Source organism: Balaenoptera ricei, chromosome 19 (genome assembly GCF_028023285.1).
Source record: "Balaenoptera ricei isolate mBalRic1 chromosome 19, mBalRic1.hap2, whole genome shotgun sequence".
NCBI classification, from domain to species: domain Eukaryota; kingdom Metazoa; phylum Chordata; class Mammalia; order Artiodactyla; family Balaenopteridae; genus Balaenoptera; species Balaenoptera ricei.
Window position 1 is genome coordinate 6,426,716 of NC_082657.1, and position 60,914 is coordinate 6,487,629.

The window sequence follows — 60,914 nt, forward strand, 5'->3', positions numbered from 1 at the left end:
ACCGTCCGAGGCGGGGGCCGGGGCCGGGGCCGGGGCCTGGGGGGGGTGGGGTGGGGGGAGAGCGGCGCCGGCGGCCCGACGAGGGAGGAAGGAAGGAAGGAAGGCTGGAAGGAAGGAAGCGAGGAAAGAAAGAAGGAAAGAAAGGAAGGCAAGAAGGAAGGCGGGCCGGCGGACGAGGGCGCCGGGCCGGGCGGCAGGCGGGCGGGCGGGCGAGGAGGCAGAGCGGCCCCCGAACCCCACCGCTGCCGCTGCGGAAGCCCCCTCCCCATCCAGGAGCCGGGGAGGGGGGAGAACGCGAGCGACCCGGGCCCGGACGCAGCCCCGCCCCCCGCGCCTCCCCGCAGCGGGCCTCGCACCCCGAATCCCTGTGCCTCATTGGGGGGGTCCTCCCCCCGCGGGCCGGGCATGCTGCCCCCCGGAAGGAGCCCCTTTCCTCGCTGTGAGTAGCCGCCGAAGGGCCCGGGCGGGGGCGGGAGGAGGAACCGCGGGGGGGGGGGGCATTCTCTAATTAGGGGACCGTGGTCTTAGGCCTCCTCGGGGCTGGGGGGCCGGCGGCAGAGGACAGTGGGCGGGGCCTGATGGAGAGCAGCAGCCGGTGGGGGAGGTAGTCGGGTGGGGGTCCTCCGGGCCAGGCTAGTTCTGTGTTGGGGGCGGGGGTCGCCGCTGCCTAGGGACGGGGTGGGGGGGGGATGTACGTCCGGCGGTCGCTGTGTATCCAGCTGTAGGGCTGAGGATGTAGGCTTGCGGGGCGGGGGGAGGGGAGGTGGCTCACTGGGTGTAGGTCTGGGCCCCTCTTTCTGGGGCGGGAGTTCGGGTTCTTCCCCCCCCCCCATTGCCCCTCCCACCTTCCACACCGCCACTGCTTGGGGTGGGGGGGCACGCCAGTGATGGGGAGGGGGGAGAGAGGCGGGCACGGGGTTTCCTTGGTGACCGCGCCTGGCAGGAGCGGTTGCCCTGGCAACCGGGGAGAACCGGGGAGTTTGGGAAGTGAGAATGGGAAAAACGGAGGGGGTGACTGGGGAACGAGACAACCCTCTCCCCAATCTTCAGCCCCTCTCGCTCTGGGGTCCCCCAACCCCTACTGATGGGCAACCGAACCCCTGCCCCTCCCTCTTCCCAAGACCCCCTTCCTTGACCCCATTCTGCTTCGGGGCCTTCTATCCTTGGGCACGTGTCTCTCTGGGACCACTACCTGCCTCCCACCGTCCTTAGCCCTCTCCTCTTGGGGACCTCCCCTCCCCCATTTGCTGCCCTCCCAAGCCTTCCCACCCTCATACCTACTCTTCTAGGACCTTCTAACTGCACCTCGTCTTCCCCTCAGGATCCCCTCATCCCCCCATCTCTCACTCTCTCCCCCCAGGTATCCCCCATTGATCCCCTCTCCAGGAGACCGCAACTTTAGCCTCTTTTTCCTGTAGCCCCCAGTCCCTACCTTGTTCCTCTCAGGACCCCGTATCACTTCCCCGCTCTGCTTAGGACCCTCACCTGGGCGGGGGCCGGTGGAGCTTCTCCCTAGCCCACCTAACCTCTTTCACTACATCCTGCTCTGTCCGGGACCCCCTTCTGTGACCCTCCTTCACTTAGAGCCCCCCATCCCTGTCTCCTCACCTCATGGGATCCCCCAATCCCAGACCCCCCCAGTCCTAGGGGCCTCCTGTCTGGAAACTCTCCTTCTCTTTCCCTCGGCTTTTTCCAACTCCCCATCAGTCCTGGGGAGCCCGTGACCCAGGCTCTGTCCAGGGTTCCGCCCACATTTCCAAGCCCCCACCTCCATGGGCTCTTCCTTCTCTCCGGCCAGGGGCCCAGCCAGTCTCTCTCCTGGACTCTGGGTCCTGATGCCCATGGGGCCCCCTCACCCACCCGCCCCATCCTGTCTCTGCCACTCCCATCTTCCCCCTCTCTCCCCGCCCCCACCTCTGCCACTTCTCCGGAGCACCGGCCCCTTCTCCCCGCCCTGCTCCTTGCAGCCTCGGGCCTTGCTTTCTGGAAGAGACTTTCTCAGGGTGAGGAAATCCCCTGGGGAGAGCCCAGATGGGAAGGGGGAGGGGGAAGGGAGCCACAGGGCTGCCCCTCAGCCCCCTCCCCACCCCCTCCCCAGCTGGGAGCTGCAGTCGAGCCTCCGCAGCGCCCCATTGCTATGCACCTCACATCCCAAGTCCCGGCCGCGCAGCCGCCAGACAGGAACTCGGGCTCCAGCGGCAGCTGGGAATAGCCAGAGTCGCTTCCCTCCCGGTCCAGGCGCAGGCAGGATCCTCTCCCCGCTAAAAACTCCCCCCACCCCGCAGTGGCCAGGATCAGCCCCGCCCTCTTCCTGTCTCCTTGCTCCTTCCAACCTGCACCTCCTTTCCCCTCCCCATCTTCCTCCCGCTCTTCTCTGGGTCTCCTCTAATACTGGCACTTGAGTGTTCAAACACACACTCAGAAAGGAGGGACAGAGAGCGAAGCAGCCAAGAGGTGAGAGGGAGACATTCAGACGAGGCTGGGAAGGGTGGGAGCCAGCGAGACAGAGGCAGAGCCAGAATGAGAGAGGGGGACCCGACTTCCAAACAGACACACAATTAGGGCGCATCACCAGGGAGCCAGACCTACACAGAGTTACTCAATTTCCAAAAGAAAGGAAAGTAGGGGAGGGAGGGGAACACACATCATCCTCACACACAGAGCAAGGGACCAGGCAAGGCAGAGACACAGGGAGCCACAGGGAGCCGCAGACTCTGGGCACGTGGGGAGAGCCCCAGGGCGCAGGTGAGAAGGAGCCAGAGGGCACTTCAGCACCCGAGAGGTGCAGGGGGCAGCTAGAGGCACCGGGCCCAACTTGCCACAGTGAGTCAGCCATCAGTGGAGGGCAGGAGGGAGAGGGTGAGAAAGACACAGAGGCATGTGTAGGCAGAGGTGCACACGTGCGTGGGCGCACACGCACAAACACACATACACAGAGTCATTCACTCGCAGCCAGAGACCCAGATGTGGAATCAGAGAGACCCAGTTACGAACTTGGCTTCGGAACCCAGAGTCAGCCAGAGGCCGGGAGAAAGACCTGGACACACAGAGACACACAGAGTCCCTCATACACAGAGACACGGAGGGAGAGACAAAGGCAGCACCTCCTGGAGAGACGCCCTGCCAGAGAGGCCCTCACTCCTGGTCGCCCTGTGACCTCGCACTCACAGAGACTCAAAGAGGTGTCACTGGGACATCGAGAGGCACGGAGGTGGTCTCAGAGCTGTGAAGATGCAGCCCCACGTGTTGCTGGTACATGCTCAGATCCCAGCGTGAGGGGTCTCCGTGTGTGCTGGAGGGACCCCAGCAGCCGTCCTGCATCCCACCCAGAATCAGATGGGAGAGGGGTCCCCGAGTCAGAGGGCTCCGGCAGAATTAAGACGTCAGGCATCAGAGGGCCATTGACACGTCTCAGGAGAACGGAGCCAGGGCCCAGCGCGCACACGCACGTGAGCGCACGCACCGAGGCCAGGTGGAGAGAGGCAGGTCTCCAGGCGAGGTGCTGTGGGGCACAGCCAGGGTGGGGGGGGGGGGCGGGGAGGAGAAGCGCTGAGTCCGCAGCCTCTTCCGGCACCCCGGCTTCTCTCCTCCCCACCCCCACGGCTCACCTGTCTCCTCTGACAGGACAGTACACCCTCTCTTTATCACACCCTCCGCATCCTCCTTCCCTTCCCCGACCTCTCTGGCTGGTCTGGCTGGGCATCTGTCCTGAGGTGTCACCTGGACCTCGTGTCTCTATCTCCGCACCTCCATCTCCCATCTCTCTCCCCTCGGCTGACCCTTCACCCCGCCCCCCAGCCCAGTGCCTTCTGGTCTTGGCTCCTCTGTCTACCCTTGCTTCCTTTTCCACTTCTTTTCAGCCACGCTTGCTCCCTGCACTTTCTTCTCCGTTTCTCTGTTGTCACTGTCCCTCACCTCCAGCCATCTGTTTCGACCCCCCCCCACCCCGTCGTCCTTCCTCCTCCTCTCCCTGCTTTCCCCCCCCCCCACCCTGCACTCGCCCTCCCCACAGCCCTGAGCACTTACACCGCTGTCCTGTGGGCCACGAGTGTTATTTGCCCCTACTGCTTTCAAAGTGTTTAATGTGTTGCCAACTTTTTAAAAAAAAATTAGCAATTTCACATAAAAACTCATTCACATCACAAGAAAAAAATGTGTAACTTCGCGTGGTGATTTGTAACTAGACTTATTGTGGTGATCATTTTGCGCATATTGAATTATTGTGTTGTACGCCTAAAGCTAATATAATGTTATATTCAATTATATCTCAGAATTCCAGATTATCAGCTTCTTTTGAATAATTCTCCCCCTGGGGTAGCAGTGCCCTGTGCTCAGGTACCCCAAGGGCCAACCCTCCCTCCTCTGTTCTAACCTGCTTCATCCATCTTTCTTACCTGCCCAGCACTATAGAGTTTTCCACCTCTGCTATTTTCTCTTCTCTTTCCTCTCCAAGTGGTTCTTCCCACCTCCCCCACCCCACCCCACCCCCCCGTCACTCTCTCCACACTCCTACCCTTGGTTTTCTTCCAGAATCAGAGCCCCTTTGCCAGGGGCTCTCTCTGCCTGCCCTTCTTGCCCCATCATTCTTTGGGGCAGTTTTGCCCCAGCTCTGGGCCTCCCAGGAGCCAGGGCCTGCCTCCCTGCCACACCAAGGGCGGGAAGACTCTTAAGGCCACCAGGCTTCAGAGCACACACAAGTTCTGTTGCAGCCCATCCTTGGCTGGCTGACAGCCAGGGTGGGCCCCAGACCCCACCCTTGTCCCCCAGTGGGTCAGATTGCAGCCCCCAGGCAGGGGTGGGTTTCCCTGTGTGTTGAAGGGAGGGCAGGTACACAGCTGAAAGTTCACCTGGTCCCAGTGCAGGTCTCAGAGGACGTGAGGCTATGTTCTGGGGGAGGAAGGGCTTCACTCGGTCTCATCTCCGGGTCAGGGTGCAGATGACAGGGGTCCCCTTTGTGCCATGACGGTGCTCAGCCCCACCATCAGTTCCTCCACCGTCACCCTTGTCGGGGTGTAGGGAGAATGTCTGTGTTTCCTCTCTGGCAGAGTGTAGGAAGCCTCCTCATCCCTGAGTTTAGGAACCCTCCGTCTTTGCTGGGGAGAAACCCCCTTTCCCTTCCCTTCCCAGTCCCTGAGAGCGGGGTGACTCTGCCGGAGAGGGGGTGGCAGGAGAGTAAAAAGAGCGCCAAGATGCCCCCTTGTTGCCTGGAAACCTACATGCAACTGTTGTCATGGCAGGTGGAGGGGAGGGGCTGCTTCTGAGGCCTGGGAGATGGGCTGGTAGGGCCCCTGCAGGCAGAAGTCCATCCCAGGGGGCGGCTGGGTCCTCAAGAGGGCTGCAGAGAGAGAACGCTGGGTCCTGGTGGGGGTGTTGAGAAGCCTGTGTATGACCCAGATGGCAAGCAGAGAGAGGGAGCGAGGTAGGGCTGGGGCAGCGACCCAGGCCACTCCCTTCCTGTCTCAGCTGTGTCCCCCTGAACCCCTCAGCCCACACTCCTGTCAGAGTGTTGAGCTTAGGCCCTAGAGCTCTTGTTCAAGCACTGTGACAAAGGTCAGAAAGCAGTGGCAGCCCCAACCCTCCCAGAGGGGCAACCCCAGGCGGTAAACGTGGAGATTTGCCGTCCACTTGCCTGGAACCCGCAGACACAGGGCCGGAGATAATGATGACAAGAGCTGACATTCATTAGCGCTTACCCTGGGCCAGGCTCTGTGCTGGTGAGTCCATATGGATTTGTTCTGTTTTCTCCTCACAGGAGTCCTGGGAGGGAGGCACGATCATCATCTTTAGTTTGACAAAAGGGGGAACTGATGCGGGAGAGATGAGGTCCCTTGCCCGAGATCACCAAGGTAGAAGTGGCAGAGCTGGGGCTGCAACCTGGGTGCTGGCCACTCTGCAGATTGCCTCCCCCAGCTGAGATCACTGCTTTCCAAAGGGGGAAACAGAGAGGGCAACATGCTGGCCCATCAGGCCCTCCGAGTGGAAATTAGGATCATTAATAATAACAATAATCAGATTGTTAAGAGTAATAGATTCAGAAGGTTAGAGTTTAAAAGAGATATCGGACTTCTGGTAACTCGCAGGCTCCTGGCCTCTCGATCTTGTTTATGCCCTTCAAACCCCAGAGGGGAGAGGACGTACCCAGGCCCATTGTCGCGGCGGACTTTCCTTCCCAGGGTGGGGGTGTTCATGTCCAGCTGGGTCTGGGGGGAACAAAGACCCTTCAGGTGATTCTGTGGGTCCCCCACCAGCGATAAATGGGTGTTTTTGATCCAGCCAGAAATACTGGATTAACATAAGGGGGGGGGGTGGGGGTAGAGTAAAAAGGAGGAAAAGATTTGTTCTTCTGACCCAGTGAGAATAAGTGATAACTGTTATTAATGATTTACTACTGATAACACTGTCACTGAAGTGCCCAGCACTGGGCAGGTAATGACACCAAGCTAGGTGTCATTACCTTCACAGACAGAGCCTGGGGGGCCGGAGGGGGACACAGCGAGAAAGCGGCGGGTCAGGGTGTAAACCCAGGTCTCCCTAACACCCTTGCTCTTTCCACCTGTCCAGCCTTCCTAAAGTGACAGTGTGACACTATCCAGGAGGAGGAGGATAGTCACAGTCATAGAAGAGTTTTACTGAGACCTTTCTATGAGCCAGGCACGAGCTCAGCAACATCACAGATATGGGACCACTGACTCCCCACCATCCGAGGAGGTCGATTAGCTATTTTCCTCATTTTACAGATGAGCAAACTGAGGCCATGAGAGGCGATGTCCCCTTTCCAAGGCCCCATGTCTAATACGAGTGACAATCGACGTTCTAACCCCAGTCTGCATCCCCTCCCAGCACACCCCTAGACAGGGTGGGGGAGGGGAGGGTTCATTACTCTTCTGGAAATGGAACGTGGGAGCGGATGGCACACTTAGGGGACCCTTGACCCCTTGCTCCAGGACCACCATCCCTGGGAAACGTGGGATCTTGGCCTGGTCCTGGATCCACCAAATCAGAATCTGCACTTTCACAAAGCCCCCAGCTCAACTGGATGCGCGCCGATGTCTAAGGAACACTGATCCCGTTCAAGGAGTTTTCAGCTTTTGGTTACTTTTAGTAGAACGCCCCCTTTTTTAAAGTGTAGTAGTTCTGCACGCCCTGAGATGGAAAACAGATGGCAACGTTGCCCTTCCAGGGGACAGGGAGGGGAGCAGGGGGGCGGGAGGCCACAGTCAGGCTGGCTCACACCAGGGCCCTCCCCACCTGCAAACTCACCCCCATGCACCCCTGCGAAGCCTTGGCAATAACCGCTGTTTGGAAAACCGCCAACACCAGGCTAGGTCCTAGCTCTCTCCCTCGGTGGATTCAATTCAGCGGCCGCCCCACCTCCCAGAGTCACACAGTATAGGGGGCCTGGACGTTCGGCTTCCTTCCATCTCTTGGTTCCTGCCCGGGTCCGGGCGGTCATGGGTACAACAAGGACTCAGGACCTCACCACGCCTCAGCCTGCCCTTCCGTGAAGTGGAACTGCTGTAGTTCCTCCCCTGTGGGCCCAAGGCTGCCTCAGCAGAGGCCTGGCACAGAGCAGGCTTCAGATGACAAAGGCAGAGCCAGCCTGGCTTGGGTGCCCTACTCTCACTTGAGTTTGTTTCTCTCACTTTGATCTCCTTCCAAGTCCTTCCAGAATCCTGGGAGAGCCCTGTGAGGTTGTGGGCGGAGCCTCTGAGCTGAAGAAGCCCAAGCTCTGGGGACTCAGGGTTCCAAGCGGGACCGAGGCTGAACCGGGAGGCACTGGGATGGCCATACCGCGCTGTCCGATCCAGTAACCACTACGGCCACAGCCGTGTGTGGCCATCGACATTTAGATTAATTTAAAGAGGGACTTCCCTGGCGGTCCAGTGGTTAAGACTCTTGAGCTTCCACTGAGGGGGGCACGGGTTCGATCCCTGGTCGGGGAACTTAAGGACCTGCACGCTGCAGGACGCAGCCAAAAAAAAAAAAAATTCTCGATTAATTTAAAGTAAATCAACAATTCAGCTCCTCACTCACACTCACCACGTGGCAAGTGCCTGATGGCCACATATGCTGGTGGCCACCATACCCGACAGTGCTGATAGCACTTGCACAGTGGGGGACAGCGACTCATTCAAATACTGAACCGGTTCCACACCGGCTGGCAAACAGCTGCTGTTCTCCCCCCACCCCCTGCCTCCAGCCCTTTGTCATATGCTACCTGTTATCAATTCCCATTTCTCAGACGAAGAAATGGGGACAGCAAGCTATGGTTCCCAGCAGAAAATTGGCAGCAGCCTGGGACTGGAGCGGGTTTGCTTCTTTCCCCACTCACCAGGAGGACTTCGAGTCCCAGCTCACATTTGCTGGTCACTTGCTGACTAGACCATCTTCCGGGCCCCCTTTCCCCAGCCCCGGGCAGCGCTGACTGTCACTGGTGTCCTGATTTAAAGGAGGAAATGGGAGCCCAGAGAGGGGGAGGGCCTGGCCCAAGGTAACACAGCCACAGCGACCGATGGCAACCAGGCTTCGGGTCCCTGCACCACCCGTAGCATCTGGGGTGCTGGCATGAGCGGGTTCGCCACCTACAAGCAAAGATTGGACCGCTCCAGTCTCCTCTCCCCAACCTTCTTCCCTGCCCTCTCCCCTTTCCTGGCTTTAAGAATTTGACCCGCAAATCTATAAGAAGAACCTGCCCCCTCCCTCCGCCTCATCTCCAAGTTGTGCCGCTTTTTGCAAACTGGCAGTATCTTTTCATTCTTTTCCTCCTCGCCACCCCTGTGGCCCGGTCCCAGCCTCATCCTCTCCCCCTGGACCTTTGGCCCAGCTCCTGCCCGGCCTCAGTCTCTCCCAAGAGTCCACTCAGAGGGGTCTTTCCAACCCAGAGCTGACCCTGCCCCTCTCCTGTCACAGCCTCCCACCCTCAGCTCCCAGCACCCCCGCCTCTCAGCCCGCTGTGGAGCAGGACGTCTTTGTAACTGAGCTGGACTCCGCAGACCCCCGACCCCCATCTGCCTCTCTGGCCCCCAGGCCTTTACACACAGGGGTCCCTCTGCCTGACGCGCCCTTCTTCACCCGCAGGCCTCGCGCTGGTCCTTCAGCTCTCAGCTTTGCCGTCACTTCCTCCCGCAGACGTTCCAGGGCCTCCACCCCGTGCTCACCCTCTCACTCAGCCTTTGTATGTCTCCCCTCTGGACCACTAACTCCCCAAAGACAAAGGCAGGTCTCCTCCGCCCCTGCGCCCCCGGCGCCGGCAGGGAATCCACCGGTAGGGGGCGCTCGCTCGCTCCTTCATTCTGCGGATATTGATGAGGCGCTGTAGGAGCCGGGCGCATCCTAGGCACCTGGGATGCAGCCAGACAGACAAACTCCCTCCCTGGGGAGCTCATCTTCTAGTGGGGAGACAGACAATATGCAGGACCGGGCGTTATCCATCATATGATGTCGGGCCAGCTGATGAGAGGGTTGTGAAGGAAAGGAAGAGAAGTGTAAGGGACGGGCTGGGGGGCGGGGGGCAAAGAAACCCTCCCGGAGGTGGCATGGAACAGTCTGGAATGGAGACAGAGCAACGCAGACCCAAGGAGGACCGCTTCAGGCAGAGGGAACAGCAGGGGCAAAGGCCCTGAGGTGGGAACGTGCCCGGTGTGTGGGCGGAGCCTCGGGGTGGTGGAGCCACTCAGTAAATATTTGTTAAATGAACATATGAAAGACCAAATAAATGACCCGTCAGTGCTTCTCGGTCGGGAGTTGGGGGAAGACAGGAGAAGACAGTCCCCCTCACCAAGCAAGTCACCTCTCCCCAGCCCACCCTTGCCTCAGGAAGCCTGGGCAAGTCCTGAGCTGAGCCCCCAACTCTGTTTCCTCCGCAGCAGCTATGAGGGGCCTGGGCCACCCTTTTCCCAGGGTGATTCTATCTCAAAAGTTAGGGGACTGTCAATTCTCGGGGCTTTGGGGTTGCTTTTATTTTAAAAGCGTTCAGGACACGGACCGGCTCAGAGGGACACATGTGTGAAGTTGTTTCATCCATCCCTGAAGCCTGTGCTGCCTGTACCCTCCCCCCCCTCCCCCCACCGTAACAGCTCCCGGCCATGCCCGTATGACAGACATCCAGAGAGAGAAGTGTTCATCTCTCCCTGGCTTTGATGTCTCTCCACCCTCCTGGCTCCAGTCCCTCACAGTTGGGAAGTTCTTCTTTAGATCTAACCTCCATCCCTCTTGCTGCGATGGCAGTCAATTTCCTATCTTTTCTCTCACCTCCTGAACTTCCCCCAGAAAAAGATGAGTCTGCCTGAGTGGAATGTTCCCTGCCCCCCTTTTGTCCTCGTCCCACCTCTCCTGGGCCCCTGAGTTTCCGATCTGCCATCTGCCTGAATCCTCTCAGGCACGATGCCCGAGATCTCCCAGAACTTGGGGAGGATGGCGAAGCTGGTGAGGCCTCGGGCCCTCGCCTCGAGTGCCTGGTCCTCCATGCCTCCGCCTTCCCCTGGATCTCGGCTCACTTTCTAGGTTCCTCTGCTCCCCCTTAAAGCCTCTCTCCCTCTTTCTTGCCACCTCACAGGGCTCGCATTGGCCTCTGTCTCTGTTTCTCTCTCCTGCTGTGTCTCTGCCCCTTTCTGCCTTTCACACCTCTTCTCTCTGGGGCCTCTTGCATCTCTGTCTGCTTCGGTCCCTTGCACCAGGTGGGGGTGGAGGACCCTCGTGTTGAGGCTTCTCCCAGGGCCCTGGGGTGAGAGAGGCAGTGTGGTGACCTGGCCCAGGGCTGGGCCTTGGGTTCCAATCCCAGCTGCCCCGTATCCAGGCTGTGTGACCATCAGCCAGTACCTTCAGCCCTCAGGATCTGCTTCTCCATCTGGAAAATGGACACAGGGACAATGCCTTCCTCCTAGGGCCGCGGGGGGGAGCCAGCATCTGGAGACGAGGGCACGGCTAAGCATGGCCCTAGGCCCGTAGTGAATGCCCAACAGAGATTCCCGTCACTATCAGGGGCAGACCGTGGCCAATGAGGATCACAGAAGGCAGGTCACAGTTCAACAGGCCCCCAGGAGACCTCCAAGGGAATTGTCCCTGCTATCATGACAAGCTTGAGCGTCTCTGGGACCCCTTGGCTCTGGGGAGGCTGACCAGGGAGGGGCCACTTCCCAGCTGTGTATTTAGCCTTGAGCAAGTGACTTTGCCTCTCTGTGCCTCAGCTTCCCTGTCTGTGAAGTGGGGGTAAGAGCAGTCCCCTGTCAGAGGGCCAATGGGAGAACTACAGTTAATGCAAGTGAAACTCCCAGGACTCTGCCCTGTTGGTGCCAGGCACATGGTGGACATTACCATTACTGGTGGTGGGGTTATTCAAGGAGTTGGTATGAGTCAGGCATGTACACAGCCCTTGGCTTTGAGAACATGCTCAGAAGAAGAGAGTTAGCCAGCACCCCTATTAGCTGTGTTGGAGGGCTGTAACTGGGGCCAGGTGTCCCCTCGGCGCAAAGCCATATCCAGGAAGGTAGCCCACACAGGTGGCATCTGAGGTGTGGCTCCCCTCAGGGTCTGCATTTAGTGGGGTGCATGCAGCTGCCCTGGGGACCTACGGTATAGTATCTGGGACCCTGCCAGCCAGATGGCGCCATGCTGTGGGTGCAGAAATTGAGCTGAAGGCAGTGTGTTCACAGCGGCGTATGGAGGTGCTGAGTCTGCCAGGCTGGCCTCCTGGGATGGGAGGGGACCCTCCTGGGATGGGAGGGGCCTCCTGGGATGGGAGGGGACCCTGGGGTCTGGACGTCTGTGGGGTGAGCCTGAGATGTGCAGCTGGGTGAGTGTGTCCTGGGCTGGGTGTGCAGAGAGGGGCATGTGGCCAAGCAGGTGCGTCTCTGTGTGACTATAGGAGAGAAGGTGGGGAAACTGGGGAGGGATCTAAATGATGGCGCTGATAACTAATGCCTCCACCCGATGTTCACTGAGCACCTACCCTGTGCCAGGCACCATCGTAGGTGCTGGGAACCAAACTGTGCACAAAACAGACACAGTCCCTGCCCTCGGGGAGCTTACACTCAAGTGTGTGGGCTTCTAAGAGGTCAGAGGGTAACAAAGGCAATATAGACAACGCAGAGAAGGTTCTGGTGTGGGGTAGGGGTGCTGTGAGATGCAAGGAGGCCTCACTGCAAAGACCTGAAGGGCAAAGACCTGAAGGAGGACAGGGACGCCTGAGGATGAGCGGTCCAGGCAGAGGGAAGAGCACGTGCAAAGGCCCTGAGGCAGGACTGTGCGCGCCATTCCAGAAACAGTGAAGAGGCCAGTGTGGCCTGAGGTGGGTGGGTGAGCAGGGGAGGAGCAGCCCATCCTGGGGAGAGGGGTCTGCTAAACCTCGGTGAAGTCTCTGCCCTTACACCCCACGAGACAGGGCGTGAGAGCTGTTTAGTGGAGGAGGGGCAGGATCTGACTTGGATGCTGTCAGGACCCCTCCAGCTGCCTGTGGGAACCGTGTGGGAGGGAGGGCGAGAGTCAAAGTGGGGAGACAACTGAGGAGGCAGCTGTGATCATCTAGGGGAGATGGTGGCAGGGATGAGAAGTGGTCAGATCTGCATTTTTTGTAAAGAGAGAGCCATTTACTGAGCCAGTCCCCGAGTGGCCCCATGAGATAGATACTATTATTATCCCTGTTTCACAGCATTTTTCTGCAGCTCAGAAAAATGAAGTCACTGGCCTGAGGTCACACAGCAAACCAACAGCAGATCCAGGACCGAAACGCAGGCCCCCTGGCACTTGATCAATGTGCTCTATTATTGCTACTTGTCTTTTGGGGCCTGTGCATGTTGGGTTTGGAGGGTGGGGGCAGCATTAGTCAGCATCTACACCAGTGTCTGCACACAGTAGGGACGCAGAAAATATTTGTTGGATGGATGGATGGATTAAAAACGATGAATCGAATGAATGGAAGAGGCTGCCCTGCCCATTTTGCAGAAGTGTATCAGGAGGCGGATAGCAGGATATAGCTGAGGTCCAGGGGAGAGGGCTGCATCTGGGGATGGGTTCCTTTGTGGCATGAACAGGGGTTGGCCCTCGGCTGAAGGACTGGGGTGACGGTGACACGGGCCCAGGTTCGCTGGTGTATCGGGGTGGAAGTCAGGGTGCCTGGCTGTGCGGTGTGGTGGGGGGCTTTGGGGGGGCTCCTAGGGTCCTGGGGGAGCGCCTGCCTGCAGAGGAGCCCGCGCCAGGTTGTCTGCACTCGGGATGGGGGGCAGGTGCATGAGGGGCGGTGGGTCAGCGCCGGCCCAGCCTGGTTATGCGGCCGATGAGTTTGTCTGTGCCAGGAGGCCAGGCCTGGCACAGCCCAGACGCCCCCCACCCCCCACTTCCCTGGACAGCCCAGCCTTCAACCTTCCTCCCCGGCTTCCCCGCCCTTCCCCGGCTGCCCAGAACCAATGGGTTAATTAGATAACGGAGCCTTTGATTAACGGGGGAGGGGGAGGCCTCCGGCGCTGGGAAGGGGGGCTGGAGGAGGAGGGAGGAGAGGCGCCCTCCCCGCTCAGGAGGCGAGAAAGAAGGAGGGAGGGGGTGGGGAGGGAGGGAGCTGAGGCACAGCTTGGCTCTGCACTGCCGTGTGACTAGAAATTGTAATCGCGGAGAGAGAGAGACAGACAGAGCCCGGCCGAGGGAGACGGAGACAGACAGACGGACAGACAGACTGAGAATCCGACCGAGACGGGCACCCCGACCCACCTGCGAGCGGGTGATGGGGACGGAGAGAGAGTGAGGAGGAGATGGAGAAGGAGAGGGGGGCCTGGTGGTCCCAAGGGTGGCGAGACCGTGAGGGGGGGACCTGAGGAGGGGGCCGGGGCGCAGAGGCAGAGGGGCAGGGAGAGAGCAGGGGGCTGAGGTCAGCGGGGGGGAGAGGAGGCTGGCGGTGGGGGGAGAGTGGAGGTAGAGGGTAAGAGACTGGAGGAGGCGAGCAGGGAGGGGAGGAGGAGACAGTTGCTGCAGTGGCCTAGACGGGCCTCCGGGGGGGTGGGAAGGGCGACAGGCGAGGAGGGGGGGGCGCGGGGAGACCCCAAAAGCCCCTGCGCCCCCCCCCCAGCACAACCTCGACGGGAAGCCCTGGAGAACTGGGGAGGCAGAGCCCCCAGCGGCTGGAGGCATGTGGAGGGGGGGACCTGGGGCGCAGGGAGAGGCCCAGCGGAAGCCGAGCCACTGGGGTGAGTGTCGCTCTCTGTTGGGGGAGACAAGGATGGAGATGGCGGAGGGCGACGAGGGAGGGGAGGGAGGCCCAGGCTCTGCAGAAGCCGTCCTGGTCGGGGTGAGGGGGGGGCGGCGGTGGTGCGGGCTGGCAGCAGGCGAGATGGGGACCGAGGCGGAGGTAGAGACACAGCGGCGGCGGGTCTGGACCTGGGGTGGGCGCTGTGGGCTCCCACCACCCGAAGGGCATCCCGCTCTGGGGGTGCCCCGGCCTCGAAGGCTGGCCCCCTTGGGCTGCGCCGGCCCTTGGCTCCGAGGGTGTGGGCTGGCTTATCACCAGTGTCTTGAGGTGGGAACAGGACAGGGACAGAGCGTAGCGCTCCCTGTCACTCAGGGGTATGCAAAGACCCCACCGCCCTCACAGGCCGCGTAGATAGAGGCGCTCACAGCTCCCAGTCCTCCAGGCAGAAAAATGAGTCTGGAGTGTAGACACAGGACCAACCCTGCCCCCATCCCACCCCCATCTTTCTCTCTCTGTCTCTGTCTCTGTGTCTCCGTCTAGCTGTTGCTCTTCCCCTCACACATGCGTTCAGGCACACAGACATACGCACATGTCCTTTTATCTGAGTTAAAATGATGTTGGAAACGGCGGGAGGGAGCGTGTGTGTGCGCGTGCGTGTGCGGGGCGGTGGGGAGGCCCGGCGGCCCTGCGTCCGTGGGTCTGGGAGCGCGAGGGCGCGCCCCGGCACCGCTGCTGCTGTGCGTGTTTGTGCAGACGGCTCCTCTGTCCCCCTGTTCGCCCCACTCGTGGGGAACTCTTGGGTCAGCCGTGTTGGAGCAGAGCTCGCGGGCGTGGGCGCGTTTGCGTGCGCTCGAGGCGGAGACGCTGCGTGGAAGGGTTCGGGTTGGGAGCCCGAGGGGTAAAGCCAGGACCACAGACCCCTTCTGTCGCTGCCCAGCCAGCTCCGTGCTTCTCAGTGGCCTCATCTGTCAGCTGGGCGTCCTAACAGCTTCCCCCTGGGGCTCCCAGGAGGCTTAAACGAGCGTGTGCAGGTCTGGCGCAGAGAAGGGGCAGACTCGCGCAATTCCGGAGCCATTATTACTGTTGTTGTTTTCATTGTTACTGTCATGACTAGCCGATCCCCCTCTCCGTCTCTGGTCCTGTGGAAATGTGGGTGGGAGGACCTGACCCCCATGCTGCCCACTCCCTTCCCAGAGCTCAGGCTCAGGCTCTCCGGCCCCCCAGCCCCTTCTCCAGCGGGCGGGCCCGGCACCATCCTGCGCGCAGCAGCCGCTGGCACGGACCCACCAGCCGCCATCGTGGCCTCGAGCACCTGCCGCCCTCCACCTCCTCCTCCCCCGTTATCGTCTCCGGTGTCCTCCCTCCCCAGCTGCCTCACCTGCCCACACCCGGCACCTCCCCACTTGCCTTGTCTGGCACCTCACCTTCTCCTTCCAGTTCCCCCTTTGAGTCTAACTCAGATCCCTCCAGCTGCTGCCGCTGCTGCGAGGCGCACGGACCATGGGTGATGGCGGGGAGTCCGGGTTGCTGGGAAACTTGGCCTCTACAAACACTCCCTGAAGGGAGAAGTGGTGGTGGTGGGGGGCGTCCAGGAGGCTGGTCCCCTCCCAGAGGTGCGTGCAGGTGGAGAGGGGACTTGGGTGGCTGCTGGGACAGGAGCCAGATCCTCACTCCGACTTCCCGGCTTGGCTTTTCACCTCTTCTCTGTCACTTATGTCTTGTCTGTCTTGTCTCTCACTCTATCTCGACCTATTTATGTCCCTTTTTGAAATCATGCAAAGAACCAAGTTTTTAATCTGGCCGACATCTCCACTTGCCGGCCAAGCGCCCCTGGGTGAGCACTTCCTCTCCCCCAGACTCAGTTTTCTGTTCTGTGAAATGGGCATAAAGTCTTCCCAGCACAGAGAGGGTGAGATGAGTGTAGGGTGCGCAGGGCTAGCCCTCCTCTCTGCACCCCTCGTCCTGCTGGGCCCTCATCATCAGGGGTGGCCTCTCCCCCCACAGGGGGCCTGCAGGAGCCTTGCCCCCTTGGGTCCTGAGCCTGGGCAGGGAGGTGATGGTGGTGGCAGCAGCCGCAGAGAGCGGCCTGGATGTCGGGGAGAAGCTGGGCCACTCGGGGGGTCCCCGTCCCTCACTGAGCCTCTCCCTCTCTCTCCCTGACAGCCCCCCGGCGCCCAGGCGGAGCATGAACATTGAGGATGGCGCGTGCCCGCGGCTCCCCGTGCCCCCCACTGCCGCCCAGTAGGATGTCCTGGCCCCATGGGGCCCTGCTCTTCCTCTGGCTCTTCTCCCCACCCCTGGGGGCCGGCGGGGGCGGCGTGGCCGGGACATCTGCCGCCGGAGGGGGCTCCCCGCCGGCCACCTCCTGCCCCGCGGCCTGCTCCTGCAGCAACCAGGCCAGCCGGGTGATCTGCACAAGGAGGGAGCTGGCCGAGGTCCCGGCCAGTATCCCCGTCAACACGCGGTACCTGAACCTGCAGGAGAATGGCATCCAGGTGAGCGGGGCTGGCGGCCCGTGGGGGTGGGGGAGGGGCCCAGGCGGTGGCCAGTCCCTCCCCCCTGAGCTGGCAGAGCCTCCTGGGCGTCCGCACCAGCTCTTCACGCCCGTACCCTGGGCACTGATGAGATGCTGTTTGCACCCTAGTCACTGGAGCCGAGGCTGTCTGGGTTTCCTCGGCACAAGGCTCCCTGTGTCTGTACCAGCACGCTGGGCCCCAGGGCAGGACCATCTGCCCTCCTCCCACAGCACGGCACAGGTGAGCCCTCAGCCTGGCCCCGGAGCCACAGGTCGTGCTGGGAGTGACCCTTCCCTGAGGCCCCTGGGCCACCTGCACCACCGCACCTGCCGCGTGGCATCGGGCGCACATGATGCATGGCTCTGCCCCTCAGTTTCTTCACCTGGAAAATGGCGATGATACGATCCCTGCCCCAAGGGGTTGGTGCGAGGACTGATGGGTGTCACACTTGTCAAGGATTTAGAGCCGTTCTGGCCCCGGGCGAGCGCTCACTTGCTGTGCGGTACGGGGCTCACACACACCCCCACTTCCCGGAGCTGGTGTGAGAGCCCAGCGCTCCCCAGTACCTGGCTGGCAGCACTCGGACGGGGCAGTTGCCATCCGATTATAATTGTCATTAAGATGGGCCATGAGTGATGCTTTGGGGGCAGAGCTGTGCTATTCGGAAGCAGGGTCTCCCCTCTGCTTTACTGACTTTGGGGCTGGATCCTCCTCGGTGGGGTTGGGGGGTGGGAATCCCGCGCACTGCAGGGTGTGAAGCAGCACCCCCGGCCACTAGAGGCCAGTAGCGTCCCGCCCCCCAGTTCCAAATGTGTCTCCAGATGTTGCCAGATATTCCCTGGGGAGAGCGGGAATTTTCCCTCCCCCCCAGTTGAGAACCACTGTTTTCTGGGTTTTTTTTGAACCCGGGCCACCACAGTGGAAGCGCTGACCGCTGGACCACCAGGGAATTCCCCTGACCTCCATGTCTTTAAAGCTGCAGCCAGCAACCCCTCCTCCTGCAGCCACCACCCACTTCCCCCATCCAGTTCCGTCCCCCACGGCCCTTAGCGTTTAACACAATGCCCATTTACTTCTAGACAGAGGCCTGGAATGCGGGATCAGGGAGGGCGCGTGTGGCTGTCAGTTTTACTCACTGATGTGTCCCAAGTGCCTAGACTACGGCCTCCCATGTGTAAGTCAACCAGGAGACACTGAACAGACCAAAGCGTTCAGGGGAAGGACGGGGATGCTGGGGTGCTTTGGGCCCGGAGAGGAAGACGGTGAGGGGAGGTTTGCCTGCGGGACCCCAGGTCCCAAGAGAGGCGTATTCAGGCAGAGGGATCGTCTGAGCAGCTCCCCAGGGCTGGGAGGGCGACTGGTTATCACGGAAGAGGCTGGACTTCATGCCAGAGTCCAGGGGGCTCTGGAAGGCTTTAGGCAGAGGGCACCATCAGGCTTGTGTGGTGGCCCCTGGGAGGATGGGTTGAATGTATGCAGTTAGGTGGCGGAGCTGTGGCACCCGTGTCTCTTGGTCGCTGTCACATGTCAGCCAGTGCCCTGAACTGGACTGGGGCGCGGGCGCCTAGCGCAGGGCCGGGCACTGAGCAGCTATTGGTGGGACCGAATTGTTCATTGAGCCCCCCAAAGAGAAAACAGCCCGGTTCCTCCAAAGGGATGTTGCTGGTGGTGGGAACTCAGTGGCTCCTCATCACAGACGCAATCCTTGATGCTCTAACCTCCCCGCTTCCGGCTCCCATTTCCCGGTTATCCCAGCCTGGCGTGCCACCCTGTTTATTGGTGGATTGCCTCTTCCCTTCTAGAATGTAAGCCACTCAGGGGCAGGGAAGGGCTTTGCCCAGAGCTGGTCCTAGCAGCGTCTGTGGACTGTCACATGAATACACAAAGGATGGATGGAGTACCGGCAACAAGGGGGCGGGTGTATGGTGAGAATGAAGGGAGGGTGTCGCCCCCTAAAGGGAGGCATGGACAGAGCAGCTGAGACTGCAGCTTGATGTGTGTGAGGCTGACTCAGAGCACACGAGCAGAAAAGGTAGCCTCTAGGTGGAGGCAGCTGGTGAGGTGGGCCTGGAGCCCGGGGACACAGTCCTGCAGGGGCAGGGGTGTGGTGATGTGACGCAACTCCAGCTTCAGTGGTCCTTGCCCCACGGCCACCCAGGAAGGGACAGCCTTCCCTTTGGCAGTCCCCTTGGCACTGACCCCCTAAGAGGTCCCCTCTCTGCCCCCACAGAGGGGGGCTCTGGTCCCCAGGCTGTCCAGGACAGTCAGATGGGGGCCCTGATCCCTTCCTCTTCCCCAGGGTCAGACCAGGATGTGCAGTGGGGGAGGGGAAGTTTAGCTCTGAGCCCTCTTCTCTCCTGGCTCTATGGGCTGGGATAGGAGAGGCCTGCACGCGGACAGGGGATTGACCAAAAGCCTTTAAAACAGTGGTTCTCTAGGAATTCCCTGGTGGTCCAGTGGTTAGGGCCCGGTGCTCTCACTGCCAGGGGCCCGGGTTCAATCCCTGGTCGGGGAAGTAAGATCCCGCAAGCTACTCAGATCCGCCAAAAAAAAAAAAAAGACACGGATGTCAGGGTGGCCTCATGGAGAAGGTGACATCTGAGCAAATGTTTGGAGGAGGTGATGGTGGGAGCCTTGTGGGGCATTCCAGGCAGGGGGCAGCAGGTGCAAAGGCCCTGGGGTAGAGCCTGCCTGGTGTGTAGGAGGAAAAGCCATGAGCCTGGCGTGGCTTGAGCGGAGTGAACCATGGGGAGAGGGCGGGGGATGAGGACAGAGATGGGACAAAGGGGCCTCGTGGTCACAGTGAGGACTTGGGCTCTTCTCTGCATGAGACAGGAGCCAGGGGAGGCTCTGAGCAGAGGACAGACGGGCTCTGACTTGGGTCTCTCTCTGGCCAAGGTGTGGGGACTGTAGGGGCAAGGGCGATGGCAGAGAGCCCTGTTCGGAGGCTGGTGCAGAGTTCAGGAGAGAGATGCTGGTGGCCCCAGGTTGGCCCAGACTGGTTGCGGTGGAGGTGTGGGAAGCAGACAGATTCTGGGTCTGTTTTTTGGTGGTGTTTTTTGTTTGTTTGGTTGGTTGGTTGGTTTTTTGGCTGCGTTGGGTCTTTGTTGCTGTGCACGGGCTTTCTCTAGTTGCGATGAGCGGTGGCTACTCTTCATCGCAGTGAGCGGGCTTCTCTTGTGGAGCACAGGCTCTAGGCATGCGGGCTTCAGTAGTTGTGGCATGCAGGCTCAGTAGTTGTGGCGCACGGGCTTAGTTGCTCCGCGGCATGTAGGATCTTCCCTGACCATGGCTCGAACCTGTTTCTCCTGCACTGGCAGGCGGATTCTTAACCACTGCACCACCAGGGAAGCCCCTGGGTCTGTTTTGAAGGTGGAGACCACAGGATTTTCCAGCAAAGTGGATATGGGTAAAGAAGGAGAGAGGATGACTCTGTAGGTCTGAGTGGACCCCTTGGTTGGACCTGTCTGCTCGTGTGTCTCTCACCTCATCTCCCAGGCCACTGGTCTCCAAACGATGTGACCCACATCCCTGTCGGAATATACATATATGAATTTTATTACTAAAGTCATACAAAGGTCTACAGCATCCATGGATCGTGTATATTATAAAGCTTGCACAAAAATGGCCACGTTAAAGGATGGCAAGCATGTGTTGAACTCCTAACACTTTCGTTTCTCACCCCTGGGGATTCTTGCAGCCCCCTTCTCTGGAGACCTCCGACCCCACCCCACCCCCCAGACTGCACATTCCCTGAGGCCAGGGAATGTCCAGTCCGCAAAAGTGAACGATTCAAGATGTTCAATGGAATCTTCCTCCCTCGGTGGACACCTTGCAGATGGCGGGAGGAGTGGGGCCGCCGTTAGAGGGGTTTTACCAAATAACTTTTTAATTATCTAGATAAGAAATGAAAAAACTCACCCCTAGTCCCACTACCTAGATATACATAACTACTGTTTACATTTTGTTTTAAAGCCTTCCTGGCTCTTTTCTGTGCCTATGTCAATGTGGTTTAAAATGATTTATTATAGAATGAATACAAATTAATTTAGAAAAACTAGAAAAGATACCTAAGTAAGAACACAGGGACAAAAGCCAAGTGTAATCCGACAACCACAGGTCACTCCCGTTAACATTTGGTGTCTTTTTATTCAGAGACTCTGCACGCACACCTCTGTGTGCACGACAGGGTTGGGTCTCTAAATGGATATTTTGCTTTTTTAAAAAAAAAGAAAAGAAAAAATGGAATCACCCCATTTCTTACTGGCTGGCAACTGGCTTTTGGCACCTAGGAGTTCAACCATGAATATCTTTCTCCCTGATTCTGATACTTGTCTATTATGTGGATTTTAATGACTGCATTAGATACCGATACGTGAGCGTCCAGTTAATTAACTAGTCCCGTCTTATTTCCAGTGTTTTATTTTATAAATTTGTTTATTTATTTTTGGGTCTTCGTTGCTGCGCACGGGCTTTCTCTAGTTGCGGTGAGCGGGGGCTACTCTTCGTTGCGGTGCACGGGTTTCTCATTGTGGTGGCTTCTCTTGTTGCGGAGCGCAGGCTCTAGGGGTATGGGCTTCAGTAGTTGTGTCATGCGGGCTCAGTAGCTGTGGCTCGCGGGCTCTAGAGCGCAGGCGCACGTTGTGGCACACGGGCTTAGCTGCTCCGCGGCATGTGGGATCTTTCCAGACCAGGGCTCGAACCCGTGTCCCCCACATTGGCAGGCGGATTCTTAACCACTGAGCCACCCAGCGTTTTCGTTGATGTAAACAACACTGCAGTGAACATCCTCAGTTCTTGTTCTTTGTACTATTCTGGATTCTGCCCTTGGGACAAATTCCTAGAAGTGGGATTGTGGGGTCGGAGGCTATGACCGCCCCAAGGCGGCCTGAGTTGTGGAGATTCGAGAGTCCCCCCATGTCCATGGTCACCTGCTTGTCATCTGGCTCCTGCCCAGATGGTCACCTCCATGAGGGCAGGGACTTCGCCCTGCTCCCTGTGTCATCCCCAGCACCTAGACCAGAGTCTGGCGCACAGTAGGTGATCAGCAGTTATTTGAGAATGGAAGACCAGCCCCAGGGGACCTGGCAGAGACCGGGGGAACCTCCGTGAGCGGGAGCAGGAGGTGACTCCTGCAGTGCCCGCCCTGAGAACTGGGGCAGCCCTGAGGGTCCCATCACCTGTTCCCACTCACCCCTGGCCTGCGGTCCAGCGAGGGCGAGGACCACACGGGGGGCACGGGGACTCCAAGCACACGTGGCCAAGTGGCCACGGGGGCGGGGCTGAGCCTACAGAGATGCCTTCTAGGCGAAGCCCTGGGGACCCGCCTTCCCTCTGCCCCGCAGCCCTGTTGCCACTCAAGCCGGGCACCTGCCACTACCGGGCGGACCCAGGGACACCTCTGTTCCCCTGTGTACTCTGGGTCCACGTAGACGCTGTGCCCCTGGGCTGGGCTCAGCCAGACCACCCCTCCTCAGGCAGGCAGGGGTCCTCCCTGGGCCCCCCTCCTCGGTCACAGGTCACGGCCTCGTCTCCTTGTCCCCACTCTGCTCCCCTCCCCTCCCCCAGAGCCAGCCATCCTCATGTGTTTACTCTGGATCTTTCTGCTTGTGTGTGTTCTTGCAAAATGCTTATTGTTGCTTTGTGTGCATGTATTTTTAATTTATGTAAATGAAGGTGCGTTATAGATGGCTTTCTTTGTCTCACTGTTTTCACTTGGCCTGGGTTGTTAAGAGCCATCCACGTCACCCTGTGTGTGTGTGTGTGTGTGTGTGTGTGCATGTGTGTACTCGGGTGCTTTAACTGCTGCAGAATTTCCTTGATGGGCGTCCCCCCCTTCCTGCCCCACCCCCCACAAAGCCTCCTTTAGGAACCCTTTGGGCGCTGCGGCATGATAATGTGTTTGGAGTGTACGCCGGGGGGATTGCTGGGTCAGAAGACATGATGTACTTAACCTCACAAAGTACACTGACCCACCCAGGCCTTTAGGGGGCTGCCTTGGTCCCTCCAGGGGTCTAACATGGGGTCCTGTGAGCAAGGCGTGTAGAGTCACTTGACAAGGAAATATGCTTCCATCCTAAGAAACAGATCAACCCATCCTGAGATCCTCAGAAGTGCTCAGAGAGTTGTGTTGAATGCTGGATGGCACAACAGCCAAAACGTAGAAGCAGTCTCAGTTCCTGATGATTGGGGCACTGGTTCAGTGAATCACTGCACATCCTTACGACAGAATATCATGCAGCGATTCAAAATGGAGTTTCGAAGACTATTGAAGGACACAGGGGAATGCTTAGAAGATCATACTGAGCTTTTCAAAGGATGCAAGGAGTATGTCCAATGTGTCTTTAAAATTTAATTTAAAACAAAATTCAGGGACCGCCCAGACACTCTCACAGTGCCTTTTTTTTGCCTTTGGCCGTGCCCCCAGGCTTGTGGGATATTAGTTCCCTGACCAGGGATTGAACCCCGAGCCCATGGCAGTGAAAGCACCAAGTCTTAACCACTGGAACGCCAGGGAATTCCCTTAATTTCTTCTTTATGTTTTCTTTATTCCCTAAATTTTCTTCAATGAGGGCTTTTAATACTTCTTGTAATCAGGAAAAATTCAACTTAAAAATAACAAGTACAGGGCTTCCCTGGTGGCGCAGTGGTTGAGAATCTGCCTGCTGATGCAGGGAACACGGGTTCGAGCCCTGGTCTGGGAAGATCCCACATGCCGCGGAGCAACTAGGCCCGTGAGCCACAATTACTGAGCCTGCGCATCTGGAGCCTGTGCTCTGCAACAAGAGAGGCCGCGATAATGAGAGGCCCGCGCACCGCGATGAAGAGTGGCCCCCACTTGCCGCAACTAGAGAAAGCCCTTGCACAGAAACGAAGACCCAATACAGCCATAAATAAATAAGTAAATTAATTTAAAAAAAAAAAATAACAAGTACAAAATGTTACACGAGCCGAAGAAAAAAGTCTACACTGGCATTTGCTCACCCTTCCCTGGAGAAGGGAGGAGAAACTACAGTTTGTGGAGGATTTGCCCTGACTCGTTTGTTTCCTTGATGGTGGGATTGTTCCCATTTGACAGATGTGGAAACACAGGCGCAGGTGGCTTGTTCACCTGCTTGTCCAAGGTCACCCAGATGGCAGTGACCCCGGTGGCTTGCCCCAGGCCCCAGGAGCCGCCGTGGAGAAGCAAGGCCCTGCCAGCCAGGGTTCAGCTTTAGGAAAGTCAATCTGCTGCAAAGAAGAACACACTGTAGTGCACGACCAAGGCAAACACCAGAAATGGCTTTTCAGTTACATGCTAGTTTGCGATTTTCCGTGTGGCCGATCCCACCAGCATCAGGAAATACAGGGAGTTTTTGACCGGATGGACTTTTCCCAGCCAGAGCCCTTGAAGGAAGGGAATGGTGGACCGAGGGGTGTGGCCGGGTCCTCTCTAGAGGTCAGCAAGGGCAGCCCCACCTGCAGGCCCGTGGGACACTCGGGTCACCTGGGCAGGAAAGAGCAGCCAGCCTCAGGGGCCACACCCAGGCCCCCCAGGACTAGATGCCTAATTCAACCTGTCCAGCTTCCATCCTGACTCTGGTTTCCTCCTTCCTTCCCCCGGAAGCACCCCCAGAACCCTAGATCATCCCGTCGCCTCCTCTGGCACTCAGTTTCCACACCTGTCAGATGGGACTCCAGATGCCCTGTCTGTTTCTTCCTGACTTATTTTTATGATCACGTGTAACACACACATAAGAAGAACACGGACGTGAATGTCCAGCTCAAAAAGTCATCAGAAAAGGAAGGGCCACGTCAATGCCACCAGGGCAAGAAATGGAATATAAAGAGCCCCTGAAGCCCCTGTGCTCTCCCCTCATTTCCTCCCCCTTCTCCCCAGAGTCCTCACTCCAGGCCAAGGGAATCAGGCGCCTACACTCCTGCACGTCCAGCTTCCTTGGCTCCGCACAGCTGCTGAGACGCATGCTTGGTGTTTCCTGTGGCTGTGGCTTTTCCCCTTTTCCTTTTGTATCGTTGGATCACATTCTATCTGATGCAGATACCTCAATTCCTTTATGCATTTCTGTTGATGGGCATTTGGATCGTCTCCAGTTTGGGGTTCTCACTCTGCCTGGTTTTATAAATTTATTTATTTATTTTTGGCTGTGTTGGGTCTTCGTTTCTGTGCGAGGGCTTTCTCTAGTTACGGCGAGCGGGGGCCACTCTTCATCACAGTGCGCGGGCCTCTCACTATCGCGGCCTCTCTCGTTGCGGAGCACAGGCTCCAGACGCGCAGGCTCAGTAGTTGTGGCTCACGGGCCTAGTTGCTCCGCGGCATGTGGGATCTTCCCAGACCAGGGCTCGAACCCGTGTGCCCTGCATTGGCAGGCAGATTCTCAACTACTGCGCCACCAGGGAAGCCCACTCTGCCTGGTTTTGATTTAGTTTTTTCGAGCCGGAGGAGATGTGGGTGGAGCCCCTCCCCCATTTATTCCGTGAGAGCTGGCCTGCCTGCCTCGGGCCGGGGCAGAAGGTGGGGGGGTAGCACAAAGGCTGCCTCAGACTCTGTTGGTGAGCGGCTCAGGAAAGGGTGATACACGCTTCCTGCCTCACACCTCACGGGGCAAGTCTGATGCCAGAGAGCTGGTCCGCTTCTTTGAACATCAAACCCTGAGGTGTCCCCTTGGTACCTACCCTGATGAAGGCAGGGTCCTTCAGGATGCAGCCCCACCCCTCCCCCCTCCAGCCTGCTGCATCCCGGGCATCACACTGGCCCTTTCCACTCCCTCCTAGCTCAGCACCTTCACACATGGTGTTCCCTCTTTCTGGAATACTCTTCCAGTTTCCCACTCACCTAGGTAACACCAGCACTTAAGATTGTAAGGGACCATTGGGGTTTGAATCACAACTTCTCGGGAACATTATGGAACTCATCTGGGCCTCAGTTTTGTCATCAGTAAAATGGGGATAACAGTCCTTCCGTCTTAGAGCCACTGAGAAATTCCATGTCTTTAACCTTTGGACCAGCATGTAATGAGCACCACTGCATGCTGGGTGGTCTTGGGGGCCCTGGGGACTCAGTGGTCTCAGCCGCTCAGATGAGGGAAAAGGGGCTGGCGAGCGGTCAGCTCCTGAGAGGTCCAGCTAGTGTTGATAGTGAGACCGTCATCAGGGTCGGTCACTGTCATCTTTCTTGAGTCAGAGAAATGTCTTGGCCTCAGAGGCACCTTCTCTGAGCCCCCGGTCCAGTCAGGCCCACGGGTCCCTCTGGTGCCCAAATCTGTTGGTCACGCTTGTGGTCGCCGCTGGCCCCAGCACTCAGCACAGAGCCTGATGGACTGTAGGTCCCCAAATACAACTGTTAAGTTAATGAATCAGAGAATGGCTTGCCGTCTTGCCAAGCCATGTGGCCTCTGAACCTCACCACAGGCACAGATCTCACCCCCACTTCTCAGTTGAGCAGACTGAGGGCCTCAGAGGCGGAAAGTGGGAGACGATTCATGCAGCCCCAGCACTGCTCCAAGCCCTTCCCACGGCGACCCTGTGAGCAGGGCCTGTTCTTATCCCCATTGTACAGATGAGGAAACTGAGGTGCAGGAGTACGACTCTGGTTCAAGAGGCCACAGTCAGTGGAATTGGGACTTAGCCCAGGCAGGCAGGCTGCAAGACTGTATTTCTTCAGCGCCATTCCTTTGATCTGTATTTCTGTTTTTGTGCCAGTACCATACTGTTTTGATTACTATAGCTTTGTAGTATAGTCTGAAGTCAGGGAGTCTGATTCCTCCAGCTCCATTTTTCTTTCCCAGGATCACTTTGGGTGTTCAGGGTCATTTGTGTTCCATACGAATTCTTAAATTTTTTGTTCTAGTTCTGTGAAAAATGCCGTTGGTAATTTGATAGGGATTGCATCGAATCTGTAGATTGCCTTGGGTTCTTCAGTGCCATTCCTGATGCTTCCTAATTCATAGTTACTGGACTCTCCACCCTGGTGACCTGATGACAGAACTGAATCGAGTCCTGACTCCATGTCTGGAGTCCCTGCTCTGGCCTGACCTTGCCCATCAGGACACTCCCCCCGGCTTCCTTCCGGCCACCTGGCCACAGTCTGTTCCCCCACCCTCAGCCAGCGTCACCACGTCATTCCTGGGCTTTAAAACGGCCCATGTTCCCCCAAGAGAAGACCCTTCTCAAACTGGGTGTCCCAGCCTCACCTCACTCAGGGACGCCCCCTGCTGGGCTCAGACACCCTTCCCTCCCTTCGGAAAACACGCTGTCCCTGAATAGCCAAAGTCACCTTCTGTGCTTGCCCACACCGGGCAGAAGTGTGATCCTCAATATGCCACCGTGAAGTCTCCACCTGGAAACAGGCTCCGACTGAGAGGAGGCTGAGACTCATGTGTCCCTCTCCCTACAGTGCCTGTCCCTCCCGTGTCTGACCGGCCCTGGCTAGTCCATCACCCAGTTCACATACCTGATTCATTTATTAAGCACCTACTGTGTGCCAGGCACTGCTGTACGCACAGTGAGCAGGACAGATTCACGTCCCTGCCCTGGTGAAGCTGGGTGGAAACAGAGACAGTGCAGGAGGTGCACAGCACAATGCCAGTGTTTTTTTGGTTTGTTTTGTTTTTTATTTATTTATTTATTTTTGGCTGCATTGGGTCTTCATTGCTGCATGCGGGCTTTCTCTAGTTGCGGCAAGTGGGGGCTACTCTTTGTTGCAGTGCACGGGCTTCTCATTGTGGTGGCTTCTCTTGTTGTGGAGCACGGGCTCTAGGCGCGCGGGCTTCAGTAGTTGTGGTGCGTGGGCTTAGTTGCTCCGCAGCATGTGGGATCTTCCCGGACCAGGGCTCGAACCCATGTCCCCTGCATTGGCAGGGGGGTTCTTAACCGCTGCGCCACCAGGGAAGTCCCAGTGCTGGTGTTCTGGGCTGTGCCATGCGGCGTGTGGGATCTTAGTTCCCCGACCAGGGATCGAACCCGTGCCCCCTGCAGTGGAAGCATGGAGCCCTAACCGCTGGACCACCAGGGAACTCCAATGCCGGTGTGTTTTAGATGGAGATGAGCTGAGTGAAACAGTCAAGCAGGAGAGGGAGGTGCAAGTGGGGGAGGCGGCGTGGCTTGAGCCTGAGCCTAACCCCACTTCCCCACTCCCCCCCACCCACCATCTTAGGCAAAGCTGGGGTGCACTTAGCGGCTGGCACCCCCCTCTGGTGTAGCGCTCGCCCCTGCATTGTCTGCACGCAGGTTTAGATACCCATCTGGGCTCCTGGGTTGGGGGTTGAGGGCATCCTCTCACCAATTCTAGGAGGTAGATCTTATAAGCCCCACTGTACAGATGGGGAAGTGGCCCCAGGAGGTCTGAAATTTGCTCCAAGTCACAGAAGCAGTAAAGGGCAGTCTGGATCAGGACTGCAGCTGTCTGACCCCAGAGCTTTAACCACCAGGCCGCAGGGCTCAACCTGCAGTGACAGCCGGGCAGGGTTGGGGGCCAGGGACGAGACAGGCCTGTCCGAGCACAGTGGTCTTCTGGGGAGCTGGGGACCCATGGGGATCAGGCTGTCCCCTCTCTCGCTCTGGCCAGAGCCCCTCCTGCCTGCCTCCTGTAGCTGAGGATGGCCGGCCCATGGTGCAGGCTGAGGTTGGTTCCAGCTGCCCTCGCCCAGGATGGCTGCTGGGGGTGGGGCATGGAGCCTCTAGGATGCCCCCCTCCCCTGTTAGAGGGGTTGCCTGGCGTGGCCTGGACCCTCCTATCAGGGACAAATTTAGGATTTGTTGTTGGCGGTGAGGGGGTAACGGCGAGGATGGAGAGGGTGCTGCATTCTGAGGGGCCACCCTGCCCCTGGGCTGGGCTGTGTTGTCGTGGTACATGCTTGTTCTCTCTTAGTCCTCAGGGCCCCTGTCCCCACGTTACAGAGGAGACTGAGGCCCCAGGAGGCCGAGTCTAGGCCTGGGGGGTGGGGGACTCAGTGAGCAAGGCAGGGGCCTACACTAGCCCCCATGCTTGCCCGGCTCTGGCCACATCCTGGCGGTCAGGGAAATCCCTACTGAAAAGCGATGCACAAGACCCTGATCTCAGAGAAAGAAGAAATATGAGGAGTTGTCATAAAAACAGTTGGTACGGAGGAAAAAAAAAAAAAAAAGGCTTTTAAATTATGAACGTAAAATAATTAACGAGATAAAAAAAAAACCCAACAGTAAGCTTACTAAACTTTTGTTATCGGTTCATTACATTCAAAGCCCATACAAGCAATTTATCTTAATAGTGTTAAGATGAACAATTCACTTCATCATTTTCCAACCACAGTTAAATTTTTAATAAGGGATTTCTTGACAGTTTATTTTCTTAAAAATCCCAAAAGAGGGGCTTCCCTGGTGGCGCAGTGGTTAAGAATCCATCTGCCAATGCAGGGGACATGGGTCCGAGCCCTGGTCCAGGAAGATCCCACATGCTGCGGAGCAGCTAAGCCCATGTGCCACAACTACTGAGCCTGCACTCTAGAGCCCGCGAGCCACAACTCATGAGCCTGAGTGTCACAACTACTGAAGCCCAAGCGCCTAGAGCCCGTGCTCCACAACAAGAGAAGCCACCGCAATGAGAAGCCCACACACCGCAACGAAGAGTAGCCCCCGCTCGCCGCAACTAGAGAAAGCCCGTGCGCATCAACAAAGACCCAACGCAGCCAAAAATAAATAAATTAATTAATTAATTAAATTTTAAAAAAAAATCCCAAGAGAACACAATGGGGTTTTTTTTTCTAGAGTTAGTAGCGTTTACCTACCACCACTGAAGTGGAAAGTCCCCTAAATAACAGGCCAAGTTACAGGATGGAAAGAGAGGGGAGAGGCCCCCGTCAGGTTGGGAGGTGGTCATTGATGGGACCATGTTCCGGTGCCTGACTGGTGTCTGCATCCTTGGCAATCAGCACAGAGCCGGGCGCACAGGTTGGGGAGGGCTTAGCAAACGTGGGCTGAAGGAGGGAGGGGACTTGGTGACTTGGGTAGTTAGGACCCTAGGCCCAGCTCCTCTGCCACATCACAGGATGTCAGCGTCCCATCAGGCCAAAGATGTCAGGCTGGGAGGACAGGGGGATTTGCCTGCTCCGAGAACCAGTCCTCACCTTGCCTACTCGACTCTGGGTCAGTGAGCCAGCCCTTGGCATCAAAGAGGATTTGAGATCATCTGGCCTCGGGGGTTTCAAATTGTGCTGTGAAGGGGCCACAGGCCTGCCTCACCCCCTGCAACCAGGGCACCTCCCGAGATCCAGATCCGTTTATACCATTACCACTTAAATGATCATTTGCATAATAATATGTCTAGTGTTTCTCTTCCCCTCTCAAGGTCAGGCTCTGGGAATTTGGCTATGGCTGTCTTGTCCATGCTGGATCCCCAGAGCCCGGCATGATGCTTGACACATAGCAGGCACTCAAAGAATATCTGTCAAATGAGCAAATTGCTACATGGGTAATGTTTGAATAATGAACGGGCTCTGCAGCTCAAAAAACACATCAAAACCCACACACAGCCCAACCCTCTTGGTTTAGGTGGGTGAGTGTGGTGGAGACCTGGTGTTTAGATTCAGGAGAAGCCGACTTTGAGTCCTAGTTCTGCTACTTTGGAGCTGTGAGACTGAGGGCAAATGACTTTACCTCAGTGAACCTCCATTGCCTCGGCTGTAAACCATCAAATATGAAGAAGGAAGGCAGGGACATGTGGTTGATAATCTCCATGTGACAGGATTTCCACAAGGATTAAAGGAGATCATGACCTCAGAGTGTTTAGCATAGGGTCCAGTGAATACTAGGCACTTAACAAATACTGGCTCACCCCTTTTGCCTTATTAGAAACCTGCCCTGGATGGCACTTTGTCAGAGTCAGAGATGGGATCAGCCTTGTATTGTTTGGAAGAAGAGGGGAGGAGTTGCTTGGCTTTGGTCTTTAGGTATGCATGTTAAATCTTAAGGCTAACCACTAAAAGAAGAGAAAATACATAAATCTTAAGATAGTAAATGGGGGAAATGGAATAAGAAACTCGATCTTTGCAAAAGGTCATAGGAAAGGGGAATGAATAGGCTGCAAAAAAAAATCAGGACAAATAGAAAGCGTGGAAAAACATAGGAAAAATAATTCCAAATAGATTAGTAATTACAATAAATGTAAACACACTAAACTTCCTGTCAAAAGACAGAGATTTTCAGACTGAATGAAAAACAAAATCCAAGAGACATACCTAAAACATAAAGACAGAAAGGATGAAAGCAAAAATGATGGCAAACACTAACCTAAAGGAAGCTGGTGTGTCTTTAATAATATCAGACACATGGACTTTAAGGCAAAAAGAAGAATAAGTTGGAAACAGAACCAAAAACAGAACACTGGTGCTCTCTCAGTTCCCAAGTTCTGTCACTGAGGATTTCAACATTTTGGGTGCTGTCACCCAGGCCAAAAGCCATGCAGGCACATTGACTCACACAGTGGGTACTCTCCAAATATGAGCCTTGTCCATTCTGAAGTCCGCCATGAACTAGGCCTTGACCTGAGTGCAGGGAATGCAGAAATGATTCAGATGGAGTCTCTACTCATGAAGACTCACAGCCTAGACAAGGAGACAGATGCATTGAACCAGTGTGATAAGGGTCTGATAAGAGAATGCCTGTGATGAGTCAGTGAACAGGAGGCCAAAGAGAGCCTCCTGGCAGAAACAATTGGAACATCCCAGAGAACTAGGAGGAAGGTGGCATTCCAGGCAGAGGGCACAGCCTGTGCAAAGGCAGAGAGGCTGAGCAGAGCATGGTGAGCATATAGAACCCCATACATCTCCCTGTGGCTGGAGTAGAGGAGAGGCCAGTGGGGCAGGTCCTGCAGAGCCTCTGACACCAGGCTGAGGGTCAAAGGGAGCCATGGGAGGGCTGTGAGCAGGGATTTGGCAGGGTCTGAACTGCATCTTAGACAATTCTGACAGCTGATGTAGAGGAAAGAGGCTGGGGAAGAAACTGGAAGCCCAGAGGCAGGACAATTGTTAATGATCATTATCAGCTGCATCAACAATTTAAAAATATGTATTACTGCCTGCTTGCCATGTCCCAAGCATTCACTATCTTGTCCAAGCCTCACAATAACCCTGCAGGACCTGCGAGGAAAGTGGGCTCAGAGACGTTAGGACACTCAGCCAAGTTCACACAGCTGGTCAACAGCAAAGCCAAGATTCAGACCCAGCCCTGACTCCACCCCCCACCCCCCACCCCCGCCCACTAGGCTGCTCCCCAGTCACCCTGCAGAGAGGAGGAGGGAGAAAAGACTGGAATCCTGTTAAAAATAAAGGGACTCACTATTTTAAGCAATCCTACAGCACATCCTCAATAAAACCAGACTTCCCTTCTCAGCAACACCCCCGTCCTGCTTATTCCCAAGTGCATCATTCAAGTGACTGGCGGGGGGACCCCACCCGCTTTGGGAGTGCCCCTGCATCTCCCTTCACACACACCCTTCTCGTCGCAACTGGGACAAAGCACGTGGAACAGGAGCAGCCGCAGCCTCGGGCTCTGCCAGGACGCACCTTATGGACATGGTGTAGTTTCACTTGCTTTGTCCAGAGGATCAGGGAGACCCGGGCTGGACTCCCAGCTGCGGGTTTCCCACTTCCCCCGGGGAAGGTGAGCAGCCCTGCTGAGTCGCCTGACCTCGCTGAGCCTCGGCTCCTGGTGTCTGAAACGGGGCACGATGCTGGCCTGTGGGCTGCCCAGGTTCAAACCCCTCATCGAGTAACCTCGCCGAGTGGTTCCTTCTGTGAAAGGGAGCGAACAACACCTGCCCTGCAGGGCTGGTGGGGACAAGCCGAGCTGACGGATGCGGACACCCAGCCCAGAGCCTGGCATTCATCGCTGCAGCCCAGATGCCACCTGCGAGGGCCACGCCTTGTGCTGAGCGAACCTCACCGATGACCTTGCATCCTCGAAACAGCTCTGCAGGGCTGACATTACAACGCCCTTCCACAGAGAATGGTCCTCCTCCGTTTGCCCCTTCAGAACTCCTTTATCCCCGTTCAATAAATAAGCGACGGATGGATGAGTGTGAGACCTCTGGGCTGGGCCCAAGAGAGTGAGCAGGGGTTTTCGAGGTGGATGAAAAGGGAAGGGAATTCCGAGCAGAGGAACAGTGTATGCAAAGGGGGAGTGCCTGTGAGATAGCTCCACGAAGTTCATACTGGCTGAAATGTGGCCGGAGTGAGGGCTGCAAGTGAGGGGAGCCTACAGGCCAGGCCAAGCGGGGCTTGCAAGGCAGGCTGAATTTCCTCAGAGGGCACTGGGGAGCCACGGAGGGTTCTAGAGGAAGGCAGAGGCAGGGCCAGCTCTGGGTGTGGCAAGGCCCTGGAGATGAACTTGAGGGGAGAGACTGGAGGCCAGGCAGGCTGAGGCGTGAGCTGGACCGACCGTGGGGACAGAGAGAAGATGGCTGTGAGACATTCAAAAGGATTAGAACCGGCGGCTTGCTGGCTGACCAACCCTCAGGAGGGGAGGCCGTGGACGATGCAGGGGTCTCTAGGCTGCAGGCCCGCTTTCGACTGGAAAGGCAGGCTGGAGGGGCCGCGCCGAGAACAGGGACCCCGGCAGGAGCGGGGGCAGGGTGGGGCATGCAGACGGGTTTGCTGGGAACTGGGGAGGCCCCCGGAACTACATGTGACTCAGACCAGGCAACGGGCCACTCCAACACCTGGGCCAGCAATCCCTTTGTTCTCAATTTGTCCGTCCAAACCCTCAAGTCTGACCTTCAGATTTCATTCTCTCCCTAGCGATTAGTAATGACTGGATCATTACTTCATTCTCTCCCTAGTGATTAGTAATGCCTGGATCCTCTTATTATTATTATTATTATTATTATTATTATTACTATTATTAATAGAAACAGCAACTAGAAGCCTGCTTGGTGCTTTGCCAGCGTTTCCCAGGGCAGTGATAAAAGGCAGCCTGTGAGAAGGGTTCTCGGGTTATTATATTTGGGAAACTCAAGAGTCGAGCAAAGCAAAGGGGCCAGACTGTTTGATCAGGAAAGCTTTTCGTTGTGCTGTTGTTTAGCGCCTCATGGGTTGGGCAGGCAGCAAGAGAGCAGGGTGGGAGGCGAGGGGCTGGGCTCTTCCCGGGGTCCCTCAGAGGAGGAAACCAAGACTCCAGCAGCCCACGCAGCAGAGCTGGGGCTCCAGGGCCCGAGGGCTGTCAGGCCAAGGCTCTCCGGCCCCCCCTTCTTCTCACCCCACACAGACACGGCCGCATCGGCCACACCGCCGGCAGGCTGCAGACACCCCAGGCCAGCCCTCGTGGTCCTCGTCCAGTTCTAAAGATTAGCCATGTTCGCTGCCAGAAATGAGAGGAGGTGGAAGCACGTTAAGGAAAATAAAAAACTGACCTTGTCAATTCCACCTCAACATCAGAAAGGAGGTGTAGCCCTGGGGAGGGATTCTAGGTGGCCACGGAAGTCAGGTTTTAGAAGCATACTCATGATATGGGAAAACGCTCGCAATATACTGTTATTGAGGGGAAATGCAGGACCTGCTGCCGAGGGCGTGTACTGTGAAACACACATCGGACCCCCGCAGGCTTAGTGTGAAAAGAGAGTAAAATATCTCATTTGTAAGTTTCCCTCTTGGTTCCATGATGAAATCATAATATTTTGGACCTATTGGGCTAATCAATTATTAAAATTGGTTTCATCTGTCTTGGTTTTTTTTTTTTTAATGTGGCCTCTAGGAAATTTAAAATTAAACAGGTAGCTGGTGTCGTATTTCTGTTGGATCGCGCTGGCAGAAATGGTGGCTGTTATTGTCTTATGATGATAACGGTACCAGGAATATTATTTTCCTTATGCTGGGTGCCTCCCAGGTACAGTCTTTTCTTAAAGTTTTTACAGTGTTTTTCTACTTAGAAGTAATTTTGGGGACTTCCCTGGCAGTCCAGTGGTTAAGACTCCGCACTTCCACTTCAGGGGCACGGGTTCGATCCCTGGTCGGGGAACTAGGATCCCACATGCCGCGCAGCACAGCCAAAAAAAAAAAAAGGAATTTTTGTTCATTAAAGAAAAAAATAACTTGAGTTAAAATTGCCCATAATCCTCATCAGCTGGAGTTCACCACTAAGAAGTGGTTAGGGCATTTCCTTGCAGTCTTTTCTTGGTGCATATACGCAGATACCTAATTCCTCAGCTGCTTTTTTCAGTTCTACAAAGTCACAAGCACACAGTATGCTACCTAGAGTTCACCATTATCCCGTTAATTTTTTTTTTTAATATATTTATTTATTTATTTTTGGCTGTGTTGGGTCTTCGTTGTTGGGTCTTTGTTGCTGCGCGCGGGCTTTCTCTAGTTGTGGCGAGCGGGGGCTTCTCTTTGTTGTGGTGCACGGGTTTCTCATTGCGGTGGCTTCTCTTGTTCCGGAGCTCAGGCTCTAGGCGCGTGGGCTTCAGTAGTTGCGGCACATGGGCTCAGTAGTTGTGGCTCACGGGCTCCAGAGCGCAGGCTCAGTAGTTGTGGCGCACGGGCTTAGTTGCTCCGCGGCATGTGGGATCTTCCTGGACCAGGGCTCGAACCCGTGTCCCCTGCATTGGCAGGTGGATTCTTAACCACTGTACCACCAGGGAAGTCCCTCCCCTTAATATTTTAATGCAACTGTTTCCATGGCGTTAACTAGGCTTCAGAAACGCTATCTGATGGCTGCATGGTCTTCTGTGTCTCAGTGTACCTGAGTGATCAGTGGGGAGAATCTGGTAAGATTCTGCCTTCCATGCCCAGCCCAACACTGCCCCTTCTGTGGTGCATCAGCCTCAGCCCTGAGACGTGGCAGCCAAGTTCAGGGATTAAGAGCCGTGACTCTGGAGCCAGACAACCTCGGTCCAATCCCAGATCTGCCAGCGCCTCCTGTGCATCCCTGGGCAAGTCGCTGCACCTCTCTGTGCCTCCATCTCCTCCTGCTTAGATGGAGATAATTCTTAATCCCTCATGTGAAACACTTGAGGCTAGTTGAGTTTGGGCATCTGATAATAGAAAGGTATTACTATACAGCATAGATTTTTACAGCACCCCCAGTGGATCTTATACCCCTTATCAAATCTGGGTATGTTTCTAGAGTGGAATCTTTGAATAGTCACGTGAGTGGGATCAATAAAAGCTTTGAATAGCTTCACATGAGTTCTGATCAGGTTTGGTGCCAAAGTTATGAGAAATGTGGTTTTAGGAGCTCTGTGGATTTCAGAGTTGTGTGTATTGAATAAGCACCTATCTCACAGGGCAGTTTGGAGGATTGAGTTGTCGGCTCTAAAGCACTCAGAACAGCGTCTGGCACCCAAGAAGTGCCCGATGCATGTTAGCTGCTGGTATAACTATTTTTAATCTTTTTTTTTTTTGGCCATGCCACACGGCTTGTGGGATTTTAGTTCCCCAACCAGGGATCGAACCCAGGCCCTCCACAGGGAGAGCGCAGAGTCCTAACTACTGGACCGTCAGGGAGTTCCCTATTTTTAATCTTTTTGATTGAGGTGTAATTTACATAGAATAAAATGCCTCTCATGTTATGGGTACAGTTTGGGGAGTTTTGTTTTCTTTTAAATATTTATTTACTTGGCCCCATCAGGTCTTAGTTGCGGCATGCGGGCTCTTCATCGCGGCACGCGGGCTTCTCTCTAGTTGTAATGCGCGCGGGCTTAGTTGGCGCACGGGCTTATTTGCCCCACAGCATGTGGGATCTTATTTCCCCTACCAGGGATCAAATCCACATCCCCTGCACTGGAAGGTGGATTCTTAACCACTGGACCACCAGGGAAGTCCCCAGTCTGGGGAGTTTTGACAGTTACATTCACCCTTGTAGGCACCACCCCAACTAAGGACATTTCTATCAGCCCGGAAAGTTCTCTCGTGCCCCTTCCCAGACTGTCCTCCCCCTGCCCCAACACACATACACACACACACACACACACACACACACACACGCACGCTTGTGGAATGGACAGGGTCCCAAGGCATGTGCTCCTTTGCATCTGGCTGCGTTTGCTCAACCTGACGCCCGTGAGATCCATTCAAGTCATTGTGTGGAAAGTTCATTCCTTTTCATTGCTGAGCCATAGTGTTCCATCCTACAGCACAGAGCATGGGTCCTTCACCTGCTGCCGGACACTGGGTCATTTCCGGCTTAGGCTGTAACGAACACAGATGCTGCAAGCACCCGTCACAGGCCTTTGGATGGATATCTGCTGTCATTTCTCTTGGGGAAATACTCGGGCGTAGAATGGCCGTGTCCTGTGTAACTAACTCTCTGTTTAACTTTATAAGAAACCATCAAACTGCTTTCCACAGTGACCTCATGGTCTTACAGGAAAGGTGGAGAGACGGGGCGGCCCAGCACCCTCACCAGCACTCAAAACTCTTGTGATCCAGACATAGAGAACAGACGCGTGGTTGCCAAAGGGGAGGGGGGAGGGGGGAGGGATGGAGTGGGAGTTTGGGATTAGCAGATGCAAAGTATTATATATAGAAAGGATAAACAACAAGGTCTTACCATATAGCACAGAGAACTATATTCAATATCCTGTGATAAACCATCATGGAAAAGGATATGAAAAAGAATGTGTATATATATTCTTTTTCATATATCAATATATACATATATTTTCATATATGTATAACTGAATCACTTTGCTTTACATTAGAAATTAACATTAAATCAACTATACTTTAGGGACTCCCCTGGCGGTCCAGTGGTTAGGAGTCCACGCTTCTACCGCAGGGGACTCGGGTTCGATCCCTGGTTGGGGAACTAAGATCCCGCAAGCCACAGGGCGTGGCCAAAAGATAGATAAATAAATAAATAAACTATACTTTAATAAAATAAATTTTTTTAAAAACCCTCTGTGGTCGACTCCGTTAGTATCAGTATCACTGATGGTGTCTCCCCTTCCCGACCCCAGGTGATCCGGACGGACACATTCAAGCACCTGCGGCACCTGGAGATCCTGCAGCTGAGTAAGAACCTGGTGCGCAAGATCGAGGTGGGCGCCTTCAACGGGCTGCCCAGCCTCAACACCCTGGAGCTGTTCGACAACCGGCTGACGACAGTGCCCACGCAGGCCTTCGAGTACCTGTCCAAGCTGCGGGAGCTCTGGCTGCGGAACAACCCCATCGAGAGCATCCCGTCGTACGCCTTCAACCGCGTGCCCTCGCTGCGCCGCCTCGACCTGGGCGAGCTCAAGCGGCTGGAGTACATCTCCGAGGCAGCCTTCGAGGGCCTGGTGAACCTGCGCTACCTCAACCTGGGCATGTGCAACCTCAAGGACATCCCCAACCTGACGGCCCTGGTGCGCCTGGAGGAGCTGGAGCTGTCGGGCAACCGGCTGGACCTGATCCGCCCGGGCTCCTTCCAGGGCCTGACCAGCCTGCGCAAGCTGTGGCTGATGCACGCCCAGGTGGCCACCATCGAGCGCAACGCCTTCGACGACCTCAAGTCGCTGGAGGAGCTCAACCTGTCCCACAACAACCTGATGTCGCTGCCCCACGACCTCTTCACGCCCCTGCACCGCCTCGAGCGCGTCCACCTCAACCACAACCCCTGGCACTGCAACTGCGACGTGCTCTGGCTGAGCTGGTGGCTCAAGGAGACGGTGCCCAGCAACACGACGTGCTGCGCGCGCTGCCACGCGCCCGCCGGCCTCAAGGGGCGCTACATCGGCGAGCTGGACCAGTCGCACTTCACCTGCTACGCGCCCGTCATCGTGGAGCCGCCCACGGACCTCAACGTCACGGAGGGCATGGCCGCCGAGCTCAAGTGCCGCACGGGCACGTCCATGACCTCCGTCAACTGGCTGACGCCCAACGGCACCCTCATGACCCACGGCTCCTACCGCGTGCGCATCTCCGTCCTGCACGACGGCACGCTCAACTTCACCAACGTCACCGTGCAGGACACGGGCCAGTACACCTGCATGGTGACGAACTCGGCCGGCAACACCACCGCCTCGGCCACGCTCAACGTCTCGGCCGTGGACCCCGTGGCGGCCGGAGGCGCCGGGGGCGGCGGGGGCGGCCCCGGGGGCGGGGGCGGCGGCGGGGGCAGCGGCGGCTACACCTACTTCACCACGGTGACAGTGGAGACCCTGGAAACGCAGCCCGGAGAGGAGGCCCTGCAGCCGCGGGGGACCGAGAAGGAGCCGCCGGGACCCACGACGGACGGCGTCTGGGGCGGGGGCCGGCCGGGGGAGGCGGCCGGCCCGGCCTCGTCGTCCACCACGGCGCCTGCCCCGCGCTCCTCGCGCCCCACGGAGAAGGCGTTCACGGTGCCCATAACGGACGTGACGGAGAACGCCCTCAAGGACCTGGACGACGTCATGAAGACCACCAAGATCATCATCGGCTGCTTCGTGGCCATCACGTTCATGGCCGCCGTGATGCTCGTGGCCTTCTACAAGCTGCGCAAGCAGCACCAGCTCCACAAGCACCACGGGCCCACGCGCACAGTGGAGATCATCAACGTGGAGGACGAGCTGCCCGCCGCCTCCGCCGTGTCCGTGGCCGCCGCCGCCGCTGTGGCCGGCGGGGGCGGCGTGGGCGGGGACAGCCACCTGGCCCTGCCCGCCCTGGAGCGCGACCACCTCAACCACCACCACTACGTGGCGGCCGCCTTCAAGGCGCACTACAGCAGCAACCCCAGTGGCGGGGGCTGCGGGGGCAAAGGTCCGCCCGGCCTCAACTCCATCCACGAACCTCTGCTCTTCAAGAGCGGCTCCAAGGAGAACGTGCAGGAGACGCAGATCTGAAGCCTCCGGCCTGCCGGGCAGGGGGACCCCCCCGGGGCGGGGGCCGGACCGGCACCCTCCCCCCAGCCCCAGCCCCGCACCGGGGAGGTCGGGGCAGGCAGCTCGGAGCCCCACCCGCGTCCGCACCCCAGGGCAGCTCGCCCCAGCGAGGACACTGCGGGGCTCCGGGAATGGAACCCGCGTGGTTCCGGCCTCGCCCCCCTCCCCGGCCGCGGGAGGGGACGCAGGACGGGAGTGGCCGGAACCCTCCGCTTTTCCTCCTCGCTCTCCCGACCAACTGCTCCCGGCCCTCCGCCTTCCGGGGGAGAGAGGAGCTTTTTTCAGGGGTGTCCTCTCCCCTCACCCCCAACAGCCCTCCTTTTACGGTTCATTTTTTGCAGTTTGACGCCTGTCCCCCACCCCCACCCCTCCACCCTCTAAACTGAAGAGACAGCCACGTCGTCAGAGCCTCCCGAGCCCCTGGCCCTGCCCCGGGGGAGTCCATTCCCGGCCCCTGGTCCCCACTGGCCGGGGGCGGGGCGGCCTCAGCCCGCCCCCCGCCGTTGCCCCCAGCCCTCTCCTGCCCCACAGACTCTTTTGATACTGAAGGGAGGTTTGCGTCAACGACTACCTGCTCTGTAATTACTTTAAAAAAAAAAAAAAAAACACGGAAAAAGTAAAAAAAAAATTTTTTTTTTGGTTATGAAAGCATGGAGGAGAGAGAAAAGAAAGGGAACATGGGTGGGCAGTAGAATGAGAAGATGGAAAACTCCAGGCCCCAGCTGGAAGGTCACTGGGAGAGCCGGCACCTCTGAGTGGTCTTAGGCCCCTACCCTTTCACCTCCGAGGCCCTAGAGAGGGGCTCGGTCACCCAGCACTCCCGGCACTGTGTTTATTCTGCCTGCACCCCTTTTGAGGCAGGTACTGGGGTCCTCTCCCCCAACTTCCCACCTCACAGCAGAAACCTAGGGGGCCTATCTCCTGGGGCTGCCGTTACAAGGTACCACAGACTGGGTGGCTCAGAACGACAGAAATTTAGTGTCTCAGTTCTGGAGGCCAAGGTCAAGGTGTGGGCAGGGCCGTGCTCCCTCTAGAACCTGTAGGGGAGGGTCCTTCTCTGCCTCTTCCAGCTTCTGGTCGCCCCAGATGTTCCTTGACTGGTGGCAGTGTCACCCCAGTCTCCACAGGGCGTTCTCCCTTGTCTCCGCAGCACCTTCCCTCTGTGCATGTGTGTCTCTGTGTCCAGATTTCCCCTCCTTATACGTCATATTGGACTGGGAACCGCCCGACTCCAGTACAGCCTCGTCCTGATCATCTGCAAAGACCCTATTTCCAAATAAGGTCACATTCACAGGTCGTGGAGGTGAGGACGCAATTCATCCCATCTCAGAGCCAAACCAGAGAGGGTCCGTGTCTACCACAAACCCATTCAAGACACTGCCGTGCGGAGAAAGCGGGTCACGTTGAAGGGGAGGCAAGGAGTGAGCTGGGGGTGGGGGAGGGGTGCTCGAGCTGGGGCCAGCGGAGCAGCAGGGGGGCTGCACGTCGTCGGTCTGGTTAACTCAGCAGCAGGAGGCAGAGTCCAGGCCCAGGAAGTGGAGGGGGGCTACGCTGCAGCTCAGAAGGGCAGCTCACACGCAGAGCCCTCGGAGAGACAAAAGCCAGCGAGTGGGTGCAAATGCCAGCAAATGCCAGCGGTCGGCCAGGCCCTTGGGCAGGTGCTGGTACGGCTGGGGCAGGCCACGGTACCAGCGTTGCCGCCTCCAGAGGGCCAGGCCCCCGCCCCAGGGCCGCCGTTTCGTGCTGTCTAGACAAGACAGAGGCCAGTGGAAGCAGGATGAGGCACTGCTCTGGGCAGACATAGCTGCGGACACACGGGGCTGGGCCCCCGGGAGCAGCTCTCGTCTCAGCCCCATTTTCCCCTCGGTCAAGACTGGCCCGCGTACAGGGTAGGCCTGGCGCATGCGCAGGACGACCAGGCCCCGTGCAGTCCACGACTGAAGGTGGGGCGGGCAGGAAGCCCCCACGACCCCACCGGGGCCCTGTGTCCTCTGAGAGGGCCTGGACCGGGTCCGTGCGCCCGGCCCTACGCCTCCTCCCTGCCTGTTTCTGCCCCACAGCATCTTATCTCCCCCCACCGCCCCCACCTGGAGCTCTTAAAGCAAATTCTTCCCTTATCACCCGTGGCAGCTGCCTCTGCTGCGACGTGTCTGGGGTCCCTGACCCTATCTGTCTGGCCTGTCTGCTTGGGACTCTCCTCTAGTGCGACGCCTGGCTCCCCCTCGCTCCCGCTTTCATGCTCTCTTTCTCGTCCTCTTTCAGGGCCCCCAGATCCTGGTTGCCATGGTAGCGCTGCAGCGGGTACCAGGTGGTGGTGGGGGGCAGGGAGCCGACACTGCCGCAGTCTCCGCCATTTCCGATGCCAGGCACCCGCGAGGCGCCCTGGCTGGGGTTCATTTGGGGGGGCGCTCGGCGACTCCCCAGGCCTCGCAGGCTTCTCCTTGGCCATGGGAGGTGGGGAGAGCGGACGGATGGGCATGGGAGTGAGAATATAAGGGGGCGAAAGAGGGGTGGGTGGTGGCATCGTGGCCGGGGGAGGGGAGGATACAAGGTGAGAAGTCAAGGTGAAAAGAAGGATGATCAGGCTGGAGGGAGGGAGGTTCGAGGAGGGGCCGGGGTAAGGGCCCCCTCCATGGGAGCTGGTGGGGTTGGGGGCCACTGAGGCTAGGATGAGCCGAACTCCAGCTCCTGCAGCCTTGTGGGGAGAGGGGCATGACCAGGCCAGGCCTCCCTCGGACCTTAGGGGAGATGAGGGCCTGGCTGGAGACAGAATGGCAGCCAGCCCAGAGGAGGCAGGGGCGGCAGCTGGAGGGATGGAGACCGGAGGGATGGAGATCCGGGAAAAGGTGGAGACACAGCGATGGGAGTGAGAGAGATCTGAGATGGAGACAGAACCAAGGGAGGAAAACACAGGAGGAGGAATGCTGACGAAACACGGGTGCCGAGGCACGGGGTGGGGGGTGGGTAGCGGCCGCAAGGGTTGGGGATTGGAAACACAGGAGCAAGGGGACAGACAGAGCCCAGAGTCCCCTGTCACTATCTCCTCTCTCTTGCTCCCAACCCTCTCTACCCCGACCCAAGCAGGATGCAGTTTCCATGACAACCTGGCCGGCCAGAAAGGGGGGCAGGGGACTGCAGAGGAAATTTTCCACATCAGCAGGAAGAGGATGTGATGCAGAGAAGGAATGGGCTGGATACATGGGGGCGGGGGGCGCCACACAGGGCCCTGGAACCCCAAAACATCTCACCCACTGCCTCCCAGGATTCTCATCCTGCCCCCAGGTGGCGCCCCCCCACACACCCCCACCTCTGGGCCACAGCGGGGGGAGGGGGAAGGTTCCAGAGAGGCTCAAGGGTCAAATGTCCAAAGCTCAGCCGCTGCCCAAATCTCGTGTGTGGGGTGAGGTGGGGGGATGGGAGGCAGCAAGCAGCTGCGGAGCTCAGACCGCAGGCCACCAAGTCCAAGGGCATGGCTCTCACCACAGTCCCGAGGAAGGTGGGGATACTGGGCTACGGCCGCGTCGGTGAGTCCTTGACTGTCTGGGGCTTCTTCCCCAGGCCCCTTTCTAGAGCCTCAAAAGCCCGTGTGTCCTCCACAAACATACTTTTCTTCTGTGTCTTTATCTGTGGCCTGGCTGCCTCTGTCTCCCTAAGTGTCTTCCACTCCTCACCGCAGGGCTCCGACCCCCTCAGGACCTCCGTCCTCCCCTTTCTGAGTCTCTGCCCCCCACCTAAGTTTTCGTGCCCCCCAACTCTGGGTCAGTGTACTCCCTCCCTCACCTCTGTCATTCCCTCTCTGGGCCTCTGTCCCCCTCTCTCTGGGTCTTTGTCACCCTCCCTCTGGGCCTCTGTCCCCCTCTCTCTGGGTCTCTGTGCCCCTCTCTCTGGGTCTCTGTGCCCCTGAGTCTCTTTCCCTCTCCCCAGGACAGTCCCTGGTCTCCCACTTGCTGACTCAGGGACCAGAACTGGGCCTAGAACTTGTTTTTGTCTGGAATCGTGACCCAGGACGAATGGCGGGGAGTGTGCCCCCTACCCTTCAGCTCCAGAACCTTGCTGCCCTCGGGGAGAGGTCAGTGACCTCGCCGTGAGAGAGTGGGACTCTCTGAAGCTCCTGTTCTGGCCTCCCTTAGGTGCTGTGTGCTCTCAGGCGAGTCCCTTACCCTCCCTGGACCTTGGTTCGCCCAAATGTGAAATAGGACAAGCCTCTGTCCTATTTCCCCTCCCAGGCCAGGGTGAAGAGTGACAGGCCTCCGTAGACTCAGGGAATCTGGGGAGGGGAGATCTAATACCTCTTCAAGGCCCTCGCCGCCTCTCTCCCCTCTCCCAGGCACCCTGACCTTGTGGTGGAAGTGGCCCATCCCAAAATAATCCACGAATCTGGGGCAGAAATCCTGCGCTATGCCAATCTCCTGGTGAGCTCTGTGTCTTCCGCCTTGGCATCACCCCCCCCAAAGCGGGATCCATCTCCTGACCTCAGCCCCTCCCCACCTTCATCTGCCCCAGGTGGGATCCCCCTCAGCCCTAGCTGACCAGGCCACAGAGCGGCAGCTCCTGGAGGCCTCGCATCGCTGGGGCCACGCTGTGTTCGTGGCCCGAGGGGCCCTCTGGGGCACTGAGGACATCGCCAGATTGGACGAAGCCGGGGGCCTCCAGGTGAGGGCCTGCTGGGCTCCCTGGGAACCGGAGGGGTCCAACAGAGACCCCCAGTCCCCCCGACTCTGGCTCTCACTTCCAGAGCCTCCGTGTCACCATGGCCACACACCCTGATGGCTTCCGGCTCGAGGGACCCCTGGCTACCGCGCACAGCCCCGGGCCTCGCACTGTGCTCTATGAAGGCCCTGTCCGTGGGCTCTGCCCCCTTGCCCCCCGAAACTCCAACACCATGGCTGCCGCTGCCCTGGCCGCCCCCAGCCTGGGCTTCGACCACGTGATCGGGGTGCTTGTGGCCGATTTCAGGTGAGCGAAGCTGAGCGGGGGTCTGGGCTGGGGCCAGGCCAGCCGGACTGACCACCCTGCTTGCCCCAGCCTCAAGGACATGCATGTGGTGGATGTGGAGCTGAGCGGACCCCCGGGCCCCACAGGCCGAAGCTTTGCTGTGCACACCCACAGAGAGAACCCCACCGAGCCAGGCGCGGTCACCGGCTCTGCCACCATCACCACCTTCTGGCGCAGCCTCCTGGGTGCGGCCACGCTCCTCCCCGGCGCTCCTCTCCCCAAGCCCTGGGCTCTTGTGCTCTGCAGAGCTTGGGTCTCAGGCTCTCTGAGTCTGCAGTTCTGATTCTGTCTCTATCGATTGATCTTTATTTCTGAGTCTCCTTAACCTTCTACTCCGCGACGCTGAATCTTTATAGATCTCTCTCTCTGTCCAAGTCTCCTCTCTCTGAGCCTCTGTGTCCCCCTCTCTCTGGGACTCTAGCATGTGAGTCTCTGTCTCCCCCCAGGTCTCTGTCCCTCTATCTCTGGAATTTGGTCCCTCTCTCTGGGTCTCAGTCCCTCCCTCTAGGTCCCCACCTTGGTCTGTCCCTTCATTCCAGGTGTCTGTCACTCCTTATCTCTCTGTCTCAGCCTTTCATTCCCCGTATCTCCTCCACAGGCTGCTGCCACCTTCCCTCCAAGCCGGGGATCCATCTCTGCTAAGAAGCCTCCTCCTTCCCAAGAGGACGTCCTCATCTCATTATTTACCTCCCACCGCCACCGTCCCGCTGCTGCCTCAGTATCCCCAGACCTCCCTCCTGTCTCAGTAAATATTGGAGGCTCTTCTCCCTACGTAGTCTGGTGTCTGATCACTTGTTTCCCTTCTGTGACGTCACGCTTTGTCCTCACACTAGGCATGATGTCATCACAGGGAGCGGGCATACAGGGTAGCAACACCCCTGGAAGCTATCGCGAGAGCCTATTCACTACATTTCCCAGAATCCTTCGAGAAGCAGGGGGCGTGGAAGTGTGCGAAGGAGAGGGTCGCCTCAGGGCACATTTCCGGGACTCACCGCAGGGGCCGACGGAAGTTGTAGTCCCGCGTTCTCGGGGGCGACAGAGGACTTCCGGGCCACGCTGCCCGGGCGTTCCGTGCGGAACAAGAGCTCTCGCCAGGGTCGCCGGGAGTCGTAGTCCGGCTCGCGGGGGCCGCCGGGAGCTGTAGTCCGTCCCTCCTGCCCAGTCAGCGCGGTGCTGCCCGCCGTGTTCTCGGAGGCCAGAGCCGCCGCCCAGGGGGATGCGGGAGCCCCCGGTTCGGGGGAACAGAGAGGCAGGCGGGGTGAGGGTCGTTGCCAGGCAACGGGCGAGTGCCACGGTTGGGGTACGGGTCGGGGAGAGGGCTCTGTTACTCGGTGTCCGGGGAGGGGGCCCTGTTGCCAGGTGACAGGAGGAGAGAACTCTGTTGGTTAGTGACAGGGGAGGGGAGTCTTCTGTTGCTAGGCGACCAGAAGAGACCCTGTTACCTAGAGACAGGGGAGGAGGCTTCCTCTATTGCTAAGTAACCTGAGGAGAGACTGGTTACCTAGTGGGGTGGGGGGTGGGGGTCCTCTGCTGCTAGGTAACCAGAGAGGAAGCCTGTTACCTAGGGACAGGGGAGGGGGGGTTCTCTGTTGCTAGGTGACCACCATAGGGACCCTTTCACTTTGGGATGTGGCGGGGGTGGTCCTCTGTTGCTAAGTGAGCAGAAGAGAGCTTTTTTCCTAGAAATAGGGGATGGAGGTACTCTGTTGCCAGGAGAGCGCCAGGAGAGCAGTCAGTGGCCCGGTGGCCGCTCAGGCTGCCTGAGCCCTCACTCAATGACGGTACCCCCAGGGCCTGCTGGCAGGTTGGGCTTCCAGATCCCAGGCCCCTGAGTACCTTTTCCCCCACCCCCACCCCCAAGCAGGAGCCGAGGACGGCATGTCCCAGGCCCCAGGAGCTCAGCCAAGCCCGCCCTCCGTGTACCACGAACGGCAACGCCTGGAGCTCTGTGCCGTCCACGCCCTCAACAACGTCCTGCAGCAGCAGCTCTTCAGCCAGGAGGCTGCCGATGAGATCTGCAAGAGGTGACCATCACCCACCCCAACCCCTGGAGAAGCAGGGCTCACAGAGGTGGGGCAACCCACCTGGGCTCAGAGCAAGGCAGGGGCAGAGCCCCGGGGCTTTCTGCTGCCCCATCCCCTGCCTGGACTCTGGGACTCAGAGACTGAGAGTGCCTCCTGTGCCTGTTCACCCCTCTGGCCTCAGCCCCAGATCAGGCCACATCCTTTTATCTGGACCCTCATTCCCCACTCTCCTCTGGCCTCCCAGCTTCTGGTTTATCTCGTTCAGTCCAGGCTACGTAGAGCTCCCGCGATGACCCTGCCCCTCCCCTGCTCCCAGTCCTCCCATGGCTCCCCAATACCCCTGGCAGAAGTCCCAAGCTCTGCAGTCTGATAACCAAAACCCTGTGTGCTGTGATCCCCACCCGTCTGTCGCTTCATATCTCACTGCTCCCCTCCAAGCAAATTCCTCTCCAGTCCCCGAAAGAGCCCCGCCATGGTGCCTCTGGGCCTTTGCACAGGCTATTCTTTCTGCCTGGCACAGCTTTCTCCTCTTGGCAGCCTGGAATGTTCCTCCTCACTATTCAAGATTTCAAACATCACTTCTTTGTTATCTCTCTGCCTGATCCCCTCCTCTCTGTCCCCACAGACCCTCCCCTCAGCCTCCAGTCAATTCCCAGCAGGATCCTACACCCAGAGATGACCCTTTTTCCCCATCTCTTGCTCACAGCCCTCCCGTGCCTGTGCCCGTGCCCCTGCCCCAGCATCCTCAGGCAAAGTCCCAGCCCCTCAGACTGATTATTTTAGAATGTATTCATCTCCTCTGTCATTCAAAACAGGGATCAATCAACTCTTTCATGGCAAGTCCATGCTGGAGACCCAGAGATGAGTCCACTATGAGCCCTGCGCTGAGGGAAGCCAGGGAAACAGATACACAGAAAAAGAATACACAACTTTCCCCTCTCCGACCCCTCCCCCTGCCCTGCCCACCAAAGGCCCAGAGACAGAACAAAGGTGCCATTGTCCAGAGGAGGCAGAGCCCAGAGAGACAAGCGGTGGCGGGGTGGGCCTCTTGGGCTGGGGGACAGCTGGACGAAAGGCTGGGGGTAGCAGCACAGGAGATGTGGTTGGGGACAGGTGGCTGCAACGGGTGGGATGGGCCTGAAGCCAGGAGGCCAGCAGGGGCCAGATCATGCAAGGCCAGGCTGAAGGGCTGGGGCTCTCTCCTGGGGTGACGGGGGTGCCAGGAAGGGCCGAGAGCAGGGGCAGGGCCGAGGCAACGCTGGGTGTAGAAAGAGCCCCCAGGAGGGGGAGGATTGGAAGCTGGGTGAGGGACAGGGCACACATCCTTGAGGCCAGGGCAGAGAGAGAGAGGGGACAGGAGCAGGGCTTGGGGCTGATGAGTCACGGGGATTGAAGAGAGGGAAGAGTCCCAAGGCTGGGTGGCTCACGGACCCTGGGACTCTTTGGCTTTGTGGGGGAGGGGGAGGCCTTTCCAGGGACCCCCCCAACTCAGGAGGCCCTGCCCACCTCCCAACCAGGTTGGCCCCAGACTCCCGGCTGAACCCCCATCGCAGCCTCCTGGGCACCGGCAACTATGACGTCAACGTGATCATGGCCGCCCTGCAGGGGCAGGGCCTGGCCGCCGTGTGGTGGGATAGAAGGAGGTGCGACCGAAAGCACTGCGTCCTGTGTGCTGAGCTTGGCACAGTGGGTGCGGTGTGATGGTGGTCAGTGTGGGACAAAACAGGAGGAGGGGATGGGTGGAAGGTTTGCATGGGTGGATCATGGACGCTGGCAGACTGAGGGGTTGGGAGGCGGTAGAGGGATGACTAGGTCGTCAGTGGGGTAGGTTGATGGTGACTGGGTGAGTGGATGGTGAATGGGCGGCTGGATGTGTCGGGTAGGTGGTTGGGTGATGGGATGATATGAATGGTTGGGTGGTTGAGTGGTTGAGTGAATAAGGGATGAATAGCTGGTAGGCAGTGGATACCAAATAGGCGGTTGGGTCGATGAACGGGTAAGTGGCTGGATGGGTGGACGGAAAGAATGAATGGAGAGTTGGGTGGATGGTGGAGAAGCCGCTGGGCTGCTGGCTGGCTGGCTGCTGGTTGCTTGAATCAGCGGGTGGATGATGGCTAGGTGAGGCGTTGATGGGCAGCTGGATGGTGGGTGGTTGTTAGGTGGCTGGGAGGCCTGGATGGGTGAGTGGGTGGGAAGGTGGTGTATAGTGGATGGATAATGGGTAGAGTCAGCAGTAGATGCGTCAGGAGTGGCTGGGGAGTGGGGTGGGTGGTGGACTTGTTGGGCGCGTGGCTGGATGGGTAGGTAGGTGCGTAACGGGCGGGTAATGGATGGTCAGGCAGGTGGCAGATGGTGAAGGAGGAGTTGCCGGGTGGGGGTGGTTGACTGGGAGGTTTGCGTGGGGAGGGGGAGCAGGTGAGTGGAAGGAAGCAAGGGGTGGGTCGGTGGAAGAGAGTCCCTGGGTGGGCTCGGGCAGCCACCGCTGCCACCAGCCTGGGCCCCCCACACCCGGTAACGTTGGGCCGGCGGGCGCCTGCGGGGGCCGGGCCCTGACCATGGCGTCCCTGCCCCGCCATGCAGGCCCCTGTCCCAGCTGGCGCTGCCCCGGGTGCTGGGGCTGATCCTGAACCTGCCCTCGCCTGTGTCCCTGGGGCTGCTGTCCCTGCCGCTGCGCCGGCGACACTGGGTGGCCCTGCGCCAGGTGGACGGCGTCTACTACAACCTTGACTCCAAGCTGCGGGCGCCCGAGGTCCTGGGCAACGAGGACGGTGTCAGGTGAGGGGCGGGGGCGACTCCAGGGCTGCGCGCCAGACCCCCCTCCCCGGGGAGCAGCCCCAGGCACCCCCCAGGCCTCAGTCTCCCCGTTTCTCCGCCCAGGGCCTTCCTGGCAGCCGCGCTGGCTCAGGGCCTGTGCGAGGTGCTGCTGGTGGTGACCAAGGAGGTGGAGGAGAAGGGCTCCTGGCTGCGGGCAGACTGACCCCGCGGAGGAGGGGACCACGGCTGCCCGCCGGGCGTGGCCCCCGCGCGTCCACATCCGGTTCCCAAGTGCCGGGGGAAGGGCCAGGCCCCGCCCCTTGTGGACCCAGCGGAGGTCCCAGCCCCTTCCCCGCATCCCCTCTCCCCCCGCCACATGCCACTGCTGCCTCAATAAACCCGATGATTTGCTCCCAGCCTGGCCTGAGTCTCACTGGGGGCCCCTTTCCTTCAGTTACGCTGGTTTATCAGAGAGGCCCAGGCGGGCCTGGCCAGGATCCGAGCTCTCTGCCACCTCCCGGCTTGGCCACCTGCAAGTCACTCATGTCTCAGGCCTCAGTTTCCTCATGGGGGTGGGCCCAGGGGAAAACAATGCAAATGCCTGCCCTCTTGAGGCACCTGGGAGAGACCAGGAGCGAACAGAGAGAGGCAGTCCAGGGTGTTTAGGGAGATAAGCCCCAAGGAGAAGGAGAGGGTTTACTTCTTGACTCCCAACTCATGTACCAACTGCAGTCGTGGCCCCAAAAGATGTCCAAATCCTCACCCCCGGAACCTGCGAATATGTTCAGATGCGTGGCAAAGGGGAACGAAAGTTGCTAATCCGCTGACCTTAAAATCGGGAAACTACCCTGCATTGTCTGAGTCGGCCCGATGTAATCCCGAGGGCCCTTAAAAGTGAAGCAGGCACGGGACTTCCCTGGTGGTCCAGTGGTTAAGACTCCACTCTTCCACGGCAGGGGGCACGGGTTCGATCCCTGGTCAGTACCGCATGCATGGGGGTGCAGCCAAAAAAAAGAAAAAAAAGTGAAGGAGGCAGGAGAGGAGAATCTCAGACATGACTAAGGAAGCAGCGTCAAAGAGATGCTACACGGAGGGGGGCGCTTTGAGACAAGAGGGGTCACGGGCCAGGAAACGCAGGCAGCCTCTAGGAGGTGAAATACACAGGGAAACGGATTCTCCCCCAGGCCCCCAGAAGGAACCAGCCCTGCCCACACCTTGACTCTAACCCAGTGAGACTCATTTGGGACTTCCGACCTCCAGAAATGTAAGAGAATCAATGTGTGTTGTTATAAGCCACTACGTTTGCTAGAGCAGCCAGGGAAAGGAACACCAGGGAAAGGAACACAGCGTAGAATTCCTCAGGGCAGTGGAAGGTGTTGCTGAGGAGGTGTTTGAGCAAAGACTGGGAGAAGGGGAGGGAGAGAGGCAGGCACGGAGAGGTCTGCAGGAGAAGCATTCCAGGCAGAGAACAGGCAGTGCAAAGGTCCTGAGGCAGGCTGGTGTGGCTGGAGCTGAGGGAGCAAGGGAGAGAGAGGGTGGAGAGGTGACGGAGGGGGAAGATGGTGGCCGGTAGGATTTGAGCAGAGGAAGGACAGACTCCCACTGGGTGTCCTCTCCACAGTCCCCCCTGAGCAGCCCCCCATCCTGTCCTGTACCCTTCCCCCAGGGCCCCCTGTCCCCCCGGGTCTGGCCTGTGCAGCTGGATGCCTGCCCTCCCCAGCTCTCAGGCTGCGAGGAAGACACAAGGGGATGGAAGTAAAGACCCCCAGTCCCAGTGGTGGGGTGTTTTAACAAGGGTCCCATGGGACAAGGTGGGGGCCACAGGAAGATGAGGGGTCCTGGGGGAGCTGGCTGAGGGGCATTCTCCAGGGAGCCAGTGGGAAGGGAGGGAGGGCCCATTCCAGAATTAGAAACAGCCCAGATTGAGACCTGGAATGTTGAGGGAGATGATTTCTCCAGTAGCTATTTGAGGAGGTGATAAAGAGATAAGGGTGGATCCTGGCAGGTCCACGGCCCACAGGGCCTCCAAGAGCAGCTGAGGGGCTGGATCTGGTCCAGGGCAATGGGTAGGGCTGTGAGCAGGGGGGGCAGGTCGGTCCTGGGTGCAGAAAGACCCCTCTGGGGCCATGTGGGGGAAGGCTGGAGGCTGAGGGTCCCAATGGGAGAGGACGAGGCCTGAGTCAGGACCCTGGGGGCAGAGTGGAGGTGACAAGAGAATCAGGGCAGGCTCTGGGGGTGAGGGGCAGGGAAGGAGGTACCCGGTGTCTGGCCCTGGGACCTGGGGGACAGTAGGGCCACCCCAACAGATGGGACCGAGGGAGGAGGAGTGGGTGTGGGGGGCATGCTGAGCTCAGGGGGATGTAAAGAGTGTGACAGGCCGGGTGACATCAGGGGAGGAGGACCAGGGTCAGGGACCCAGGGGATGGTTTTAGGGGCCACGGGCCTAAAACTGTGAAGGAGGAACATGGGCAAAAGAGGGGCCCCCCATTAGGTGGCGGGCAGATATTGGGGGACCTGGAGGCACAGGGAGGCCGTGGGCAGGGAGAGGCAGGCAGGGCCCCAGCTGGGGGCGTCTCCCCGAGCCCGCCTAAGGCTGCACTCCACCCAGACAGTAAATTCTGAGAGGACACAAGAAAGAAGGCGGGGAGCAGGCGACGGCAGGACACGCTGACCCGTGGTGATGGGGGCACTTGGGCTTGGTGGGTTCTGGTTCCCAAGACCTCAGAGGTCAAAGGGCAACTTGTAAAGTGAAAAGTCAAGCAGCACGTGAGGGGAAACTGCTGGGGTCCCGGGACACCCCAACTCGGGGGTGCCCCCCACACCCACTCAGTCTCTGACTCCCTCTGTTCCTCCCTTTGGGTCCCTCTCTTGGGCTCTCTTTCTGGGTGTTTCTGTCTCTCCATGTCGCTCTCACCTTCTGGGGCCCCCTCCTGCCCCCTGTGCCTGTCGCCTGTCCCATCCGGTCCCAGACAGCCTGGCGGGGCTCCCTGAGTGTTTCTATTCCTGGGCCTGAGTGACCTCCCCAGGTGCCTTCTCAGCGGTGGCCTAATATGGTCAGAGCGGGAGCCCAGAGGGCAAGGGTGGGACCTGGGGAGGGGGCGTGGGGGGTCCCTGCAGCCTCCCTCCTCCTGCTCCCAGCGCCCACCCCAGGTGCTAACCCCTCCTGCTCTGCAGGCTAGAGGATCGGCAGGCTGGACCAGTGCATGGATTGAGCACTTACTGTTTGCCCCTTACGGTGGGTGCAGATGGGCCCATGCAGCCTCGAAAGCCCCCACCTGCTGGGGCCACCCCACTTCTCACAAGCCTGAGTCAGGCTGTCCCTTGTCCCAGGGTGCCCAGCCAGGCTGGTTCCAGAGCATCGGTTGGCGGGGGCTCCTGGGGATCCCCGGTTGCCCTTTGGGGGCGCCCCACACAGGCCCCCAGGGGCCTCTCAGTGCCGGCCTGGTTGCAGGAGGGAAGGAGGGGGGCCGGTCACGCGGAAGGTGCAGGGGGAGGTGACAGCTGTTCCGTGCCCCCCGGGTGCTGACAGCTGAGGCCCAATTTAGCTCTCGGAGCCCAGGGCTAGCCAGATAAGGCAGTGAGGGGTGCAGCCCCGCCCCCAGGGCACCCCTTAAATCACCCGGTCGGGCCCTGGGGGGTGGCCGCCAGCGATGCCAGGTGAGAGGGGCTGCGCTCCTTCCTGACTCCCCGCGTCCCGCCTGCACAGCGCTGCCCCTCTCTCTCCGGCTCTCCTGTCTCTCTCTCTCTCTCTCTCTCTGTCGTCTCTCTCCCTCTCGTCTCTCCATCTGTCTTTCTGTCTCTTCCGATCTCCGACCCTCCCGCTCTCCATTTCTCCCCATCCTGTTCCTAACTCTGCCTCTATCCTTCTTTCTCTGTCTCTCTTGCCCCATCCTCTCTCTCTTGTCTCTGTCTTCCCATGTCTATCTAATCTCTCTTCATCTCTGTGTATCTCTCCTGTCTCTTTCCATTTCTTTGTCTCTCTGTCTCTGTCTCTCTCCCCATCTCTGACCCTTCCGCCCATCTCTCTCCCTTCTCCCCTGTGTGTGTGTGTGTGTGTGTGTCTGTCTGTCTCTCTCCTCACTTCTCTCTTGGTCTCTCTCAATCGCTCCCTGTGTCTGTCTCTCTGCCTCTCCCTGACTTTCTCTCCCCGTCTCTCCCTGACTTTCTCTCCCCGTCTCTCTCTGACCCTACCTCTCCATCGACCCGGATGGAGGCCGCCCGGGGCCTCTGCTGCGGTTTCTGCTGAATAAAGCTGTTTCTATCCTCACCTCTCCGTTCCTCTCGCCTCTTTTCCTTTCTCACCCCTCTGCCTCTGAGCTCAGCACCCCCGCCCTGAACCCGGGTGGGTGGAGGTCGGGAATCCGGGGCTGGGGTCGGGGTCGGGGTTCCTCCCTCCCAGAGACTGCAAGAAACAGAGTCTGAGAGACAGATGGAGGAGATGGGGAGAAAAACCGAGAGATGGACGCAGAGGGAGACCCAGCAACAGCAAGAGACAGGGACTCAGAGACAGAGAGACCGGGATGGGGGCCATAGACTCAGAGATGGGAGAGCCAGTGGGACAGCAGGACCTAGATACGCGGAGAAACACAGAGTGAGACGGGGCGACGTCTCCATCTCAGAGGCAGGGAGATGCGGAGACACGGAGAGACTCGGAGGCCGAGAGACAGAGATTAGACGGTGCCCCGCATCCCCCCAGACACTGCAGACTGGGCTGGGCAGCCCCACCCCCTCCCGCCAGGCGGTGCCAGGCCCCAGACAACGGGCCCTTGTTCTGACAGGGCCTTGACTCGGTCGGGGCAGCTGGGGGCTGGGCTGGCTGGGCCCCGGTGTTGGGGGGGTAGGGGCGGCCACCAGAAGCCTGGCCTTGGCCTCCACCCTCAGACTCCCCCTCCTCCCTCGACCTCCTCCTTCCAGCCTCCCTTCTGGGGTCTCTGCCCACTCCCAGCCTGCTTTCTGTTCTGCCGGGGAAGGGGACAGGCATTTACGGAGCACCTGCTGGATGTACCTGAAATGCCTCCGTGCCCCTCCTGACACCCTCTTGTCTCCCCTGTCCCTTCCTCTGTGCCCTCTGCTTGTTCTTCCTGGGCTTCTGGCTCCCTTCCTTGGAAAAGATGGGCATTTATTAAGTTCCTAGTGTTTGCCAGGCAATTTCCATACACTGTCTCTGCACCTTATACTTTTTGCTCTCCTGTCCCTTCCACCCTGTTTCCTTTCCCTTCTTCCTGATCTGCCTGGTCTCTCCTCCAAGGAAATGGGCATTTATTGAGCACCTACTGTGTACCAGGGAATTTACAAACCCTGTCTCCTCTCTTATTATATACACCCTTTTCTCCCCCAATTCTTTTCTTCCTTCTCTATTCATTTCCTCTCCTTTCTGACTCTGCTCCCTCCTAGGGGAGGGAATGAACATATATTGAGGACCTACTGTGTGCCATGCAGTTTACACACCATCTCACCCTTCCTCACACCGTCTTCCTCCCCTGTCTCTCCTCTGTCCTCTCCTTGTCTTTCTGGGCTCTCTGCTCTCTGCCAAGGCAAGGAACACACATTTATTGAGTACCTATGGTATACCAAGCAATTGCTTGTGCTTTCTCTACTCTCCTCTCACCCTCTCATCTCCGCTGACCTGTGGTTTCTGCTGTCCTCTGCTTCTTTCTGCTCTCTGCCAGGAGAGGAACTGGGCATTTATAGAGCACCTATTGTGTGCCTGGTAATTTCCTTCCACTCCCCTCCCCCTCGATTCTCCCTGTTCCTTCATCTCTGACTTCTCCTTATTTTCTGCTCTGTCTCCCCTTTCTTGGGGGAAGAAAACAAGCAATTATGGAGCACCTACTGTATGCCAGGCAATTAACACCCCACCTCATCTTCTCTTGCCTCTTTCTCCCTGCCCCGCTCATTCTGCCAGCTTCTCCCTTCCTGTGTTCTCTGGGCCTTCCTCGGGGAAGAGAACAAGCATTAACTGAGCACCTCTATGTGCCCCATGATTTGCCGGAACTGCCTCCTCTGACATCACCTCCTCCCTTCTGCTCCATCCTATTGCCTCCTCGGCCAGCCTTCCTCTCACCAGTGTCTTCCGCTTCCTCTTGTTTGCCTTCTCTTCCAAGGAAGACAGTGGGCATTCACTGAGCACCTCCTGTGTGTCTCACCCACACACTCGCACGGTCTCTTCCTCATTTCCTCTCTTCTCCCTGGTTCCTGCTCTCCTCCAGCTTCTCCCCTTCCTCTCTGCCCTGCCAGCTCTCTCCTGGGGGAGGAACTAGGCATATACTGAGCGCCTGCCGTGTGCTACTCCTCCTATCAGCTGTCTGTCCCGGCTTGCCTCATAGGCCCTGTGCTCCCTTCTCTCTCCCTCTCTGCTTGCTTTCCTCCTCCTGGCTGCCTCCTCTGCTCGCTGCCAGGAAGGGGCACGGGCATTTATTAAGTGCCTGTTGTATGCCCACTGCTTTACCGACACTGTCTCCTTCCATCACAGCTTCTCCTGTTCATCCTCTCTGCTGGAGTTTCCCCTCCCCGCTCCTTTTCTGCCTGCCTTCTTTCTCCCGGGAAGAGAACTAACACTTAAGAGCACCAACCATATGCCTAGCTAGCCCTCCCTCCTTTGGCTGTCTTTCCTCCCGTTTTTCCTCTGTGGTGGTTTCTTCACTTCCTTTCTGACTTGGCTCCTCTCTCCTGAAGAAGGGAATGAATGGGCATTGATTGAGCACCAGCTGTGTGCCAGGCTCTTCATAAGCCCAGCGTCCCCTCCTCACACTCTCTCCTTCTCCCTTTCCCTTCCTCTCTACCGCCTCTTCTCTCCCTTCCTGCTCTCCGCGTTCTCCACCAGGAAAGGGTAGGGGCACTAATTAAGCACCAGCTGCGTGCTGGGCAATTCACACATGCTGCTGCCTCTCCTTAGACCCTGTGTTCTCCCCTGGCCCCTCCTCTCCTTCTTCTCTCCCTTCTCTGCAGCGGAAGCTCTCAGTTTTTCCAGACGGAAGGGATGTAGGCAGCGATCTCAGCCGCCACGGCTGTAGAAGGGGCCCATCATCTTCCCCTCATGGTGCTGGGCACCGCGAGCTGATGACCGACTGGGGCTCCATTTGGATTTCCTCACTGGGGAAAAAAAATGCCGATCACAGTAGCCACTCCCTAGGGCGGGGGAGGGAGGGGTGACTGAAGGAGACCAGGAGGGAAAGTAGGATAGACTGTGCTAGAACAGTGCCCACGGGAGGAGGGAGCGCCGATTCTGCTTCTGGCCGTTGAGTCCTGAGTTGTCGCCCTCGTGGCCCCCTCCTCCACCTCCCTGCGCGCTCTGCTCCGCCCCCGAGAAGCAGCTGAGGAAACTGAGGCTCAGGCGGGGAAGAGACTCGCCCGCCACTCGGCCCCGTGTCTCCCCCCCCCCTCTGTGAGCCTCGGCCCCCTCTCTCCCCCATTCTCGGGATCGCTCCCTGATTCCCAGTCTCTCTCCCTCACTAGCTCTTTCTCCCCGCCCTCCCGTTTTCTGGATCTCGTTCTCTCTGCATCTCTCGCTCCATCCTTTTTCTCTTTCTCTCCTGCTCCTCTGTCTCACACACACTTCCTCTGCCTCTGCCCCATCGGTTTCTCTCGACGCACACACGGTCCTCCCCGAAAGGACTTCCCTCACACTGTGTTGTCGTTTCCTTCGCTCACACCTTCTTGCTCAGGCCCTTTTCATTCTTTCTTCGTGCTGCTGCTCCTCTTCCTCCTCCTCCCCCTTCTGACCTGTCTCTACCTTCTGTCCGTTTGTCCGTCTCTCCACACCCACCCGCCCCCAGGTCTCCTTCCCCTCACCCTTGTCTTTCACCCCGATCCTCAGTTTCTTCCTCTTTAATTCGCACACACACACGCTCCCCCACCCCCACCCACCCATTTCTCTTCCTTAAACCGCGCTCCTCTCCTTCCTTCACACCTTCCTCCGCCCCAGCCCCGGCTTGACTCCCCTGCGCGGTCACTCCCAGCCTTTCTGGAAGCCCTTCTGCTTTTCCCTCTGCCTTTGCCCCGCCCCCCGCTCCTGGCTCCCACCCCCGATGGGGATGGGGCGCGGAGTCCCCAGTCCTGGGCTTCCCGCTCTGGGCTCTGGGCTTCGCCCTCCGCTCCCCCTTCCTCGGCTGCTGCTGTGTCTCCTCTCGCTCCCCTTGTCCCCGTCACCTCGTTTCCATTCCTCACGTTCACCTCTCACGCCAGCCTCTCCTGCAACTCCGGCTCCTCCCATCTCCCCCCACAGGGGCTCCTACTTCCTTCCCTTCCTAGCCTCACTCTCTCTGTTTTCCTGGTATCGTCTCTCCATTGGCTTTTTACTCCGGACTCTCTCCTCCGCCGTCTACTCCCCCCTCCCCGCCTCCCTTCCCTGGCGTGAGGGGCCAACCGCCCCCTCAGCCCTCACCGCGTCCCTCGTCTCCGTCTCCCATGTTCTCTTTCTCCCACACCTGTTCCCATATACCTGGGGTTTGCAGCGTCTCCCTCTCCCCGCTCTCCCCGCCCCTGTCCCCATCCCGTCCTTGCTCGACTCCCACAGCTGGGGAGGCCCCTGCGGTAACCAACGGGGGCGGGGACAGCTGCGTCCCCGCGCCGGTGGTATTTTTATCCTGTCTCGGAACAGACGGTCCTGTGATTAATGTTTCACAGTTTACGGAATTCATTTCATGTCCTGCCAGGTCCTGGGCCCATCAGCTGCACGTTTTCGCCGTCTGCAGCTCATCGTTAACTGGGACACGGGGACACTGTCCCGTGACTTGGCACGTTATCACTCGAGAGGGGGCAAACCTTCCCTTCCCTCCTCTCTGTCTCCCTCTCTGTTTCTCTCTCTCTCCCCCTTCTCCTTTCTGAGCCCCGTTCCTTCTCTCCCCTCTTTATTCACCTGGCTCTTTCCTGTCACACCTTCGGCTTTGTTCTGTTTTCCCTGCTGTCACTCTTCTCTCTCCCTCAGTCACCAAATGCCCTCGCGGTGGTCACCCGGGTGTCGAGGAGGGAGACTGTGCCCTGTGGGCCGGGCTGGGATCTGAGGGGCCGCCGCCCACCCCTCCCGGCGTCTCCGGGCCTCGTGCTGCGGCCTAGTCTTGCCTGACTTTCCACTTTCCTCATTTCCTCCGTGTTCCCCGGTCCCTTCTTTCCACCACATGCCTCCCCGCTGGCCTCCCTCCATCCTCTCCTCAGCCTGGACCTCCCCCTCCCTCCGCCCCTCCCCGTGGCCTCCAAGGGTGCGTGTGTGTGACACTGGCGGGACCCCTCTTTCCCCTGCTTTTGTGTCTGCGCCTCTCTCTCCCTTTCCCTCCTCCTCTCTCCCCGCTCCCTCCATCCTTTTCTCTCTCCTTTCCTCCTCTCCCTCTCTGCCTCTCTGTCTCTCTCCGTGCCGCCTCTCACACCCGTTCTCTCTCTTACACACATGTATACACACACTCCCTCATTCTCTTCTCATCTTCTTTTTACCGTCTCCCCTCCATCCTTTTCTCTCTCCCTCGGTCTCCCCTCCCCTCCTCTCCCGGCTCCTCGTCTCTTCCTCTTTCCTCCCCGGCTCCTTGGGACTCTCCCCAGGGCTCACACCCCTTCTCTCTCCGCTTGCTTCTCTCCCGTCTCCTCCCCTCCCTCTCGGGTCTGTCTCCTGAGCGGTTCTCTCCCCCCTTCGCCCCATCTCTTCTCTCCTCCAGCCTCCCTGTCTCCCTCTTTTCTTTCTCCCCCTCCTGCATCTCTGCCCGTGGCTTTCTCTCCTGTCTCCCTTCTACTTTCTGTCTTGTTTCCTCCTCTGCCTCTCACCGTTTTTCTACTTGCTCCCTTCCTCCTCCCCGCTCCAGTTCGCCCCTTTTTTCTCTCGTCTTTCAAAACCACTTGCCTCTTCCTCTCCTCCTTCCCCTCCTCGGGTCTCAATGCCGCCTCCTCCCTCTTCCTTCCGTTTCCTCTTCCGTCTTCTCATTCTCCTGCTCCTCCCCTCTGTGCCCCTGGCCGCCCCGTCTCTCCTCTCCCCTCCCTCTGTTCCTTTCCTCTCCCCTCTTTCCTTCTTCCTCCTCCTTTCTCTCCGACCCTCTCCCTTCTCGTCCCCGCCCCGTCCCTCCCCACACCTGTCTTTTCCTTGTTTCTCCCCTCTCTGCCCCCTTCTCTCGGGGCCTCCCTCTGTCTCTGTTCCTCCCATTTCTCTGCCTATTCTCCCCTCTGAGTGGCCCCCTCTCTCCTCCTTCTATTTGCCCTGCCCTTCCTCTCCCCTCCTCACATCCGTCTCCTCTCCTCTCCTCGCTGAATCTTTCCTTCTCATCCCTCCTCTTTCTCACTCTCCAGTTTCTCTTTTTCTAGCCCCACGCACCTTCTTTCAGTCTCTCTCCTTCTTTCCTTCCTCTCCTCTCCCCATCTGTCGTCTCATCTCCTCTCTCTCTCTCTGTCTCGGGAGGCCCCTGCCCTGCCCAGCACCTCCTCCCCCGTGCGTTGCCCTGAGGGCTCCAGGGGCCCGTCTCTCCCTTTCCCTCTCCTGCCCTTGGGGCTCTGAGGTTTCCAGGTTCTGCGCAGATGGCGGAGTCGACCCAGGGAGCCCAGGGCCGGGCTGTCAAGCCACAGTCCCCGAGGTGGAAGGACCTTTGTGACACCCATTTTCTCTCTTTTTCTGTCTGCCCTGGACTCTGGACATCTGCCTGGAGGGATCAAGTCTGCCCCAGGTGCAGGAAGGACGAAGCGAGGAACAGACTCAGAGGCGGGGAGCAAGCTGCCTAAAGATTCACAGCGCGTAAGTGGCGGGGCCAGGACAGGGTGTGCCGCCCTACAGTTGGCTGGGAACCTGCTCCTTCCTGACTCTGCTGAGCCCTGGACTCCGGCCTGAGCTCGGTGAGAAGGGGGCTGCCGCCTTTCTGCTCCGTTCCCCTTCCCAACCCTCCACCAACTTCTCTTCCTCAGGCAGCGTGAAGCACAGCAGCAGCTGGGAGCACCTCACACGACCCCACTTCACGATGAGAAAATAGGCACCTGGTGTTCCTGAGGACCAGCATCTGCTAAGACAGAGACTTCATGGGAACCCCAACCTTCCCAAAGGATCGACAGTGCCCCCTCTAGGGCCCTTCTCTCCACTAAGATGGACCACATGGGTCAGCACGATGCCTGACCTCCCCCAGTACCGCCTGAGAGGCATTCTCAGACTGGGTGTCATCTTCCATCGCCACCTACTGTCAAAAGACAAAACTGCAACCCAGCTCTAATAAACACTGGGAATGACCCCGACAAAAAAGGACAGTGCCAGGGGGTGGCAGAGGGGCTGGGGGAGAGGAGAGGGAGAATTTGCAAAATTCTGTAAAAATTAAAAACTTTACTCCTAACCAATACATAAACATCATACTCAGCAAGCTTCTTGGTATGCCAACTTAAATCTCCAGACTTCATGGGTGTTTTCAAGTCATGCTATGGGCAGGTTCTCTCCTGCACTGCCATGGAAATGCACGTGTCGCTGCTTTGGGAAATGAAGGAGAGTGGGATTTGGTTTACACAATTTGCTGGGGAGCCTATTTCTAGGAATTGGGCCAAACTGAGTTTGTTTCGTCTGCAATGACCTTGCTGAATGGAAGCTGGGTGCAAGCAAAGGTGAATGGCTGACAGCCAGAGAGGCCCCAGCCACTGGCCCCTGACCTTCACCTGGAGTCTCTCTGATGGGCTAAATAAAGAAATCTCTAGAATTG

General features: G+C 58.3%; 4 protein-coding genes across 11 annotated transcripts; all 4 read left to right on the forward strand.

The window, feature by feature from the left end:
• Positions 1–243: 243 nt before the first annotated feature.
• Positions 244–39,534, forward strand: LRRC4B (leucine rich repeat containing 4B). Its single transcript, XM_059905920.1, has 3 exons — positions 244–439; positions 16,337–16,668; positions 37,616–39,534. Exons 2-3 carry the CDS (start codon positions 16,372–16,374, stop codon positions 39,455–39,457), a joined length of 2,139 nt encoding a protein of 712 aa, XP_059761903.1. The 5' UTR covers positions 244–439; positions 16,337–16,371; the 3' UTR covers positions 39,458–39,534.
• Positions 39,535–42,909: 3,375 nt separating this feature from the next.
• ASPDH (aspartate dehydrogenase domain containing) lies at positions 42,910–45,266 on the forward strand. The gene is made up of 7 exons (XM_059905954.1): positions 42,910–43,020; positions 43,421–43,565; positions 43,824–43,908; positions 44,000–44,149; positions 44,232–44,452; positions 44,522–44,676; positions 45,090–45,266. Exons 1-7 carry the CDS (start codon positions 42,966–42,968, stop codon positions 45,131–45,133), a joined length of 855 nt encoding a protein of 284 aa, XP_059761937.1. The 5' UTR covers positions 42,910–42,965; the 3' UTR covers positions 45,134–45,266.
• A 334-nt stretch (positions 45,267–45,600) lies between these two features.
• JOSD2 (Josephin domain containing 2) lies at positions 45,601–49,685 on the forward strand. 8 transcript variants are annotated; one of them, XM_059905962.1, is made up of 5 exons: positions 45,601–45,791; positions 46,353–46,561; positions 48,033–48,158; positions 49,096–49,290; positions 49,393–49,685. In XM_059905962.1, exons 1-5 carry the CDS (start codon positions 45,708–45,710, stop codon positions 49,490–49,492), a joined length of 714 nt encoding a protein of 237 aa, XP_059761945.1. In that variant the 5' UTR covers positions 45,601–45,707; the 3' UTR covers positions 49,493–49,685. The 8 variants fall into 8 exon arrangements, with proteins under 8 accessions (XP_059761945.1, XP_059761946.1, XP_059761947.1 ...); XM_059905963.1 differs by having other exon boundaries at positions 46,356–46,561; XM_059905964.1 differs by having other exon boundaries at positions 45,602–45,749.
• Positions 49,686–53,789: 4,104 nt separating this feature from the next.
• LOC132353943 (proline-rich protein 36-like) lies at positions 53,790–60,585 on the forward strand. The gene is made up of 3 exons (XM_059905447.1): positions 53,790–53,822; positions 58,324–59,974; positions 60,142–60,585. Exons 1-2 carry the CDS (start codon positions 53,790–53,792, stop codon positions 59,548–59,550), a joined length of 1,260 nt encoding a protein of 419 aa, XP_059761430.1. The 3' UTR covers positions 59,551–59,974; positions 60,142–60,585.
• The last annotated feature ends 329 nt before the right edge of the window (positions 60,586–60,914 follow it).

Coding starts and splice junctions, on each gene's coding strand:
- LRRC4B (XM_059905920.1), top strand. CDS start 16,372: ATGGCGCGTGCCCGCGGCTCCCCGTGCCCCCCACTGCCGCCCAGTAGG. Junction 16,669..37,615: donor TGCAGGAGAATGGCATCCAG/GTGAGCGGGGCT, acceptor TCCCGACCCCAG/GTGATCCGGACGGACACATT.
- ASPDH (XM_059905954.1), top strand. CDS start 42,966: ATGGCTCTCACCACAGTCCCGAGGAAGGTGGGGATACTGGGCTACGGC. Junction 43,909..43,999: donor TGCGCTATGCCAATCTCCTG/GTGAGCTCTGTG, acceptor CATCTGCCCCAG/GTGGGATCCCCCTCAGCCCT. Junction 44,453..44,521: donor GTGCTTGTGGCCGATTTCAG/GTGAGCGAAGCT, acceptor TGCTTGCCCCAG/CCTCAAGGACATGCATGTGG.
- JOSD2 (XM_059905962.1), top strand. CDS start 45,708: ATGCGGGAGCCCCCGGTTCGGGGGAACAGAGAGGCAGGCGGGGTGAGG. Junction 45,792..46,352: donor GGGCGAGTGCCACGGTTGGG/GTACGGGTCGGG, acceptor CCCACCCCCAAG/CAGGAGCCGAGGACGGCATG. Junction 46,562..48,032: donor GAGAAGCAGGGCTCACAGAG/GTGGGGCAACCC, acceptor CCTCCCAACCAG/GTTGGCCCCAGACTCCCGGC.
- LOC132353943 (XM_059905447.1), top strand. CDS start 53,790: ATGGGGGCCATAGACTCAGAGATGGGAGAGCCA. Junction 53,823..58,323: donor ACTCAGAGATGGGAGAGCCA/GTGGGACAGCAG, acceptor GCTGCGGCCTAG/TCTTGCCTGACTTTCCACTT.